This window comes from Brachypodium distachyon, chromosome 2, assembly GCF_000005505.3.
Source record: "Brachypodium distachyon strain Bd21 chromosome 2, Brachypodium_distachyon_v3.0, whole genome shotgun sequence".
Lineage (NCBI taxonomy): Eukaryota > Viridiplantae > Streptophyta > Magnoliopsida > Poales > Poaceae > Brachypodium > Brachypodium distachyon.
Genome location: NC_016132.3, coordinates 32,192,175 through 32,244,840, shown reverse-complemented (window position 1 = coordinate 32,244,840; position 52,666 = coordinate 32,192,175). Strand labels below are relative to the sequence as shown.

The 52,666-nt window shown below is 43.8% G+C and overlaps 5 protein-coding genes across 9 annotated transcripts in view; 4 read left to right on the top strand and 1 right to left on the bottom strand.

Moving 5' to 3' along the window:
* Positions 1 to 2,215: 2,215 nt before the first annotated feature.
* Positions 2,216 to 5,014, top strand: LOC100846710 (nudix hydrolase 15, mitochondrial). The gene is made up of 4 exons (XM_003568697.4): positions 2,216 to 2,678; positions 2,784 to 2,926; positions 4,404 to 4,523; positions 4,636 to 5,014. Exons 1-4 carry the CDS (start codon positions 2,393 to 2,395, stop codon positions 4,846 to 4,848), a joined length of 762 nt encoding a protein of 253 aa, XP_003568745.1. The 5' UTR covers positions 2,216 to 2,392; the 3' UTR covers positions 4,849 to 5,014.
* A 13,205-nt stretch (positions 5,015 to 18,219) lies between these two features.
* Positions 18,220 to 20,798, top strand: LOC100846203 (GDSL esterase/lipase At5g45910). 2 transcript variants are annotated; one of them, XR_002963334.1, is made up of 5 exons: positions 18,220 to 18,566; positions 18,649 to 19,007; positions 19,096 to 19,369; positions 19,436 to 19,550; positions 20,338 to 20,473. XR_002963334.1 is itself a non-coding variant. In XM_003568695.4 (4 exons), exons 1-4 carry the CDS (start codon positions 18,314 to 18,316, stop codon positions 20,553 to 20,555), a joined length of 1,104 nt encoding a protein of 367 aa, XP_003568743.1. In that variant the 5' UTR covers positions 18,244 to 18,313; the 3' UTR covers positions 20,556 to 20,798. The 2 variants fall into 2 exon arrangements, 1 of the variants encoding a protein (XP_003568743.1); XM_003568695.4 differs by lacking the exon at positions 19,436 to 19,550 and having other exon boundaries at positions 18,244 to 18,566; positions 20,338 to 20,798.
* A 678-nt stretch (positions 20,799 to 21,476) lies between these two features.
* LOC100845899 (NADPH:adrenodoxin oxidoreductase, mitochondrial) lies at positions 21,477 to 27,718 on the bottom strand. 4 transcript variants are annotated; one of them, XM_003568694.4, is made up of 13 exons: positions 27,365 to 27,716; positions 26,746 to 26,850; positions 26,341 to 26,454; positions 26,175 to 26,228; positions 25,713 to 25,829; positions 25,170 to 25,279; positions 24,988 to 25,061; positions 24,834 to 24,895; positions 23,730 to 23,925; positions 23,595 to 23,658; positions 23,444 to 23,511; positions 23,190 to 23,332; positions 21,477 to 22,092 (listed from the first exon to the last, which is right to left on the bottom strand). In XM_003568694.4, exons 1-13 carry the CDS (start codon positions 27,512 to 27,514, stop codon positions 21,856 to 21,858), a joined length of 1,494 nt encoding a protein of 497 aa, XP_003568742.1. In that variant the 5' UTR covers positions 27,515 to 27,716; the 3' UTR covers positions 21,477 to 21,855. The 4 variants fall into 4 exon arrangements, with proteins under 4 accessions (XP_003568742.1, XP_024314960.1, XP_024314959.1 ...); XM_024459192.1 differs by lacking the exon at positions 27,365 to 27,716 and adding an exon at positions 26,969 to 27,334; XM_024459191.1 differs by lacking the exon at positions 27,365 to 27,716 and adding an exon at positions 26,930 to 26,948.
* Positions 27,719 to 35,676: 7,958 nt separating this feature from the next.
* On the top strand, positions 35,677 to 38,097 carry LOC100845590 (GDSL esterase/lipase At1g28580). The gene is made up of 3 exons (XM_010233302.3): positions 35,677 to 36,385; positions 36,483 to 36,908; positions 37,496 to 38,097. Exons 1-3 carry the CDS (start codon positions 35,950 to 35,952, stop codon positions 37,732 to 37,734), a joined length of 1,101 nt encoding a protein of 366 aa, XP_010231604.1. The 5' UTR covers positions 35,677 to 35,949; the 3' UTR covers positions 37,735 to 38,097.
* Positions 38,098 to 51,614: 13,517 nt separating this feature from the next.
* Positions 51,615 to 52,666, top strand: part of LOC104582721 (GDSL esterase/lipase At5g45910) — a 3,042-nt gene continuing 1,990 nt past the window's right edge. Inside the window, exons 1-3 of the mRNA XM_010233301.3 lie at positions 51,615 to 51,969; positions 52,054 to 52,445; positions 52,529 to 52,666. The exon at positions 52,529 to 52,666 is cut by the window's right edge and continues 151 nt beyond it. Coding sequence (XP_010231603.1) covers positions 51,693 to 51,969; positions 52,054 to 52,445; positions 52,529 to 52,666 — 807 coding nt within the window. The 5' untranslated portion in view covers positions 51,615 to 51,692. The remainder of the gene's footprint in view (positions 51,970 to 52,053; positions 52,446 to 52,528) is intronic.

Here is a 52,666-nt window from a genome sequence, read left to right as displayed (position 1 = left end):
AGGAAAAACTAATTAACATATCATACATGGTTGAGACTTACACAAGACAAAACTACATGAATTGCTAAGAAGAGAAAATCCAAGAAACTGTGGGATGAGGACAAAGGAAGGAACAGGAGGGTCTTACAAGAGAAAAGTTCCCCGTCGGTAGAGATGGTGACAGAGACAAAGAAGTTGTCACACCAGCAATATTGAGCTCGCGCCCCATGTCATGCGAGAGCGGGTGCAGTTGTCGCCTCCAGGTCACAAGAGAGAGAAGGCTTTGGGTCGCGCTGCCCACCACCTTCGTGCTGCCGCAACTTTTCGAACCGATCCGTTAGGCCGTGATTAAATCCCCGGCTTCCTTCTCACTCCTGCAAGTTTTTGGGGGTCGATGTGACGTCCGACGAGTGGGGTCCACCTGTAAAAAAAACTAGCAAAACCGCAAACCATCCGGTTTCGGGTTGACTGAGACAATTTGACGTTAACTGTGGTTCAACGACACGACTGGCCCAAAAACTAGGTTTTGTGAAATTTACTCTTTTTTTTACAATCCAAGGGGGCTTAGGGGCTGTTTGGTTTTAAGCCAACGTCGACCACGCCAAAATATTGGCTGGGCAGGTTATTTGGACACCGTTTGGTATATCACCAAATATTTGGTTAGCCCGGCCCAACCAATGTCTGCCCGTGCGATTCTCGCCAATTAAGGGGCGGGTGAAGGGTGGCGGAATCGTCCGTCAAATAATTGGCTGCCAACTCCTTTTGTTCATTCTCTGTCGGTTCTCTCGCGCAGTTCGATATGGTAGTTTCCGCGACCAGAAATTGATCAAATCTTGACCTTTCTATTAACCAAATCAAAGCACAAAAAAAGATCTGGTAGTTTTCGCCACCAGAACCAGATGCAGAGCTTCCGCCGGAGTTTGGTTCTCGTTGATGAAGGGAACGCGCGGCGGCCGGCGGGGGGGTGGAGAAGATTGCCGTCGCACGGCGGCACTGAAGAGGGTACGATGTCCGCATCTGGACAACCCAGATTAGCCGAGGATGCATGATGCATCAGAATCGGAGCAGTACTGCTTCGTTGGTAGGGACTATCCAGATGGATTCGTGTTTTTCTTTACTGGTCGATGCTGACGATATGGCTGTATGTTTAGAACCTACCTAGGTCTCTTTTTCTAGCCATATAAAATAGAAACTAAAAGGTTGGTTCTACAGTATATTTTTACCAACTTATACGTATTGTTTGTGCTCTCAAAAAACTTATACGTATTTTTTTCCATGCTACTGTTTGTACAACAAATGTCAAAGTACTGCTGCTCTAATCTATTACAATATATTAAATTGGAATCGGTGGTGATGGGTGGGCACCGTTGGTCGGTGTTGGTTGGTCAACTTCGTTAAAATTACAATCAATATGCCACTGCCCCTTATTTTCTTTCCCTCCCGCCTTATTCACGATTTCAGTAGCAGAAATTCTACGGTTTAGATTTACCGAAAGTTATCGTACGGTCCAAATTTGTCACAACAGAATACGAACAGTCCTAAAATAAATCAATCTCCTTACCATGAAATCCAAAATTCTTCGTATCCATCTCAGTATGGAAATCAATCCGAACCCAAACAAAAAATCTCGGTATCAATCTCAGTATGAAAATCAATCCAATCGAAAAATCAATGTCCAGACTTCGCCTCCATCGGCTCGTACTTGATACACTTTCCGTTGTTCCGTAGCATCCCACGGATTCTTTTGCTAGTTAGCAATTAAATAGCAACAGTACTGTTACTTACTTTTAACCATGCTACTGCATGTTTTACAAAGAACGTTTCATCATGACAATTTTTTTTGTCTCACCATATACTCTCGGTTCAAACTAAACAAAAAACCTGCTAACCTAAGGTAGTTGAAAGTTTGGAAAATGAATAGGTTGCAAACCAAATGGAGGCCAAACCAATTTGCCAAAAAATTGGCAGGTTTCATTGGAACCAATCCAAACGAAATGAACTCATCAAAATTTTGGTTGTGCCCTCACTTTGGTCATGCCAAATATTTGGTAAGACTGATTAGAACTCAAACCAAACATACCCTTAGGTCCTGAGCGGACATCTCAGCCCATTCGTTACAACTGAAGACAAAATTGCAGATTCATCCCCGGTTGGGGCGATCCACAAGAATTGAGCTTAAGCGGACTCGTCTCCCGGATAAACTGGGCTTCAGTCAGCTTACCTACAAAGTGTGTGATAGCCATAGTGATAGCCCATCTAACAGCCTGTCATCATACTTCGCGTGATGCTAATGAAGACGGGTTAGTTACGACTCTCCAGCACAAATATTTTGGCACCATCAACGGCGACCTCTCCAAACCCCACAACCTCGGCATCGCCGCCGGCGCCACGTTATCTCCGCATCGGCGGTGCCATGAGGTCTCTCTCCCGCCTATTCACCCCCACCTACATTGCCATGGCCGCCCCCTCCCCGTCGCCGTCCCGACGTCTTGCCCACATCACTCGTCACCTCCTCGCCTCGTCCTCTTCCGGCGAGCTCTCCTCGGTGGGCGCCCCTGCCGCCGCCGTCGCCGACAGTCCCGCCCGCGCGGCCGCTTCCAAGGGCTTCGCCGCCGTGCTGGTCTGCATCTTCAACGACCCCCGGGGCGACCCCCGCGTCCTCCTCACCAAGCGTGCCTCCTCCCTCAATTCCCACTCAGGTAGGTGCGACCTTTGTGGATTTTTCTTGCCCACCGCCTGACCTTGGCATCCATTTCGCTCGATTCCGCGACTAGAGTGATTTATTCTCTTAATTAAAACGCTAGGGGAGGTGTCGTTGCCCGGGGGGAAGGTGGAGGAAGGGGATGCGGATGTGAAGGCGACGGCTCTGCGGGAGGCACAGGAGGAAATTGGGCTGGATCCCGCGCTTGTCTCTATTGTGACAGTTCTTGAGCCTTTCCTGTCCAAGGTAATTTGAAGGGGAAAAATGCTGTTCTACCCACCCCTTTCTAGCTTTAGCCTTTTACCTATGAATTATTTGGGATTGCAGTTTCACTTTTCATATGCTTTGATCACATGAAAGTTCTCTGTACATCGAATTGAAGCTGCTTTTGGTACCGGGAATCGGTCAATCGTTGTAGTGCAAATTCCACTGAATTACGACATATCACGGGGCAAATCATGGTACATAGAGATTTGTCTGAAATGTTAGTTAATTTTAGGCATGCTAGCCTTTTTTGTAATATATTGCATACTAGTTAGTTGAACTAAATAGCAAATTTATGACATCTCACATGTTGCGAGTCACATTCAGTTATGAACGGACATTCATCTATGAGGTTTGTTAGTTTTAGGCTTTTCAGCTTCTGTTGCAATATGTAGAATGATCATCTGGACTGGGGCTGTGTTTGGCATTGCGGTGGATTCTCATAATCCCATTGCCGCACCCGCTTTTGTCTAACCAATTCTCGCCTGCTTTCATGTGTACTTTTCCACATCAAATTATAAAATAAGTCCAGCACCGCATAGTTCAGCTAACCCCCAACTTAGATACCATTAGTATGTCAAACAATTAGGAATGCTAGACTATCATGAATTTATTGACAGGCACTCATGGAAGAGATAATCAGTACGTACTACGTAGTATATGTTTATCAGTATGTTCTATTGCATGTACTGTGGGTTTACTATCATTCCATTAATTGATCCCAAGGCATGTTGCATGACTAACTTATGAGAACAGCATATGTCCACTTGGGACATATGATGCACTAGTGCATATATATGATCCAAACTCTTGTTGAATTCAATTGAGTTTACAGAAATAAAAATGTATCATACTGGCCAGGAAGATGTGAGTGAAGTTTCTGAAGTCGAGAGAATCGGAGAGGTTAACCCCAGGGGAGTATGGTGATTGTACGGAGATAGGGGCGAATGTTAGAGATTGGGAACCATATAATTCCATTGATTATTGGGAGTGCCTTGTTACAGCAACCACCACAAAGTTCTTGCGCAATCTGGTCCTTCAGGTTTTAGTATTACTGCTTGTTAAAGACAGATACTCAAATTGATTATTCAAATGCGCGTGTCCGCTTAGGTCCTCTCAAATTACGTCGAATTGCCCAAGCTTTGTTGTGACTTTTCAGAAACTTGCCAAAGTGAATGCTTCTCATTCTAATTAAGCTTGGTTTACCTGTTACATGTGCCAACAACCAAGCGATTAGTTTCGCCAGCTTGAGTAAGCTGCTTGGTTTTGAATCCCTGTCCGTTCCTTTGCAATGTGCAATAATCTATACCTGTTGTCTGATGCTCTGGCTCCACCATTGGTACTCCTTTTGGAGAGGAAAATTCCAATCAAAATCATGCACATGTTGAAACATTTACCTGCTTTTGAATTCGCAATGCAAGTGCAAACTAGCCAGGACTCATCTTGAAATTGTTTGCAGAACGGCCTTGACGTTACTCCTGTAATTGGCGTTCTCTTGGATAGAGCATTATTCAAACCTGTCCTGAATAAAGCTGAAGTGGAAGACATCTTTGATGCCCCTCTTGAGATGTTTTTAAAGGTACTTATGATTTATTGATCTACCTGTCCTCCTTTAGGTTTTTCATCAGCTTCGTATGTTATCAACAAAGATATTTGCATAGCATAGTTCTCAGTTCTATCAAAATCTCTAGGATGATAACAGGACAACACGAGAAAGGGATTGGATGGGAATGACGATTCCGGTACAGTTTTTTGATTACCAGGCAGAGGGCAAAAAATATGTCATTTGGGGCTTAACTGCACACATTCTGACTCGTTCTGCATCAGTGGTTCTACAGAGGCAACCATCGTTCGTTGAACTTCCCAATAGACCAAGCAATACTACCATCACTAGCAAGCACTAATGAACTGAAATGTCAAACTTCGAACACTAAATTGTTCGTGTATTTCTGTAGAGATGTAAATTGTGTGGCCTGTATAGCACAAAAGATAATACTCTGGAACATTTGCTGCTCTCATATTTTGAGCTGAGACTCAGGCAATGACCGCTCGATGGAATTTGACTCGTGAGGCTGCTTTTGCATTGCCACAGAATGCACTCCGTGTGCATATGTTTTTTTTTTTTTTTTTTTTTTTGTCCGCTGCCTCCAGTCAAATCCGTCCTCGCCGTCGCCGGGGACACAACCACTTGGGACGATGAGGATGCCATAGCAGCAGCCATGGCCATCAACCTGAAGCAGAACTGCCTCCTAATGGCACAACGGCCGGGAGGAAAGAGGGTCGGCGCCCTTCGGCCAGAAGAAGCATGACATGTCGCCGTTCGCCGGCCATCCACCGCAGATGCAGGCACCAGCACCATGGCGCCAATACAGCCATCGCTGATAAGCTCCGACCCAATCCGCAAGCTCCAGACTTTCCTTTTTCCTCCGCTCAAGTACCACCTCCATGGCGGCTTCCAGAGCATTGAGAAGGTAGCTGGCCCTCCGACAGATCAGGAACAACACGAGCTTATTAAGGGGGAAGGCAGCAGATCCACCATCTTCTCCATACCTCCACATGAAGGGACTGCAGGAGACGACGGCTGCGGCCACCGGACGCCGCTCGCAAGCTCCGGAAGCCTCCTCCCCAACGGCATAACGCCAGACCAGCACAAGGCCGAACACCACAAAAGCAAGAGCAAACCTACAACTAATATGTACAAGAGGATCCCAAGCACCTCACCCAAACCAACTCCGGAAGCGGCCGGGATCGGGCCAGGACGCCCTCCTCCTCGCCTTTCTCCCCTAGTTGCCCCTCAATTCGCCTGTTGCTACTGTAGCGGGATGGATAAGGACCGGTCCTGTGTGCATATGTTTTCAGTCAACATGAAGGGAATTGTAAGTTACGAAGAATATGAAGCATCTTATACGGCCACACTGCATTTTTGAACTATTTCTATACTCCCTCCGCTCCATAAAAAACGTCGTTCATTTTATACTAAGTTAGTACAAATTTTGTCGATCGGAGGAAGTAGGTTAATCTTGTACCCCCTCCGTCCCATATTAAATGCCGAAATATTACATGTATCTAGACGTATTTTAGTATATAGATATGTCCATGTTTAGACGAATTTGAGTCATTTAATATGGGACGGAGGAAATCACTTAAAATCATACTCCCTCCGTCCAACAAAGGATGTCTCAAATTTGTCAAAATTTGGATGTATCTAGACATGACTTAGTATTAGTATATAGATGTATTCAAATTTGGCCAAAATTGAGACATACTTTGTTAGACGGAGGGAGTATATATCATTTTTGGTTAATTTGAACGCAACGCACTCCTGATGTATGATATAAAGTTACATTTTTTGTTTATAAACTTGGACTCACATGGTTTGTCAAAATACAGTGGTCATTTTGCTACAAGCTGGGACGAACCTAACTTACCAAACAGGCATGTTGCGTTCGTATCCAACGTCTCAGCGTACTAACACGGAGCAAAGCTGCTTCAAAGAGAACAAACGAAAAGAAAAACACGGAGCAAAGTAGTGAAAACAAATGGCCTCCGGGCAATGTCCCCCTTTTGGCCTCAACCACCTGTGATCAAGGATCTCGGCCTCAACCACCTGTGATCAAGGATTTAAATAGCGCGCTATAGCATATTTGAATACCCGACAACGCTATGTTAAAGTAAGTTTCATCGCTACGCCGCTATTCACGTAATAACAACGCATGACGCTAAACGGACGCTAAATTGTTTTGCGAAAAAAATGGTACGCACGTCGGCCAGAAGTCCCCAGACAGGCCCAAAACCACTACAAACCTGACCTAACAAGCCCGAGCGGCTTTTGATGTGATGCATAACTCTCCGGTGTCCACCCTGATTGAGCTCCTGAGCAGCGGCTGCTCCTCCAGCAGTCCAACCTGAGACAGGTGGCGGCTGCTACCCCAGCTCGCGACCGATACCGGTGGCTGTTTCGGTGCTTCCAGTTAGAGGTGCAACTCGGTGATCCTCAGGGTATCCTTTGATTCTCCTTAGTTCAAACAAATGAACTAGTTTTTTAAAAAATTGTGTCATTTTAAAACTTTAGTTCATTTGGTTGAACTAAGGAGGGTCAATGGATACCCTGAGGATCACAAACTTGTGGCTCTACTTCCAATGTAGCAAGCGGATGCTGAATCCTTTAATTTGGGCTATATTTGAGTTTTCTTTTTGCAGAACACTGTTTAAAGTACGAATAGCATCACTACTAGAAATCATAAGTTTCCCTAGGGTACATGAGTTTCCCTAGATCCGAGTACATGTGTTTCCGTAGATCCGATTTTACTTACTCTAGGTAAAGTAAATGTGCAAATAGTGTTACTCTAGGTAAAGGAAATTTGCATCCAAAAATAAATATGAAGTAACTTTTCCTTGAGTTATTTGGCCCCTACGTAAAGAATGCCACCCTGGCTGAGGAAAGAAGCTTATGGCTGCCGATTTGCTTCTCTTTTTGGGTCCATCCCGCGCTATTTTCCCGTCGCACGCGCGACGCTTTGCACGGGCCCGGTCAACAGCGAGAGGGTTGAGCGAAAATTTTCTGGTCCATGGAGAAGGACCCGCTTTGGATAATCTTCTCCCCTCGATTTGCTTCTCTTTCCCCTCTCCCAGTCTCCGCCTCCTCTCGCCGCCCTCCTCCTCTTGTTGTACCCACGCCGCCCCACCCTCCCCCGCCAACCCTGCCCTTCCCCACATGTCGTACCAGTGCTGCGCCGCTATTCTCCTCTGTCTCCGCCCTCCGTGCCATACTCGCAGTCTCCGCCCCTCCTCGCCATATCTGCGTCGCCGAGAACTACCGCCTTCGCTGTCAAGATGGGCGTGCCACCTGTGAGGATGCGGTCTCAGTGACCGTTTCTGGAGGGATTCTCCTCTCCCTCCCCCCCTCCCTGCCATACTCGCAGTCTCCGCCCCTCCCTGCCATACCCGCGCCGCCGAAAACTGCCGCCTTCGCTGTCAAGATGGGCGTGCCTCTTGCGGGGATGCAGTCGCGGTGACCGTTTCTGGAGGGATTCTCCGAGGAATCTGGGCAGCATCGGGTCCGTGCCGTCCGTAGTGGCTCCCTGTGATGGCCGCCCCTTGACCATCCCCCTTCAGGTTCGTCCTCTCTCATCTCAATCTTCTCCAGCGCTCTGTCTCTCCCTCTCTAATTTCTAATTTTATTTGCTATGTGTCATGTTCTATGTGTCTTTGTAATGATTTCAGTCGATTGATTTGGTTGTCTGAAGCAATGATTTGGCCAAAGTATATAACTAATTTGTATCTATAACTAATTTGTATCTAACTTTCAATGGGGGCTAAATTTCAATGGCCAATGCGAGGATGCTGTCATGAGGGGGGCTAAATTTCAATGGCCAAAGTATATAACTAATTTGTATCTAAATGCACCATTTACACTTTGATATGGAAGTATATTCAGTACTTGAACACGTGGAGAAACAATAGATGGACTGGCTGCTAGTGCTACTACTAACTGTCTAACCCTTATCATCTTATCGATCCATAGTAAAGCCCAGGGCTGTGGTGTTGGCACTACTAAATTTCAGAGATTTATTGTGATGATTACCTATACTACTTTCACCACGATCAGGACTACAGCCCAGGGTGCCTTGGGCGTAGATCTGCCCCTGCACATGCTGCTGCATTCTTAACCTTGTTTTGCACTGATAAAAAATTTAAAATGATAATGTATTGATGTTCTTGTATGTATTTTGAAGGAGCAATTGTGTGAAGCCTGCTATTCAGAAGTAAATGTTCTGAAAGCTTGGTGTTTCTGAGGCTTGCTGTTCATAGGTATGTATAATATAGATACGACCAAGTGCAGTACTAATTATAACATTATTTTGCTTTGTCTAATTAATTTGTACATCGATTCTTTTAAGAGAAATACAAGTTTTTGCTGGCCAGATTGAAGGAAAAAAGAACAAACTGATCTTCTGTGCTACAAAGCAATCAAGTAAGCATTCCATGTCTTCTGAACAATTCCGTGACTGGATGTACAATGGTTGGGATGAAAACAGAAAGTAGGAATGTTTCTGCCGCGGCAGAAAAACAGGCTGCAGGTGCTTGAGGCAGCTCGAGGAGGAAGAAGAAGAGGAGGAGCGGCTAGCTGCTCTAACATAGTCATTATGTTGTCCAAATTTTGTATCTAAACAAAAGGTATTTTTATGTTTCAACTTCAGTTTTTTATCTTTTTAGGAAAATCTGTCTCAAATAACTCAATTTGCATACGATTCCAATTTTTCTTTGATTGGTGCTCTAGATTAGCTGATTGTGAGTTGGTTGATTGTCTATCACTTGTTTCTAGCTACAAATTGATAGTTGGTTGATTGTCTAGCACTCTGGCAATCTCATCTTTGTCGAGTTCTTTCGGTAGCTACATGCAGGCTTATACTCCCTCTGTCCCTATTGGTTGTGGTCATGGACAGGTTTGCTAATTGGACATATGTGCTTTGCTGGCTGTTCCTTTTTCTCCCCAAAAAGACTAGAATCTAGTTGTCATGTAATTTGATGCCTTCTTCCAGATCTGCACTCTTGAGTTTTGTTTGTCAATACATTGATGGACACACTGTCCTGTGCGTTGTTCTCACAATAGAGAAATACTATTAGCTTTTTTAGGATGTCATATTAACTGTATGTACAGCTTGAGAAATTGCAGCCCCTTTAGCATAATTACTCCAATGCATGTGAACATAAGTTTAGTACGAGCATGCTTGAATACATTGATGCTACCACATAATTACTCTAATGTATCCAAACATCTGAACATAGTACATGTAGAGTCGTTTTTAAGTTAAAGGTATATACTGACTAGATTTCTAATGAGATGTTAATTAGTACCATTGTATATATTGATGCTACCACATGATTGTCGTGTTATTCTCAGGAGCACAATGCTAGCTCAAATTTTTCTGCCGACGAGCCTGCGCATGCTGCAGATCAAGATGCGTTTGGAGGTTTCTTCAATTAGATTGCAATAGGCGCAATTACTTTCTCATCGCTGCTCATGAGTGTAGCCAAATGCCAGCAACTAAACAGGTCTTACTTATGTAGTTTTTTGGAGTAGCAAAATCTAGCTACTTACTGATATGTGACAATAGTTGACATAGCGTGTCATATTTTTTGGCCATAGCTAACTCTGGCCATGTATGATCTGTCACGGTTGTAATCATTTGTTGCTTACTATTGATCAGACATGTTATTTGAATGAAGACTGAGAATGAGTGAATATAATGTGTCTTCTGAAGTTTTTGTTGGTTATTAATTTTGGCTCCATTCGAATATATTTGAATTATGGTCATTTCAAATTCAAATATTGACAATATGAATTTATATATGGTCAATATGAATTAGATATGGTTCACTAGAGTGTAGTTTAGATCCTGGTAGGTAAAGTCCTCTAGGAAAAGATGATGATGTGACAAATCTGATTTAAATATTGGTCCCACTCCTTTCCCTAGAGCTAAATTGACCCTAGTGATCATAACTTTCCATGTTGGCACATAACTACCATGCAATTTCTTTACCTAGAGTTTCAGCCACTAGGGAAAGAAATATTCCCCTAGAGTTGTACAAATGCCACTAGGGAAAGCCCCCTTTCCCCACCATACTATACCTAGGGTTCTTTCCCTAATGCGGTTAGTAAGTAAAACCTTTACCTAAGTTTTTTATGCTTTCCCCTAAAGTATTTGGTACTAAGGAAACTTGTGATTTCTAGTAGTGCACGTAGGAGGCCATAGCGAAATTGTATAGCCACGCTATTTAAAACCTTGCGTTTGATGGATGATGTAACTATACTATGTGATGAATCTATGTTTGAGATGAGAAGTTAGTACTTCCTCTTTTTCAAATTATAAGATGTGTTTCATTTTCCGCTAAAAAGAACTCAGAGGCTCAGAGCTGTAAAAAAGCCAGAAGGACTATCCTAAGATTGAAAATTTGAAATGACCATACAAAAGTGAAGATTGAAAAACCAGACTTGCTAGGGATAACAGAAAGTTCTAATATCAGCCGCCCATGCGAAGGTGTGTAAACAGTAAACGGTAATCATATTTCTGCGAATTAGGCAGATATATCAGTTCAGTATTGAGTTGCCTGCGTCTAACTAATTCATCAAAAAACAACCTAATAAAAAACAAAGGGCAATATATTTACCAAAATATTTTTTTTTTACCGATTTCTTGCTTGGATAAACTTTCTTTAGCAAAATGATATTTGCCCCTAATGTTCCAATCCGGTTCCTCACGCCAGCAGCTGATTCGAACGATTGAGCCAATTGGATACTTAAGATTTGAAGCCACAACCAGATGCGCAGCCCCTTAATTATTCGTTTCTCCATTTGCTGTCCTCCAGCTGGGCTGATGTCTTTCCATCCCATGTGTCTTTCTGTGTCAGGTATCAAGGCGGCTTTAGCTAAAGGCCATGATGGCCGTCGATCCTAGCCGCCACCTTATAAAGTTCGGGTACACGTATGTGTTTGTATAATTGTATTTGTTAGATCTCTCATGTTAAATCTGCATGAGCTGTGTACTTTGTGTGGAGGGCTGTGTGCGGTGCAATTACTAGTCCATTCGATACTTTTGACTCGTTTTGCTACATGCATTTCGATATTATTATTATTATTTGCAGAAGGAAGATGCCCGTCAAGAGGTTGCAAAGGAGCACAAGACTAACTTACTACAAGACGAGTAAGAGAAAATAGGCAATTTGCAAAGATGCCCACCTTTGCGACAAGTTTTGTTAAGACTATTTTGTCTTAACGAAGCCAAATATAACAACTTTTATGAAAAGGAGGAAATACAACGCATTCATAAATTAATTTGCATAGGTTTTGGCAAAAGTATATAGTACATCTCTAAGAAGCATGATTTCCAAAAAAAAAAACTTTGAAGCTTTAAGATACATTTTAAACATGCAGGCTGTGCGGAACGCAACTTTGTTGTGGAAAACTACTTGTTCTATGAAGGAACCTTTCTTATTTTCGAAAGTTAAAGTTCTGATCTTTATACCATCTTTGCATAAAACCAAACCAGAAGAAAAAAATGATTTTTCTTCTCAGAAAAATAATAATAACAACATTTTTCGTGCTCTACATTTTCTTCTCAGGAAAATAATAATAATAATAACATTTTTCGTGCTCTACATAATGCATTTTTGCATTTTCGTGCTCTAACACAATGCATTATTGCATATCATTGTTCTGCCATGTGCCAAGATCACTGCACATAAACATGGAGCTTCGAAACTCGAAGAACGGTGTCTTCAGTGTTCTGTAGCTAGGGCCGAGCCGTACATATACCAACTCCAAACAATATTATCTCGGCAGATTGATGATTGCCCCCGTTCTCCTCACGGAGGAATCGGCCGGCGAGAGGGTGGAAGCCGCCGTGTTGGACTCTGGAACTCCAAGACCTACATGTGCATATATGAACTTTGGAACCCGACCTTGGATTGAAGTGTTGACAGGGTTGATTGGATAAGGCCATGCTTGCATGCAGGACTAGGAGGTATACGGACATACGGTCAGTTGGTGGATGACCGGATCATGGTACGCAGGCAGGAGTAATGTTAATTTGGTTGTCTTTCATGCCTTGTACTACGTTGGCAGACGCATGTTCTTGGCAGGGTCCCATTTCTCTGGCGGTCTCTGGATTTTCAACCTGCGCGTGGGTTGGGACGTGCACCGTGTCAGATTTAACTTTCCCAGGAAACTTCGGTGGTCTAATTTGGCGATTGCGACAGCAGCCGCAGCAGCAAGAGAGAAGCGGATGGGTTGCCAGAAAGTACCGAAATAAAATGTGGAGTAAGCAGTAGCAAGTGATCTGCTGACTTCTATCAATATATGGAGTATCCTTTTAGTTAGCATTATCATCTTTGTTGGTAGGGACTAGGGAAGCAGAGCAGCAGCTCATCTTTTCCTGTTTCGTCCTGAACTACAAACAAAACAGCCAGGCTCATGTTGCCCCACCATGTAAAGGCATGCATGCAAAAGTGGAGAAAATACTTGCAGGGAGGGCCAGGAATTTTGGCCATTCTTAATCAAGATTGTTCACTTACAGCAGCTTATTGTTCGCAGTGCATGTCTTGGGTGACTTACAGAAGACCGGAACAGAGGATCTACGTTTGTAATTATGTACTCGGTACAATAAAGCCTCAACTAACCTAGCTAGTCCTTGTATTGATCGAAGCTCATAATGACATTCATTATACTAGCTACCCTAACCATATATAGGCACCTCGACAACGCAAAAGAACAGAGCTCTCATAATGACATTTTGCATAGATTTTAGAATCTCCAAGCTAGAGAAAAGAGAGAGGAGAGCTAGCAAAGAAACGAATGTGTTCTGTTCTCCCATGCTCTAACTAGCTAGTCTGGCAATCTAGCTACCTATTGATCGAGCTAGGGGGACCAAGACAAAAGCTTAATTAGCTTCTCAACATTTTCATGTAAAAAGTCCAACGAGCTGAAAACTCTAAAAGGAGTAAGATCACTTCTGAAGCGATCCTGCAAGCTAACTAAAAGTGCATACGTTCAAGCTGAACTGTTATAGTGGCTAGATTACTCAACCGCTATAGCATCTGTCAGCAGAATGGTTGAATGTACCTACCGCAATTCCGTTGTCGTACGTGGTGATCATCTTTTTCACCGGCCAAAGTAATTTTGGTCCTTATTTAGTGCCAGGATTTGTAAAAGGAGCACACTTCATAATCTTATAGGTTTTGCAGGGATGCTGGAATTTCAGAGAAAAAACCATCACCGCAGAATTTGAGAAAAACAAAAGCGTTTCAAAATAAGGCCTAAATTCACTTTCTCTTCTTTTTTTTTATACCGGAAATCAGTCTTGTAAACAATAGTTCTTTTGGCTGCCGTAGAATCAATAAAGCATTAAGGAGGATGCTAAGTTAGTTCTCTATATCATAGATCTATGATAACTGATAGTTATCCCCCCTATTATTGTGCATTTTCCGGTGGAGCACAGTAACCATGCTACTTACTATTCCTGAACAATTTTGGTCCAGGAAAGAACATGCAGGCGCATCCAAGGCTATACTGAACCACACCCACCACATACACGAGTACATGCATGCAAGTTCAGGAGAAAACAAAATATACAAAAGATGATGTGAACTTCCAAGTGACAATATATCAAAAGGGGCAAACAGAATCGACGTCGTCGCTCAACGATTCTATCGCTCTTTTTTTTGCTGTTTATCTCCAATTAGTATATGGCCGTGGACACTGGACAGTCCATGTGTGAAAGATATAAAGGATATGCTCTTCGGGCCATAATAATTGGCTGCATTGATCGATTGAAGGTGACTTGTATGCTTATCAATTGTGCTTTTGCAAGTGCCGTACATGGATGGATGATTGAGTCTGCATGGGATGCTATTGTACGTGGTATTGATTCCTGAGTACTATTTGTGCACAAAACGGAACACTTGCTTTCTTATGTTCCATACATGCACAGCATTTTTGAGCTGTCAATTAATCATATATTGAAATATAGAGAGATACTGGTAACAGCTTCTGCTTCAAGAAAATCTCTTGTGTTTAATTTGTCCCCATTCTAGGCGTGAGTGGCCTCTCTAATTTGCTCCTTTAATTAACTTCTGTTGCAGATCTCCCATTAACTTTGGATATTACAATCAGAAAGATCAGAACAGAAAAACTATAGTATCTCTCTGTTTCAAAATGTTGTAATATAATAAAATTCTTACACGGGCCGGATCGTAATCCTACGTGGCGACGACCAAGTCAACAAACTCCAAAAATCGGTCAATTTACCAACAAGGCATAGTCATGCCAACTAGGCGCTGGTCAAAAGAGTCAACAAGTCAATTCTCTCATGCCATGGTCAAAGGAAAGAAGAGCTTTAGTAGGGGTCAAGAAAGTTGTAGAGATGAGAATTTTGGTCCATGGTAGACCATGGGCCAACCCCTACTTTTCCCACTTGGTGCACACAAAAGCTATAAACCAAGGATCATTTTTTACCACTTTGCCCTCACTTTTCTCTCTCCCTCAAGGGTCGTCATGGTCTTTTGTCATGAACCCCTATGCTATAAATACCCCCATGAGGGCATGTATCATTCACTCTCAAATTGAATAAGATCAAAGGAAAGAGAGCTATAGCAACCTAAGGAGCCCGCTCTCGAGTGCTTGGGTCGAGCCTATACTCGACTCGGCCTCGGGGACATGACTTAGGAAGCCTAGTTTCGAGGTTCCGAGCCGTTTAGTACAGCCTCGACTCGAAGTAGAGGGATCGGGTTAGAGTCTCGAGAATATCCCAACCTCGCTACTTGGGAAGACGAGTTCGGCCCAAGTCCGAGGCGGCCTCGAGAGGTCTCTATAGGTGACTTGGAAAAACGAGTTCGGCCCAAACACCTGACTAACGACCCCCTCGAAGCCTCTCCTAACATAGGACTAAGTCGTGCCCGCAGGATCGACCGAACCTATTCAAAACATATCGTCGTGTCAACTTGTCCAAGTGTACAGCAACCTTCGCTATAAGGCCGGCGTACACGCCCTATATACTATTCTCGCACTTGTGCCATCGAGCATTGGCACCCTTACTCTTGTTGTTTTCTAGAACAACAACACAAAATATATGACGTCCTTGATTTTTAATATGCCGTCAAAAATAATACTCCGTCCAACACATAGTACTTGTCTCAAATTTGCCCAAATATGGATGCGTCTAGATAAATGTAATATTTCGACAAGTAATATGGGTCGGAGGGAGTACTCAAGAAAGGTATATAAAAGCAAATAATTTCACAAGGCAAACACAATCAATTTATATATTACTATGGCCCAAATCAAGGTAAAAGTTTTATAACGTAGATGGCACCCGTAATAATGCACCATATATTACTAACAAGGAAGAAAAAGCTTTGTAGTTACTAACTAAACACATTTATTTTTCATTTTTAATATTACTGTAAGATCGGATAATATTCTTTTTTATGGATACGTCACTCACACTAGTTAAATCCTGAATAAATCCAGGTAAATACGAGCATCCATGCAATATTTAGGATTTGAATCTGTGTGCGCTGGTTACACTACAATGAACCAAACCACCTGATGTATGCTCAGTTCACAGATCTTTTAATATTCTAATAACTCCTAAGGATCTATCATATACTAAAAACACAACACAAGGTTCTCAAGATCGACATGATACCATGTTAATTCACATCGTCCAAATTACTTAGATGCCTATATCGTGTATTTAATGCCGGAATTTAAAGAGGGGGATATATCAAGTGGGAGGGCCTATGAATAATTTAGAAAATCTTCCCTAATTTAAATTATGGTATATCCTTCCAAACAGGGGCAAATCCACCTTAAGCTCCGATACTAACGCCCCCATTTAATTATGGCATACTGGTAAATATTAGATTACCACCATTGATGTATCCTCTAATTTAAATTATAGTTTTTAAAAAGTGTTTAAGTGTCCCCTCTTAATTTTTCTCTGACTCCGCCCCTTGCTTCCAATGAACATCCATGGTTATTTTTCACCATGGAAATAAATAGCGTGCGATTTAGCCACTATAGCGGCGCTGCAGCGGCACGGAAGCCTCGACGCAACACTATGACAGTTGCATAACTTCTTCATCATATAATGGATAAGTTTAGATCTGACGCTAATTTTTTGTACGCAATTCCGCGATTGCGGCTGGAGGATGCCGCCGCGAAATGATTTAGCGCGCGATTAAAACTTGTTTGTCACCCGAGTTTATATAATAAGTTGCAATGGTCATGTCTTTCTTTAGCGTTGTTAACTCCATCCTAACAAATATAAAACTGCAACTCTCATGCATTTTCCGAGAAAAAGAAAATTAGGCCCGAACTGCATGCAGTTCTCATATGTATTTCTCGAGAGAAATAAACTTGTCGGGATGCAAAACGGACAAATATTTACTGCAGCGCTAGGAAGAACCAAACAGCCCTCTGGAATGCCGAACCACATGGCATACCATATCTCAGTTCAGTTTGCATGCGACTGTCCAGACAGCTGCCTCCCTGCCTGTACAAACGTACGGAATACTAGAAATCATGCACACATCAAGATTTTCGACCACCGGGGCAGCAAGTCAAATGCATTTCACGTCGGCGATCCGCAGCCGACGACGGTGGAGTGAAACTAGATGGAACAATCCACTTGCAAGAACAGAAGAGATTCAGATTACAATCTTAAACGGGTCATTAGCGACCAAACTTCCGTTAATGAGGTAAAAAATGGAAATCCCACTAAATGAAATTCAAAAAACTAAAATTTGAGGATCAAAAATGAAATTCACTCTAAAATTTTCGACCACCGGGGCAGCAAATTAAATCAAATGCATTTTCACGTTGCTTTCCCTAACACAGCGAACAGCTAGCTTGGATCCGGCCGTTACATCACTTATATATACATGCACATGTGTACATACTGATCGAGTTAGACAGCAGACAACCTACCTTGTTTATACTAGTCGAGAGACCACAGTCCATTACTGTCCTATGTAGGTTGCTATGAAGATTCCTTCTTAGTTACCGTTACGGGCTAGCTCACCGTACGTGCATAAGCGAAGTTGTTGACGACTTCTGTTCAGACAAGATCACAAGATGGAACTCCCGGAACACCTGTCTCCGGGGCATGAATCCTGGCTGCACACAATGGTTACTACGCTATCATTTTCAGTTATATCATCAATCTGGTTAGCTAAATATGAATTATATTGTGTGAAAAGTAATACCTAGCTATATTAAATTCTGCCTATTTGAAACAAAAATTCAATGGTTTACCTTATCTAGCATAGAATTTATATTTTTTCGTGGTAAAATTGATAATCTAAAATACGCATCTGTGTTTTATAAACTGAACAGAAGAACTAATAGTGCCATGCATATGGGACCATATATAGTGCCATCAAGGAACCTTAGCGACTAGCTAAGGGCGCTCCTAAAATATCGAGGACAATTCTTCTTCTTTTTTGCGAGAATCTACAGCCAATTCTAGCTCATCGATCGGTCAATTACTGCATCCAACTTCTATCGATCAACAATTCATTCAACGAAAAGACGTGCTCACGAGCAAAGCAGCAGTAGAAAAAGAAGCTGCCAAAGAAAAAGAAAAAGCCTCTGGAACGCTTTAACATCTCTCAACATCGTAAAGATGCGTACGTGATGGGAAGAAAAAGAAGAAGAATATGGAAGCAAGCACGTATATGGCCAAGCAGCCAAGCAGCTAGCTGCAGTCCACCCGGGGGAAAGCTAGCAACGTCCTAACAAACCCCGCCTATAAATCCCAACGGATCTCCAGCCATAATCACACATACCCACACGCACAAACCGGGCCGATGGCGACAAATACAATGAGAGCCGCCGCGCTGCTTGGCGTCGTGCTGCTGCTGCTGTGCGCGGCTCGGCACGGTGCAGCGCAGCGGTACGAGGCGATCTACAGCTTCGGCGACTCCATCTCCGACACCGGCAACCTCTGCGTCGGCGGCTGCCCTTCCTGGCTCACCACGGGCCAGTCCCCCTACGGCGAGACCTTCTTCAAGCGCCCCACCGGCCGCTGCTCCGACGGCCGCGTCATCATCGACTTCCTCGGTACGTTCCTAACACTTCTCCATGGTCCAAATATATGATCGGACGCCACGAAAATGGTAGCGTGACAAGTGCAAACGTGCAGCCGAGCACTTTGGGCTGCCGCTGCTGCCGGCGTCCAAGGCCACCGGGGGAAACTTCAAGAAGGGCGCCAACATGGCCATCATCGGCGCCACCACCATGGACTTCGACTTCTTCAAGTCCATCGGCCTCAGCGACAGCATCTGGAACAACGGGCCCCTCGACACCCAGATCCAGTGGTTCCGCCAGCTCCTCCCTTCCGCCTGCGGCAGAGACTGCAGGCGCCACCTCTCCAAGTCCCTCTTCGTCGTCGGCGAATTCGGCGGCAACGACTACAACGCGGCGCTCTTCTCCGGCCGCTCCATGGCCGACGTCACGGGCTACGTGCCCCGGGTCGTCAGCCACATCATCCGCGGCCTCGAGGTAATTAATCAACCGTTAATTTTAACGTTAATGTACTCTTTGGCTGATCATTTGGTTAATTTTAATTAACCTATGTTTGGGTGTGCAGACGATGATAAGATTGGGCGCGATGGACATCGTGGTGCCGGGGGTGCTGCCCATCGGCTGCTTCCCGATTTACCTGACACTCTACGGGACGTCCAACGCCGGCGACTACGACGGCGACGGCTGCCTCAAGAGCTACAACAGTCTCTCCTATCACCATAATTCGCTGCTCAAGCGGAGCATAGCCAAACTCCAGAGGACCTACCCACGTACCAGGATCATGTACGCCGACTTCTACACCCAGGTCATCCAGATGATCCGGGCCCCTCAGAACTTTGGTAAGTTATATTTACTACTCGTATTTCTTCTTCCATCTAGTAACAAATAAAACATGAGTTTTCCAGCAACAAAGCAAAAGGCCTTGTGCATGTGGACAGTCGAATATCCATCCTTGTGTTAAAGCTCTGTCCGGAGTCGGGGACATCCCTGTCCAGAGCAGCAAGCATCATCTTTACTGCGGTACACTTCACCTTTTTAGTTAGTTATCTTTGGTGATCAGCAAAGCTGTGCAGCCTGATCTAGAATCCAGTTGCCGTGACAAATTTGAAGTTTCACTGATCACGACCACACATCATGGGGCCGGCCCACATCACAGAGAAATTAAGCTGGCTAGATGCATTGCATAGTAATTTAAGCTTACAAGTCATGCATGTATGTATGGTCTCTTGGATCCTTAGCCCACCGGTGAACTCATCCGATTAGTGGTGTCAAATTATGCTCCAGGGACCAATATTGACCTCTGTCTGTCCATATGATTTGGGAATCAATACCTAGGCCAGCAAGCCAGTTGGCATGCATTGCCATCTAACACATGATCCAATTATTATGAAATAAGGGTACCTGTCGTAGTCAGTGTATATAATAATACGAGTGCTAAAAAGAATTGTACATGTGCAGCTAGCTCTTGTTCCCATGCAATGAAGTGCGTATAACTGACAGGAAGATACTAAACAAAAAAAAGGTTCATAAAAAATAATCGCATGGCCATGTTCATATTCGTCCGGCTCATGGTCATCACTGCCCAATTCACGTGACATTAGATTAACCGGAAGGGTATTAGTATGTTTTTTAGTCAGACCACCCAAAACACTCAAAAACGCAAAACACTTTTTTTTTACTAAATTAAAACACTTATCAAACACTTCCTATCAAATAACCATTTGAAATTTGTAGTGTTTTTAAAAACATCTCAAAAACTCTAGTACCAAACATGTCGGGAAGAGTTTAATTGCTTTGCAATTTGCAGGATTGAAGTACGGGCTGAAGGTGTGCTGCGGAGCCAGCGGGCAGGGCAAGTACAACTACAACAACAAGGCGAGGTGTGGCATGGCCGGGGCCAGCGCCTGCTCCGACCCCCAGAACTACCTCATCTGGGACGGCATCCACCTCACAGAGGCCGCCTACCGTTCGATCGCCAACGGGTGGCTCAAGGGACCCTACTGCAGCCCACGCATCCTGCACTGATGATGTTGATACTAGCAATATTTTACTACTTGCAGAGATGGGATCGGTGTGCACTACGTGTGAATTAATTAATTGATGTAACAGCTAATATATGTATGATGGGGTTTTATCTAGTTGTTGGTTATTCATTCCTGGGGGTTAATTAGTTAGGTTGCTTCTCCAGAACGAATAAAGTTTCGGTGTGTTATCTATCTGGGATTAACTTGAAAGTGAAAGGGAAGGTTTCCATTTCCGCTACTATGCTATCCAAGTTCTGCTTGATTTTATTTTGACAGCTGATTTTAAATTCTAGAATAACACATGATTTAATTGTCATCTCGTGTTTGGATGTTGCACAGGAAAATGCTGAAAAATTTAAAACCATCTGTTGCTACTGAAGAAAAGAAAGGAGAAAAAAAAGGCTTCAGTCAGAGTTTTCTTGGGATGCCGAAGTTCATGTTTGATTTACCCGAAAACATACTCCTTCCGTCCGGATGTCTCAATTTTGATCAAATTTGAATGCATCTATACACTAAGTCATGTTTAGATACATTCAAATTTTGACAAACTTGAGACATCTTTTATTAGATGGAGGTAGTAGTAGAAATTCCTCCAGAGTATGCGATGTTTGCTTGACCACTACCATCACTAATCAGACCACTGCACCAATATCTTGGTGGACAACGACGGCATGATCGGAATGCAGATTTAACACAGGCCTTAAGCAGTTCATATTTGCTCAGAAATCTATAATCAAACAGACCTTTTTTTAGACAAACAGGCCCTGGGTTGGAGACATGTATGGGGGAAGTTCAACCAATGCGTCAAGTAGGAGCACTGGACAAGGTTTTTGCTGCGACACATGGTAAAATTGCTACAGGGTACGCTAATGTAATAAGAAGCTACCGTGCGCCAATTCCGAAGAATCTCCAGGAAAAAAAATAAAATAAATTACAACATTTGCTTTGGTATAAAACAACTAATTTGCCTGTAAAGCAATCTGTATCTGATGCCAATTTTGTAATTTGGTGCTACTAGAAAAAGGCAGTTATATTTTTCATCTCCGTAACTGCAACTTGTTACGTGTATATGCATCCAAGTTCTTAGATAAAAGTTTCCTTTCATCTTTATTTTACATGGCAAACGCTCTTCAATGCTGACTCTACGAGACATGCAATGTAACAAAACTGTCTACAAGACAGCCCTTCAATTATCCCCCGTTTGCAGCTTTCAGGAGCTCATCCCAGGTTATGATCTTCTCTCTGGGCTTGTTCTTCACCAGGCCTGCCATCTTCTCTTCAGAATCGATTCTGCCCTTCAATTATCCCCCGTTTGCAGCTTTCAGGAGCTCATCCCAGGTTGTGATCTTCTCTCTAGGCTTGTTTTTCAGCTGGCCTGCTATCTTTTCTTCAGAATTGATTTTTTCCCAGCCATCGAAAGGCACATAGCGGGCATTCTTCTGTTCTAGAATCTCAAGTAGTCCCTTCCGCCCTTGCCTTCTCGAATCAGATGGCGCCATGAACACACCATTCCTGTCATCTTCAAGGATGCTAGCCACCTGTTAATCAACACAGTTTTTCTGAGAAAACAATCAACACAGAGCAAGAATATAATGTATTTAGCATGCTCAAGTCTTGAGACCAATTTACAGTTGCCGCATTGCACCTCGTGACATTATTTCATAAGTGGCTGTAGAAAATCAAATGTGAAAACTCTAGCATCTTTTTGGCAATACCTTTATAATTTCACTACCATTATAATTGGATAAATTATCTCATAAAATAGTTGATCATGAAAAGGATTTTCCTCTGACTTGGTGTAAACAAATCACATCTTAAAGTTCTGAAACATTTTGACCAAAGTCCAAGATGAATATTGTGAGATCAAGCATGAACCTTCAAACCTTGGGCAAAAAGTATGCCCATTCGTGTTCTGAGCAAACAAAAAGGACAGGTCAAATGAAGCACCTGTAAGGTTGTAAGTGCAGGCAGATAATTTTTACAGCGTACGAATGCACATAAGTTTGTCCTGGATTTTGCAGGTTCGCACTTCAAAACTGCAGTGTACATCTAGGAACTGCTTCATTTTTTTCCCCAACAAATATGAAGTGCATATTTTTATTGGGGATAAAATGCACCCATGATCATGAAAATGGGTGCATAATGTGATTGACAGAGACCCGGTCATTGATTTTTACAAGAACTCCCTTCCCTCTACATAATGTACTTGACAAGTACTCCCTCCGATCCATAGAAGTGTCACCCATTTTGTACTAAGTTAGTACAAATTTTGTACCAAGTGGGCGACACTTTTTATGGATCGGAGGGAGTAACTACTCAAGTTCAGGTTAATAATAGCCAAGGAATTCCACAGTAATGTAGATTGTACATAAATGTGAATAACTTTCTACAAAATTTTCAAGATTATATGCCAGTGAATCAATTTTTGGCTCCCATTGAATGGCTATTTCAGGAGATATATTCAGTTGTTGTCTTAGACAAGAACACATGAAAGCTACTCACAAGTCACTACATGAATATAAAGTTATATCAATTGGGTGCTTCCAAATTTTCTGCAGCGCAACGATATCAAACAATAAAAGAAGGTACATACTGCTACTTTCTTTCCATAGATGAAACACCATTAGGTACATACAGTTTCTTCAGCACAATGGAGATTTGTAGCAACAATCCCAGTTGGTCCTCTCTTCAGCCATCCTACCACGTAAAGTCCTGCCTCCACTGTGGTTGTTTCTGATTCACTGCTCAAAACTCTGCCCCTTAAATTTGGGACAACTCCTGCAACAAACAGAGGTCATTGCACATGTATAAGTGAATTTCCTTTCCCCGCAAAAAAGAAGAAGTGAATTTCCTTTCTGGATCAGAAAGAGAAGTTGTAATATCATGCACCTTTGTAGTTGTCGAAGGGTAGGCCTTCCGTTGGCAAGGATTTGTAACCAATACTCTTCAAAACCAGTCTAAGAACATTGATAATACTTAGGACAACTTTCGAAACCTGGAGTTTACTGCTCATAAGGAAAGCACAAGCTAAAGCACTTACCCACATTTCAGATCTTCAAACTCACCAGTTCCGACTGCCACCTGATTCCCAGTTACTGCATCATCTATACAGCCAGCAAAAGTAATCGTCAAAACCTGTGCCAAAAATTAATCAGGAAGATTCTTGACATCTGACCTTTTAGAAGAGTCTTTTCAAGTTCCACGGCACCAACTGTGGAACCACCTTCTGAAGGGAGAAATCTGGTAGGTTTCCTAAAAAACACAAAGTGAAGCTCCTTTTGGTCATTGCTGTTCTTTTCCTTATGCATAGTAGCAGCCTTAGATAACAGTTCATGCACCCTTCTTTTGATTCTACTATTCCTCATCTCCTCCTGCAATGATATAACATTTTCCTTCTATCATAAGCAAGATGACGAAAGCAGAGAAGATGGAAAGAACATTCAAAGTCAATTTAGCAGAATAGCATAGTGATGGACATCTACAATCTACGAGTAACAAGTCTTGCAGATCTGTTATTTAAATATTAGTAAAATTATTGGTTTTTAACTACTGCAACCAAGAGCTCTAAAAATGGAATAGGATTAAACAACTTGTTAGCCAGTGTCATTCTCAGCAGCTAAGCAGAAGAGGGCCAAAACATTTTGCATGCTATTGACAACTGAATCCCATCAGTTTTGAGTGATCCACTTTCTCCAGAATCAGTAAATACACCAACCAATTAAAAGTTCACTCAGTTCAGTACCGCATTCTAGGCTAAATAGCTGATCGTATATACAGAAAACACTTCACATATTCCTTCACTTTATCTAGTTCCCTGGTTTTCTAGTGTTCACAGAAAATGAAAGGGATTTGCGAAGTTTTCTAGATGTAAATGGTCGTCCTTCCCAATGCTTCAGCCCTTTTCCGTTCTGTATGTTGTCTAACAGCTCAAGTATGCCATTCAACCTCCCTATTGCTTGCACTCTCCCATATGCAGTGGTTTCTCTACTACCACTTTGCACTAGAAAACCAGGTGCCGAGTTGTAGTAACATACTTTTTCAACATTGGAAGGGAACTTTAGATAACATGTTTATGTGCAAGGATAAGAAGAAAACTTGAGCAAGATAGGCACAACTCAGCAAAAAACTAATCCTAGCTACTACCAGTAAAAAGCAATAAATTCTGATTTCTAAATTTGCCGGTGTTTAGAAACTGGGCTAGTCATGTAAAAAGAAACTTATAGATGGTAACCCAGCCATTAACAATTGTGCAACACGTGCTGCACCTCACTGCACGAACCTTATCTGCAGGTGAGGTCGCAAGATCACCCTCCTTGATGCAAACATGGACATTTTGCAAACCTACATGGTGTCAGTTTTAGAATTTAATATTAGCAATGAAATAGGCCAGTATGAATGTACTAAGACTTGCAAATTTTGCAACAAGAGAATACCTAAAATTTCACGTAATTCCTTTGCTGTGCAAGCTGCCTGTACTGGACCTCGACGCCCAACCAAGTACACCTTCCTTTACATAAACCACAAATGGCATCAAAATTATTTTTCTGATCATCTGAACATGCAGACGAGCTATCAAACAAAAGAGTCTTCTATCAAAATCGGAACAGATGGATACCTTATAGTGCTGCTCTTAAGAGCATCCAGCGCATGACCAGCAATATCTGTGGAAGCCAACTTGGTTGTACAGCGGAGAAGGATACGGGCAACATCAAGAGCCACATTTCCCTTGATAACAAGTAGCATGACAGCAAACAAATATTACACAAAGAAGAAAAAAAAGAGATAATTGGATACATGATGGAACACTCATGTCCATTTTCCTATATGGGGATATCTCTCTTCCAAAAGCTTACGGGAACAAATAAAGTTTGGGGCACAATATTAACCCCAGAATAAGGATAATAAACACAGTAAGTAACAGAATTCAGAAACTCAGAAGGGGCTGGCAATGCTTTTACCATTTTACATAGCCACACAGTATTTAATACTTAACTCAAGATTAATTAAATAACAGATCAATAACAATCTCTCGATTTATCATGCAATGATGCAACGGTTGTATGTAAAAACACTGAAAACTATGGATTAGTTCTGGTGACTCCATAATGTTGGTACAATGTTCAAAACTCAAACACTGATTCATCAGAAGTGTAGATACCTGTCCAAGGACCACAGCAGAATCTGTGTTTTGCAAGTCAGGTACCAAGTTGTGCATGTCTGGGTGCCCATTATACCACCATACGAATTCTCGAGCTGAATGTATTCCCCTGAGGTTCTAGATAAAAATATGGTATTAGAAATAAAACAACCCAACACCAAGAAAGAAAACATAAATCATGTGATAACACTACAAAAGCTTGTACAGTAGATGCTCCGTCAACAGTATATAACAACCTGTTTCAGCTTATATGAATAATTTGTATTTCCTTTTAGTGATACAGTTTCAAATGCAATACTGTTTCTTTGTTTTCGTGTAATATCATGCGATCATGATAGACCATTGATGAGGCTACATAAACAAAATCCTATGTGTCACCAATAAGAGAAACACAAATAGCTAAGATGCCCATCAAAATTGTTGGCATAAAGATTGGCTAAGGAAGTTAAAAATATGTTATACCTCCCCAGGAATACCAAATGATCTATCACTTTCTGCACCATAAGCAAGAACAACCTGTTAAGCAGTAGAACTGCATCAGCATTCTATAAATAGAGAATTTCATAAGCTACAGTAACAGAAAATAGCAACTCGAGAGAAAGAAATAGACCAATGGTCATTTGCTTACAACATCATATGTCCCTCGAAGCTCTGCTAGTGAGACATCACTTCCAAGTGTTACATTCCCAAAGAATGAGCATCGGGCGTTCGCAGCTACACGAGAAAATTGGTTTACCACAATCTGTTGAAAGTATATAGAAAACTCAATCTTCTAAGGAATTTCTTTAGTTATAAGTATGCTGATAAAGAAGGTAGGCATAAACAGAATTGTAAGGTGGCAAAAATGACTTGTACAATTGGTGTATTCAATGAATTACTTTGTGTAGATGATGTAAGAACTGAGGAATTAGGAAGTAGCACATCACTTCTATTAACAATGGTTTATCTCTTCTAGTTATGGTAGCAATTGCTGATACATTAAAAATTGATTGAATTTCAAATTCCCAATAATAGAACATCATGAAATGCTCACCTTTGTTTCCGGATGATCTGGAGCCACTCCAGAACGAACCAAGCCAAACGGTGTCGGCAGCCTATCAATAATATCGACTTGCACTCCTTCATGAGCCTTTAGCATCTGTTTACTCATGCATAGGATGATGCAGAAATAATTAAATCCAAAACAAAAAAAAAGTTTGCAAGAACTTTCGACTAACCATGTTACTTTTCCTTTTGTTTTGGTTTAGATTGCTCACCTCACCATGCCTCACGCACGGTGTTCATTTTCCTTTGTTGTGTGCAGCATATGCTAGGTAAAGGTCCGAATGCATTGTTGTTCAATTATGGTTTCCTATATGAGATTTTATTACATAGCAATTGGTTACAGCTTCCGGTCACTGCCAACTTGACAAGCACTAGCTAAATAATTCCCCAGCTGTGGCTGCACTTTAGCGTTTAGATTTTCACAGGCATCATAGAACTGGATTCCAGCACATTTCGCAACTATATAGCACAGATAGCACAGAAGTACTGATGCACTCAATATGAAGAAAAGAACACAGGACATGAAGTGAAGAACCCCGCCGCCAAAGAGAGGCGAGACCACCACATCTTTTCCCGTCAAAAGAAAATAAAAAACAGAGCACCCGCACCTTTTCGGCCGTGTAGAATCCGGCGGGGCCGCTGCCGACGACGCAGACGTGGAGCGGCTCGCGCGTAGAAGCGGCGGAGGCGGAGAAGCCCCTCGGCCGCGGGAAGAGCATCAGCCTCTTCGCGTGGGGGAGAAGAAGGCCGCGGCCCATCTCCTAAGCCCTCGCGTGGTTGGCGAGGAACAGCCGCTGCTCGCGAGTAGTGGCCGTTGAAATAGAGACAATAAGCTGCGGGAGGTGCCGCTGGCCGCTCTCGGAGCCCACCGCTCTCGTGCCTACACCGGCGCGCCGCCGTCGGTCGGCCGCCGCGTAGGGTTATGACGCGATCAGTCTCGCAGTAATGCACGGAGCGGGCGAGGGCAGGAGCTGTCCTTTCTCGAAAGTTTCAGAGGTGCAGCCGACATACGTCCATCGAGGCCGGCCCAATAGGCTGAATTCCTTGCCATCCACTTACCAGTATAGGCCCGGCCAATTCCTAAAAAAACCAGTATAGGCCGGGCCCAATAGGCAGTTCTCCGGCACGATCCTATATGCAGAGCATGCATGTGCTTAGTGTGCTTCCCTAAAAAAAAATGTGCTGAGTTGTGCAGATTGAGCATTTGCTTGCATGCACACGCAGCATCCGACTCTTTTTTTTTTTAGATGACGCACCATCCGACTCTAATCAAGGGCTGGAATCATGTCGCGTAGATGGGCCATAAAGGCAACGAGTGCGCGTAAATTTTCCGTAAAATAAAGCCAAACCCAAAAAGCAACTCCTACAAAAAATGGGCTGATTAAAACCACAGCTGCAGATGGACCTAACTATTGTTTGATTATAACACAACTACGGAGTACTCTCCCCTCCTAAATACCAAGCATTTGGGAACGGAAGGAGTACGTTCCAGCGTCAAGAACCGGTCAAGCATTTGGGAATGGAAGGGAGTACGTTCCAGCGCCAAGAACCGGTCAAATCTAAAATGATTCAGTTGAATGCATACATACGTACACACGCGATGGTAAGCCTAGCTTGGCTGTTACACACATTGATGCAAGTCGAATCATTTTGTTGCGCTGAAACACGATAATTATTCCTAACGAGCCATTTTTTTGGTTTGCCTCAGTCGTATCGAATAGTTTCTGGAATAGTGGAGTACATGTATACAAAAATTTGAGCGAACACATTCCATTTGTAAATAAAAATACGGTTTTGCTATTTCTTAGAGAAATAACTATTTTTAATCGATGATAACAATCTTTTGATTCAATCATTGAGATTTGCGTAAGATTAATGTAGGTCTGATGAATAAGAAAATCTTCATTGGATGACTACGATTGTTAACTAAGAAATAACTATTTTTTAAGCGAACGAGAAAAAGACACTCCCTTAAAAATAGCCAAAGAAGTTCTGTGTACTTGGCTCTTGTAGGTCTATCTCGGTCTTTCATTAATTGTTGCCCCTTGAGAGACATTATAGTTTTTTTTTTCTTCTTTCTTCTCAAAGCATGCATTAGGAATCTTTTATATCTAAATAGGAGCACCCATGTACTATATGTTTTTTCACCTTATCAAGCCCACCATGCATGCCATTTCATTAAGTATCATGCATGTCCTTTTTTCATGTATTCACTAGTTACCTTTTTTCATCGATCTATTAGTTCAAACCATGTCGTCTCATCAACTCAATCATATTTTATTTTTTTGGTAAAGTTTCTCTCCTTCTGTATTTCATTTTGTCACATAGTCTTAGGTCTTATTGTTTTTAACTTAAAACAATGACATTTAGATATGTTTTTCATTAGCTTTCGTTAAATTCAAGCATCTATTTTGTCCGAAAAAAATTAAGCATTTATTTATGCATTCGATTTAACACGTTCGGTTCCGCAACAACGCGTGAGGCATCGTCTAGTTTATTAAGAAGGAAGTAAAGGGAAAGAGTTTGAGAATTGAGAATTACATGCATCACTAGCTGAGAGCGAAGTTGAAGGCAAAATCACTGCTAACAAAAGAAAAATACAGACCACCATCCGGGAGAAAGAAACAACCACTGAAGTAACATGGCAAGAATGCGAGCTCCGTCATAAGTCATAACTCCATTGCCTACGATGAGAGGAGATGTAACGTGCGGTCACTGACGTCATGCATGTTGGGGGATCCATCTCCGCGCTGAGATACCGGTGTTGAAGACGCGTTGATTTCCCATTTTTCCAAATTTTTCGAGTGCTTTTGAGTGGGAAGAGTCGAAGAGAGTTTCTAACAGAAATCCACCAGTTCTCCAAATTGTCCCCCAAGCGTCGGAATCAGATTAGCCAAGTCGCCCGAACTAAGGCTCGTTTGTTTGGGTTTCTGCTTCAGCTTTTACACATGAATCTGAGAAGCACCTCCGGACGTGCTTCTCAAACCAAAAGCTGAAACAGAAAACCAAACAAACAGGCCCTAAGAACGGAGCTCCAGATTATACGGATCATTAATTAATCTATGCTTGTCTGATTATGTTAACCAGCATGGCAGCATCGTTGTTTATCTTTCAAAATCGCAATTTCAGAGCGCTGCTATACATTTCAGTAGAGTAATAGAAAGCGATGGACAACGCAAATTGCAACTGGGAGGCGGATGCACAGCTCTTAGCCTTGGGGCTTTTTGGTGCCGAAAGTTTTACGGCCGCGTGCTATACGTACGACGATTTTCGTCCGACGCCTGTACGACGATATGTGGCTGCCAGGAGTGCAGTTTAATTAGATTTGGCCCAGGCCTACCCAAAATACAAGCCCATGACCAAACTGAACCGTCAAGCCCAAGACCAATCTGATTCGCTATCGTCTTCTCCGTTGTGCCTGTGACCTGCCGCTGGATCGCTGCTGCCGCAGTTCGTACTTGTGATTCTTTGCAAGTTGCAACATCGTGGAGCTCCTCGTCCTCGCCTTTGGTCGCTGCTGCAACCATATCGTTGTCGTCTTTGGTTGCCGCCGCAGCTGCAGGCCTGCAGCAACCACGCCGTCCTTGTCTTGGTCGGTTGTCGGCGGCCCCGCGTACATCAGACTGCATCTCAAGGATACTTCTGATGGGCAAGAAATTTGATTTGCGAATAATACTAGATGCAAAGCTTGTCGAATTGTTCCATGAAAATTCAGTAGTTTTGTTTACCCTTTCAATCTGACTTACGTGTAGTGCTACAGATTACATCTGAATTAGATTGATCTGGAGATCAGCAAGAAAGGGATTGGAAAGATAAACCTGTCATGTTTTGGAGCGAAGAGGAGGCGTGGAAAAATTATGTATTCTTAGCAGAAGGGGAGAAATTCTGATGTGGTGGGACGGGGGAAAGTATTTTAGGTTTGGAATTGGATAGGCCTTGGACAGCAGACAGAATAAGAAAGGGAGGGAGGCAGACGTTGTACAATTATCGTACATAAAACGTCGTGTGTGATGCAATTTCGAAAGTTTTACGCGGAAAGGTAGGACAACCAGAATGCACGCCGAAATTGCAAGTGGGAGTAGTTTGTTTGCACAGTGTTCGAGAAATAATGTTTTACTAGCATCTAGATTCTCTGCATGCTTGGTTCACCCAACAGATCAAGTGGAGTTCATGATGGTTAGTGTCACTTGACAAAAAGTTTATGCATCGTGATGATTAACCACCAATTTGTGTTCAATAAACAGAACTTCCAAAACTTGCATTCTATATTGGGCCGTTGTAACTCACTATCTGAAATGCAGACGAATTCGATTTACGTGTGGGATTTCTTGCTCTCTAACTCTCAAGTGAATTTGGCTCCTACTGTCAACGGCAGCAACAAAAGAAAAGTAAAGAACGCAAGGTTTTTGCTCCGTCTGCAGCACAGGATGTGCACGTTGGGTGGCTGGAAATTGGCTTCAGTGTCCAAAACTGACACTAGAATCCTGACATGATTTTGTCTTTGGAACGTTCTTCTGCACATGGCTTCTCATGAATAGACCGGTTGCTTTTTTTTTAGGAACAAGTACAACCGGTTGCTGCGAAAGAAGCTGTTTCGACTACGTATTTCCAATCCTCGACGTACTCATGTATGAATGTACGGCTACTACAATGCACGTAGCTCAATTGCTTAACCGGAGCGTAGAATGATGGGTGGTTATACCTACTTTCTTTGAAAGCGCATTTTTGGCCTCCTTTACGAATGGCAAACGGCCAATGGGGTGCACTTGATTGCATTGCACGTCCAAATCCATCGATGAGTAAACCCACCATTTTGAGACTATCACAATACTGCCTCACTAGTACTCCCTTGGTGATGACGGCTAGCTACGAATTAAGTATAGGGACCGGATATAAAGGTAATAAACTACCCCCTCTTCCGTATTAGTTGTTCCAAATTTGTTAAAATACGGATGTATCTATGTGTAAAAAAAGTTTAGATATATGTAATATTTCGACAAGTAATTCCGGCCAGGGGGAATAGTTTGTAAATTGAGGGAGTGAGCAACTTGGAGCTAGCGACATTGAAATGATACAAGGAAATTATATCGATTGAATCAGTCACGGTGACCCGGCCTGGCAGCACCATCACACGAAGGTATACACACGGGCTTCAAATTTTCATGGCCGTATGATAACTTTTGCAAAATTTAGATCGTAAAATTTCTGCTATTTTAATTAGATATTAGATTGACATCTCTTCAACTTAGCTTTATGTTTACTAGAAATATTACACGTGTGATGCCCGATGCCAAGTGTATACCATCAAAATTTCAGAAATGCATACTTTAAAACGTAAAATATAGAAATTATAACATCTTAAATAGCAGATGTAAATTTGTGGACTTGACTCTCTGTATGTTATGGAAAATATGTATGATACCAGGAAGCTTCGTGGTCTATAAGCATTGCACGCATGTCACGTTTCTTGGAGCACCCTCACACAAACAACATATATCATACCTGGGCTATTCGACATCCTATTGCAATCCTTTAAGATAGTCAAGGGACATCTTGTGATGAAAGAAATAAGAAGACTGATCTGTAAGATGGACTATACACAATTGTAGATATGTCGACGATCCATCCAGGTGGTCGGTCTTCACATCAATCTTGCGAACGAGTGTTATGCGGAGTGTTATACGGTATGCATGAGTATAGGAAGATGAGAGGATACCGGGTTTGTCGTAGTAGACATATATGTAATTAGGACTAAGGATTATTATTAATATGTAATTAAGCATGTAATTACATTGATTATACATTATGAAAATAGCCAAGAATTAAAACTTTATATGAAAACACTTCAAACCCGAATTTGGACCTTGTAAATCAGCATGTTTAAATTAATGTCCAATGGACATGAAATTTTATGTCAAACTGACTAATATATAATATGAGCCCATGTCAATGTTCATGATTTATATAACTTGTTTTGGTCAATTCGTATATATAATTTTATAGAAATAACCACCATAGAAAACTATTCAAATTTAAACATATGATCAAGAACCTATGATAAAATTATCTTAATTAACTCAAATTTTATTTTTGTGGAATTTTACGAACTTCTAAAATAGTAATTGGAGTTCAAATTTTAAATTTTTTTAATTTAAACAACGTTTAAGTTTTAACCCTCCAATATGAAACTTTAATGAAATCAGTTTAACAAAACCTTACTAAATTTTGTCTTTTGTGAAACTTGAATGAACTCGAAATAATAGTTTTACATGGGGATGGAAAAAGGCCCTCTCGACGATATAATCATTTCTTGTGGACGAGGGCATCCAGATCCAGGCAAACCCCATCTGTAAATTGAAGGATTCAATGTTGAGGAATTTTTTTTTGCGGGGAATGTTTAGGAAAATTGAAATGGCTGTGTGCACAATTGCGACATATACTTTTCCGTCAGAAAAAATCGCGACATATGCTGAAGTACCAGTTCCTTTCTCTTTGAACTACCCACATCTGGTAGTAGATCAAATTTCCGAGACAGTTAAAATACAGAGACAGTTGCTGATTGGATTTTCTTTGGAGTGGATCATTGCGTAGCTTTGAGTGACAGCACCAGCGCTAGGCAAGAACGGCTGAAACCAACTGGCAGCAGCCCACTCCGGGCGTGTTTGGAGTGGGCAGGAGCGACGAGTTATGCGTCACATACCGAGACAGCCAAACTTGCTTAGCCAACGACGTGACGGAGCTACGTGCACCCGTCGCACATCAACGCATGTGGGCGTGGGATCGATGACAGCTGCATATGTCCAGCATGAAAAGTTATATGTACATATTGCAGATTTGGTAAAAGAAAAATGTACCAAGTAATTAAGGAAATTACTAGTAGTAGGTGTATGTATACGTCAACCGCTCCAAAGCACCGTAGCACCTAACAAGTTTATTGCCGTCTAAAACTGTTTGTTGTCACTCAAAACAGTCGGTCTCTTAATGGTCCAGCCTTGTTTAACACTACCTTTCACGAGACATCACAAGATTAGTGAGATAGGATTAGTATGTACTAGGAAGAAATGAAGCCTTGTTATGTATGGGAAGTACTATTTTAGCAAGTGCAACAGTGCAAGTGAGATCATAATTACTACCATTGAGCCGCATGGTATGGTCTTCTGGAACTAGAGATGAACATCCAGTGTGTCGCAGAAATTATGCATCTACCCTCTTCATATGTCAACTCAAGCTAGTATTATATTCCGAAATCATAGATTCATAGCCCTCTGCAGGTCAAAAAGCTAGTACTAGTAATGCAGTGCTAGTGTATTTCTTCAGAAGAACGACCTGTCAGCGACGCTGATCTATATTCTTTCTGATGGAGTCAGCGATCCGATTAATCCAGCGCTAAGTGCGGCCAGATCACGATCGGTGTGTTGGAGATCGACGGGGAGCGCGGTGATTAATGCGCCACGGGACGCGGGAGAGAGATGATAATAAACGAGAGAGCCCTGGAAATCAAGGAGCTCGGAACCAGATGGGGGATCCAAAGGAAAGTCCATCCGTTTCTGATTAAGAAACTGATACTTGTACGAGGCATCGTCTCGAGACCGGAGCAAAATACTGTCGGTGCGGAATTGTCGACACTGTTTTAATTATCGCTCGGGGATCGATCAGCGTAGATCACTCCAAGTAAATCCCTTGGTTCAAGTTTGGATCGGCTCGATTGATCCCTTTGACCGGCTGATTTAATTTGTCATTCTGCGGTTTAAGTTTTCTGTCGCCGGTGAAAGACTGATGTAAGCTTTGGATAGAGTGTGCCGTTCTGCCCACTGCCCACATAGGCACATACACTCTCTCGTGCCAATGCTTCCTGTACTTTCAGAAAAGCAAGGTTCGTATTGTTCGAGTTTTGGAAAAAAAAAGTTGAAGTTTTTTCAAATGTACATGTATACGCTTCCTACGTACCTGTATACTACTCCGAGTATGTTTGTTTGCTTGCTATACGAAAAAAAAAACAAGTTTTTATGAATCTTTATGCTAGCAGGAAATAGTGCATCTATTATCCATTTTTTGTAGTAACCGAGCACTTTTGCCCACATCTCTCTCGCTCACTCGATTACACGTTGCAGCCAGTGAGCCGTTGAGGAATGAAAAAGGCGGGTAACCTCCCTTGTCCGTTTCCACCAACCGGAATCTTGCAGGCACAGCACGCTCCCACTTTGTCCCCCGCTTAGCACAGTCCTCCCACTCCTAAACCCCTTTTTCGTCAGTTGTAAACTTTATCATCAGCAATCTCTACCAGCGGAGCCGCGGTACAAAACGCAAAAGAAAACTCTACCGTGGGGCTTTCCTTGTACAGGGTTGTTGGGCGTCGATGGCAGAGGTGGATACGACTACTCGATTACACGGCGCGATCGGGGGGAGATACGTTGTGCTGGCCATGAACCGTCGTGGATAGGGATGGTCAGTTAGGGGTACTATACTACAATAGGGGTCGGCAAATCTCGAAATAATTTCCTGGCGAATATCTGGGGGCACATGTTAAGTGTTAGTGGCGTAGTGCTACCCCTCTTCTCTACGGCGTGCCGTATGATATGATGCTTTCTTCCCTTTGACTCTACTGCCCAGCTCGGATGAACCTTGAGAGGGAAACATATAATAATGCTAGCTAGGACGGTAGGAAAAATTAATCCCCGCTTTCTAGTATCCGCTATGCGTACAAGAAAATTATTCTGGACATGAAAAATGAAAATGCATGTGTCTGTGTGCTTTTTCTAACAGTAGCGAAATGGTTTGTGTTCCCTTAACGGCTAGTAGGTTATATCGTTAATAAGATAAACATATCCCTTCCGTGTCAGTCGTAGCTGTCCCCAGGTGACACCGCTTGAAAACCCACCGAGCAAGCAAGGCATGTGTTCCATGTCTTGCTACCTTCCTATCAAAGTCATGTATACCTGAACACAAATCCCCAATTCATCTATCCTTCCCTAATCCATAGGCTCATCATAGGACGCCCGCTAAGGAGGAGGGGTATTTTTTTTTAACAAGGCAGCCGCATTATTACCACCACCGTTGTAAGTTGTAACCCATGTGCCCCTGCTATATAACAATCCCTTAAGCACTCTTGCTCCTAAGCTGTCCCATTTCCTCTTCTCCTTCTCCTCCTTCTTCCGGACGCTGTTTGGCGAGGTGCCAACTTTGGTGACCGGCCATGGAGAGGTTGCCGCCGTGGTGCATTCTCCTGATGTGTTTGGCCGTGGCGACGGCGGACCCGTTGCCGCAGTACTACAACGCGATATTCAGCTTCGGCGACTCCTTCTCCGACACGGGCAACTTCGTGATCATCAACTCGGGCAAGCTGCCCAACATGCCCAAGTTCCCGCCGCCGTACGCGCGCTGCAGCAACGGGCGCCTGGTCATCGACTTCCTGGCCGAGGCGCTGGGGCTGCCGCTGCTCCCGCCGTCCGCCAACAAGGGCACCAACTTCAGCCAGGGCGCCAACTTCGCGGTGATGGGCGCCACGGCGCTGGACCTCAAGTTCTTCCGCGACAACAACGTGTGGAGCATCCCGCCCTTCAACACCTCCATGAACTGCCAGCTCGAGTGGTTCCAGGAGGTCAAGCAGACCATCTGCTCCTCCCCACAAGGTTAGCAATTCAATCCCATCCAATCAAGCGGCCACCACCCGATTTAACTCTTTCCAATGCCCTTTCTGAGTTCTCACAACTCTCTTTTTGATGGCAGAGTGCAAGGAGTATTTTGGGAAGGCGCTGTTCGTGTTCGGGGAGTTCGGGGGCAACGACTACAGCTTCGCGTGGAAGGCGGACTGGACGAACGAGCAGGTGAAAGGGATGGTGCCCAAGGTGGTGGCGTCCATGATCGGCGGCATCGAGGCGGTGCTGGACGAAGGAGCCAGGCACGTGGTGGTTCCGGGGAACCTCCCGGCCGGGTGCATCCCCATCACGCTCACCGTGTACGCCACGGAGGACGCCAGCGAGTACGACCCGCGGACCGGGTGCCTCAAGCGGTTCAACAGCGTGGCGCTCTACCACAACGCGCTGCTCCGGATCGAGCTCGACCGGCTCCAGCGCCGACGCCCTGAGTCACGCATCATCTACGCCGACTACTACACGCCCTACATTCACTTCGCGCGCACCCCTCACCTCTACGGTCAGTTTCACTCTGTTTTGCTCTGCTCTCCAATGGTGGTCGGTTAGTTTCAGGTTGAGCTAGCTGCTAGCCGGCCTCTTCACGTACGTTACGCACTCGAGTAGTAGGTTGTTTCACCTACCCCAAATGTGTTTCTCCTGCGATGACTGTAGATGAGTGCACGGTCGTTTATTTTTGTTGTTTCGTGTCCGCGATCGGCGCGCGGGGATCTCGGGCCAAGGCTGGTCCCTGATGATGCGTGCGGCAGAGGTGGTGGTGCTGTTCATGGCCGTAGGACAGGACAGGGGAGAGTAGTGATGGTGTTATAGATACGCCTGTGTCAGAGGCCAGAGCAACATCGTTGTGACTTCACCCACCAACACACGCACTCAAACACACGGGTGCCAGATACTACTAGTTGTGTGCCGTACGCAGTAGTAGTATCTGGCACTGCGTTCCCTTCCCCGTTCCATGCTCACACGACCAACTTGCCATCACCCATTATTAGAGGACATAACAAAAAATGCCATCTGCTTCGATCGGCCGAATCACGCACCATCCATCCGATCTACGGATTTCTGATGATTATCTTGTCGAAATGGCTGCAGGTTACAAGAGGGGAGCTCTGAGGGTGTGCTGCGGCGGAGGCGGGCCGTACAACTACAACATGAGCGCGTCCTGCGGGCTGCCCGGCGCCACGGTGTGCGAGGACCCGGACGCGCACGTGAGCTGGGACGGCGTCCACCTCACGGAGGCGCCCTACCGCTTCATCGCCAACACCTGGCTCAAGGGCCCCTACGCGCACCCGCCCCTCGCCAGCATCATCCGCGACGACATGGTCTACTGATTAACACACATCTGTGACATCTTGTCCATCTCTCTACCCCTTAGCTTCACATAATCCTTTTGTGTGTGTGTGCCTGCGTGTGATTTGGTTTATATTTTGGCAGTAGTACGAGTTTTAGGTCGTGTCACGAGGAGGTGACCTTTGAATCTTTTCTCGCTGGTACGTATATACGGAAAGGGTGTTTTTGGGCGGAGTGTGTTGATTTTCGATGGAGTCTGAGATAGGGCACGGACATTGTATTTGTTGGTTGTATATTGGCAAGTAAATCGATTAGTAGTTCTTTTTTGGCCCCATGTACTGTATTCGGTTGTGTAAACAAAATTGCATTGTACTACTCTGTATATACAATTGGGGTTCGGTCAAGCAGGTAATCCAACGTCAACATTAGTCAGTTTGAGGTTTAGAACATCAAATTGTATAAATGGGTTACACGAGGTCCAAAAGCGGTTTCTTGTATTGCCGTGGCACAAGAAAATGTGTACCATGTACTCCGTACTACTTATACCTTAGCCTAGTTTTATAGGAGTAATTGCTTAGTGTTTATTTCTAAACCTATTTGGTTAAAATTGGTATGTTGTTCCGACTATATTATTATTACTTGCATTGTAATTTTGACAAATTTTAAAATCATAAACTAGATGTAGTGCTTACGAAATGACAATTAAATAATCTGCGTGTAATGTAGCCCCATCGTTATTTAGGGGCTGTTTTGTTCTTGTCAAAATTTAACCGTGCCAAATTTTTTTTGGCAACCTATACTATTTTTTTGTTTGTTTGGTTGTCAAAGAAATCTTGTTAACCTTTTCACATCCTTCTTCACGGATCTTGCCAAATTTTTGGCCAGCCATGGGTTGGCAAATTCTTAGCCAATTTTGTGGCTAGTCAATAGTTGGCAAAAATTGACAAGACACATACAGTTAAGAAACAAATCCTTAATCTTAGATCCGCCACTCTATCAGGCATCGCGCTGTCCTAGTTACAAAACAATGGAAGAAGCAAAAATCTAGATCGATCAAAATTTGATCTGAGTTTCTCTATTTCATACTGGTACTTGTCATTTTAGAGGAAGAACTGAATTCTTGTGGTGATTTTTGTTCATAGAGTAAAAGTTCCTGGTCAAAGATAGTAACTGCAGGTCGAAGCCTAGATTAGCTGAACGGCTGAATATTCAGGACCAAAGCTCATACCATCGTTGGATAGGAGAGCAAATAATTTTGGTCGTCGAAACTTGGAAGTTGAATTGCAATTGGTTCAAATTTTGGAGGAAAAGAAAAACGTGGTACCAATGCTAGAGCATCTTCTCATACAGGAGTACTTGTAACTATGTGCAGGTCAAATAAATTAAATTAGTTGGGTGTGGTTATATCTAAGTTGTCTGATTTTTAGCAAAAGGTTTAAATCTAAGTTGCCGAATCAGAACCATTGGATTAGTAAATAGATCTCATTTATCTTTTTTATCATCTGTTTCGAATTTTAAATCATAAATCATATTCAATGGCTGAGGAATCAACTTATATCTAACCAAAAGTCAAGCAATTTAGATATAGCAAAACGAAAATTAAACATGATTTCTGATTTTCATTTACATAGCATACGTATATAGAAGAAAACTGGTTTTGAGCAAGCCATAAGCAACCCACATATATGCTGGAGGACCTGGGGCTGTACAAAAACGTAACCCGGCTGGCAAAAGCTCTACTTTTGGGAAAAGAAACTGGCGAATCTTCTCTTCCATGACGAGCCATCATTATCACTTTTGCCATCGAAACGGGCGCTTAATGCATGCAAGCCAACAATACGCACCCGCCCACCGTATCATCATCACCATCCTCGCTCCTTCTAATTCCTTTCTCAGCAACAGAATTTGTCCATCGTGATCGTGGTTTTTGGGGGTGGGAGACGACGACGATTCAGCGGTCGCTACGGGGCATCATCATGTCAGACGGTAGTACTAGCAATGAAGAGGCGTTGGACGGAGACGCCGAAGCGTGCTTAGCCTGTTGCGGCCCAGGAGCTAATGCGGCCGCATGTGCCGACCCGCGTCTGCATCCGGCGACAAATCACGTGTATGGCTGGCTAGCTCGTCGTGCCCGCTTAATTCGTGGTCTAGTTTAATGTGCGCGTCGGAGGGAATCAGACGGAGATCGACTGCGTGCTTCGCCACTCACGGCTCCCCACGCAGTGCCCTGGCCTGGCCTGCTCTGGAATTCTGCTCTGGAGTCAGGCGTCAGGCTGTCCTTCGGCCACAGCCCTGCCTTGGAGATTTAGGGACGGTCCACGGAAATGTTTGAAGCAGGAATCATGAAACGTGAAAGTTGAAATTACTCGCACCTCTTTTCTGCATCGGAATTTTACCGATAGTCACTGCCAAATTTGAAAGCAAAGGAAATCAAATTCATATGGACATGCCATATCAAATGGTACTGTTTCTCGTAAAATATGAGTAGAGCCAGTACTACAAGGCATCGGAAAACATGGACCACAGTTTGTCTACACTCTACATACGCTTTGTGTACCTAAATCTAGCATAAATGTACAACGATAGCCTCAATTTCCCAAATGATGTTGGCTATTGAAGAGCATGCATGCCGATACCTAGCAGGTTCAACATTACTGCGACCAGCTGAAGGGAACGAACCGGTGATTTGAAATAAGCGAAACCATAAAAGTTTATTCACAAGAGCATAATATTGTTGAATAATTAGTTAATTTTGATGAATATTTAATTCAGAAAAAAAATGTGTAAAACATGTAGCATATTATATCATGCAAACTAGACAAATTAAATAGCAACGCACAATAATAAAACTCATCTAATTTCACGTCATGAATAATAAAATTACTAATCAAAATCAACAAAAAAGAGCAGATTACATACGGTGCTGTACTCTTTTCTTGTGTTTGTTTGTTAAGGTCGGTGACGAGTCCGGCGGCGTCGATGTTCACGTCGGCAGCAGCAGCAGCCTTGACTACCTCTTGGGCAGCGGCCAGCGCCTGCGCTTGCGCCTGTGCAGTAGCAGTTGCCTGTGCTTGGAGTTGGGCAGCCTGCTGCTGCTGAGCTAGAGTGGCAGCCTGAGCCGCGGGATCTCCGAGGTCGTCGGCCATTGGTGATGAAGATGCCGACGAAATAGGGACGTGAAGAAGCGAGCAGTCGCGTGAGAACGTTCCCCAAAAACCTTATCGACCGTATCCCGGGCAGGATCTCGAAGGTCAGGGTTCCGGAGGCCTGCTCTCCCGGCGATCTGTGCACGCAGTCGACGGGATGGAGTAACAGTTGGCAGCGAACAACGAGATTGAATCGTGTGTTGACGGCTAGGGTTGTGGCGTGGTCCGTCCGGAGGCCGCAGTCGTCTTATTATATAGGCACGCAGGCGGAGTTCGGTTCGGTTTAGGAAACCAAAACCGACTCCGCAATTATCGGGATTTGTTACACGTCCGCAACGGATTCCGACTGCCAAAAAGATAAGCACGACCCCGCCCGGCACGGCTCAAACTCGATCCGCGCGGCGCGGCGCGCGCGCGAGGCGAGGCGAGCGGAGCAGGAGGAGGAGGAGCGCGCGTGGGGATTTCCCTTGCTCACTTGCTCAAGAGGTGAGAACCAATATACCTTATATATTGGTCCAACTCTCTCTAAACTAGCAAGGTGGGACTATTCCCACTTTCTCATCCCACTCCATGAATTGGCTTTTCAGATTTTTCAGGAATTAATTTTAGATTGGGCCATGGGTCTAAGCCAAAATTCCAACAATTCCCACAATGTCTCATAAGCACATAAAATTGCCATTGATCCAAAACTCTGTTTTTGATATAGCAGCGTTTCAGTGGAGACCGGTTAAGGTTGAACATCTACCTAAACAAATAGCTTCACTCACGCAGAACTGAACAAGGGACAAACCTTGAATTGTCAGTTTTCTGTGTTAGTGCTTCACTAAATTGTTGTCTGGTACTGGGCTGCCGAATGCTACCCCGCGGTGTGGAGCATATAAGTCATTTTTCAGGCCTTTTCATGAGTTTACTAGAGACCACCCAAATCTCATAGACTGCGACCAACAGTCAGGCTCATATAGGTGTATTATTTAGAGACTACTCCGTAGGACAGTATTTCCCTTGCAAATTAATGCAACGCGTTAGAACACATTAAGTTAAACAACCTACCATACAGTACACGAGAGTAATGCATCGTCAACGGAGTGGGATAAAGAATGTACACTCTCCTAAGTTATCCAATGACTCGTTTCCCAGGTCCTAATTCACGGGATCTCCGATCAGATAGGTTGGTTTACCGCCATGGTAACTCACATGGGTCGCAACCCCATCTCCCTTGATGCAGATTCTATCACATTCCTTGATAAACCCTTTGTAAAGGGATCTGCCAGATTTTTAGCTGTTGGGATATAACCCAATGCTATTATTCCGGAATTTCTCATTGCTCTGACAGATTTCAGACGTCTACTGACGTGTCTTGATGACTTCATGTTATCTTTAGAACTGTTCATTTTGACTATCACAGTTTGATTGTCACAGTTCATAAGAATCGCCGGTATTGGTTTTTCAACAATCGGCAAGTCCTTCAAGAGCTCATGAAGCCAGTCGGCTTCAACTGTGGATGTATCTAATGCTGAAAGTTCTGCTCCCATTGTTGATCTGGTTAAGATCGTTTGCTTGCAATACTTCCATGAAACAACGCCCCCTCCGAGTGTGAACACATATCCACTCGTGGCCTTTAGCTCATCAACATCAGATATCCAGTTTGAATCACTATAACCCTCAAGTACCTTGGCGTACCCAATATAGTGTGTACCATAGCTCATTGTGCCCTTTAGATAGCGCATGACCCTCTCGAGTGCATTCCAATGATCATCCCCCGGATTCTTATTAAACCGACTCAGTTTGCTCACAGCAAAAGAGATGTCAGTTCTAGTTGCGCTAGCCAAATACATGAGCGAACCAATAATCTGAGAATATCTTAATTGGTCTCTTCCAATTCTGTGATTCTTTCAAAGCAGAACGCTTGGATCATAAGGAGTTGGAGAAGGTTTACAATCAACATAGCCAAAACGACTCAAGATCTTTTCCACATAGTGAGATTGCAACAAAGTGATCTCACCATTGTCGCCTCTCCCGAGCTTGATGTTCAGAATAACATCAGTTACACCAAGGTCTTTCATGTCAAAGCACTTCGACAAGAAAGTCTTAACCTCTTTAATCACTTTGAGATTAGTCCCAAATATTAGTATGTCATCGACATACAAACAAAATATAACTCTCTCACCCCCACCATGGTGGTAGTATACACATTTGTCAGCTTCGTTTATAACAAAGCCGACAGATGTTAAAGTTTTGTCAAACTTCTCATGCCATGCTTAGGAGCTTGTTTCAGGCACTTTGCCTTCATGACCCTTTATTACAAATCCATCTGGCTGGTTCATGTAAATTTTCTCGTCCAACTCTCCGTTAAGGAAACCTGTCTTAACGTCCATTTGATGGACGATCAGACCATATGAGGCAGCCAGTGATAGTAATATTCTGATTGTGGTCAATCGAGCTACAGGTTAGTAAGTATCAAAGAAATCTTCACCTTCTTTCTGGGTAAAACCCTTGGCCACAAGCCGCGCCTTGTACTTCTCAATATTACCATTAGCCCTAACCTTTTGTTGAATATCCACTTCCATCCTACAGGTTTGCACCCGTACAGACGGTCAATGACCTCTCAAGTACCATTAGCCATGATAGAATCCATCTCACTACGAATGGTTTCTTTCCAATAGTCTGCATCCGGAGATGCAAAGGCCTCATTAATGGTTTTAGGGGTGTCATCCCCAAGGTACACAATGAAATCATCACCAAAGGATTTAGCAATCCTTTGTCGCTTACCCCTAATAGGGGCTTCATTGTCATACTCCTCAGGAATCTCATCAAGTGTTTGTTCAAGATTTTCCACTGGGATGGCGGGTTCAGGAGCTACACCATGATCCTGATGTTCCTCTGAATTGACGGGTTCAACAGGTACATCATGATCCTCTCTAGATGTGCTATGCATATCTCTCATGAGAAATATGTCCTCAAATAATGTAGCATTCCTGGACTCCATTATTGTACCGACGCTCATGTCAGGTATTCCAGAATTTACAACCAAGAATTTATAGCCAACACTCCGAAGTGCGTAGCCAAGAAAGACACAATCAACGGTTTTTGGTCCAAGTTTACGTTTCTTGGTAATTGGTACATTGACTTTCGCCAAACAATCCCAAGTCCATAAGTAAGAAAGTGTGAGTCTCTTCTTTTCGTATAGCTCGTATGGGGTGACTTCTTTATCTTTTGTGGGAACACGATTTAGGACATGACACGAAGTCAATAGCGCCTCCCCCCACCATGTCTTGGATAAACCAGCAGTGTCTAACATGGCGTTGACCAAGTCAGTCAGCGTGCGGTTTTTCCTCTCAGCAACCCCATTTAACTGGGGCGAATAGGGAGGCGTCCTCTCATGTACTATGTCATGTTCCTCACAAAATGAATTAAACTCACTGAAGAAATATTCTCCCCCACGGTCAGACCGTAAACGTTTAATTTTCTTCTCAAATAGATTCTCGACTTCAGCTTTATAGATCTTACAATAATGCAGTGATTCTTCCTTTGATTTTAATAAATACACATAACATAATCTAGTCGCATCATCAATGAAAGTCATAAAGTAACGTTTTCCACCTTTGGTTAATACACCGTTCATCTCACAAAGATTAGAATGTATGAGCTCTAACAGTGCTAGGTTCCTCTCCTCAGCAGCCTTGTGAGGCTTGCGAGGCTGCTTCGCTTGCACACAAACTTGGCACTTCGAACCTTTAGCCACAGTGATTTTAGGGATTAAACTCAGATTTGCTAATCGCGTCATGCAACCAAAATTAATGTGACAAAGTCGTGAATGCCAAACATTAGACTCATTATTAATAGAATTGACGCTGTTCACGACCTTATTACAAAAATCCGAAAGGGATAAGCGGAACAAGCCTCCGCACTCATAACCTTTATCAATAAATTGTCCATACTTAGACACAATAACTTTATTGGACTCAAACACTAACTTAAATCTGTCCTTGCAAAGGAGGGATCCACTAACAAGATTCTTCTGAATGGAGGGCACATGCTGCACGTTCCTCAGCTGCACGATCTTTCCCGAAGTAAACTTCAGATCCACCGTGCCAACACCATGAACAGAAGCATGGGCGCCGTTCCCCATCGTCACTGAGGAGCTGATGGCCTGATATGAAGAAAACAAAGAAATATCAGCACACACATGAATAATTGCACCTGTATCGACCCACCAATCGGTGGACTAACATACAGAAAATACAGTAAATAAATTACCATATCCGCCTGCATCTTCATTGTTGCCAATGGTCAAATTAGCAAACTTTTGCCGGATCTGTCCTCCTTTGCGCTCCTTGCAGTTACTCGCCCAGTGGCCGAGTCCTCCACACACAAAGCAAGGATCCTTGTCCTTGTTGCCTCCTTTCTTCTTCTTCTTGAAAGTGGTAGTGTTCTTTGGACCAGCATTGTTGAATGCCTTTCCCTTTCTCTTGTTGTTTTGTTATGGTTGTTCCTCTGAACCATGTTGGCAGTGGACGTACCCTCTTGTGTGTTGTCTTTGGGGCCAGCATCTTTTGCTCTCGCCTTCTCCTCAACATCAAAAGTCCCAATCAGGTTCTCCCCAGAGATTTCTTGTCTCTTGTGTTTTAGTGAAGTAGCAAAGTTTCTCCACGAGGGAGGAAGCTTGGCGATGATGCCCTCGACGACAAACTTGTCGGGTAGTGGACACTTGAATTACTCAAGTTCCTTAGTCATAGTCAGTAACTCATGAGATTGTTCCACTGCAGATCGGTTTGCAACCATCTTATAGTCAAAGAACTGCTCTATGACGTACAACTCACTGCCAGCGTCAGATGCGCCAAACTTAGCATCGAGCGCATCCCACAACTCTTTGGCATCCTGATAGTGCAGATAAGCATCAACGAGCTTATCTCCCAGCACACTACAGATCGCACCGACGACTACAACACAAGCCTCAACATACAACTGCCGAGGAACAATTGTTTGAGTCTTCCCGTGTTGTACCGCCCACCATGCGCCCATAGCCACGAGCCACATATCACACTTATACTGCCACCTCTTAAATTGCAGTCCAGTAAAAACATGTGGTTTTAGTGCGACATCAAATTGAGACATCGAAAATTGCCTACACGAATAAGGTTTTTGGAATGTTGAATAATTAGGTAATTTCGATGAATATTTAATCCAGAAAAACAATGTGTAAAACATGTAGCATATTATATCATGCAAACTAGACAAATTAAATAGCAACGCACAGCAATAAAACTCATCTAATTTCACGTCATGAATAATATAACTACTAATCAAAATCAACAAGAAAGAGCAGATTACGTACGGTGCTGTACTCTTTTCTTGTGTTTGTTTGTTGAGGTCGGTGACGAGTCCGGCGGCGTTGATGTTCACGCCGACAGTAGCAGCAACCTTGACTACCTCCTGGGCAGCGGCCAGCGCCTGCGCTTGCGCCTGTGCAGTAGCAGTTGCCTGGGCTTGGAGTTGGGCAGCCTGAGCGGCGGGATCTCCAAGGTCATCGGCCATTGGTGATGAAGATGCCGACGAAACAGGGACGTGAAGAAGTGAGTAGTCGCGTGAGAATGCTCCCCAAAAACCTTATCAACCGTCTCCCAGGCAGGATCTCGAAGGTCGGGGTTCCGGAGGCCTGCTCTCCCGGCGATCTGTGCACGCAGTCGAAGGGATGGAGTAGCAGTTGGCGGCGAACAGCGAGATTGGATCGTGGGCGTGACGGCTAGGGTTGTGGCGTGGTCCGTCCGGAGGCCGCAGTCGTCTTATTATATAGGCACGCAGGCGGACTTCGGTTCGGTTTAGGAAACGAAAATCGACTCTGCAATTATCGGGATTTGTTACACGTCCACAACGGATTCCGATTGCCAAAAAGATAAGCACGACCCCGCCCCCGCATGGCTCGAACTCGAACTCGAAATGGAAATCGATCCACGAAATGCGGCGCGCGCGACGAGGCGAGCGGAGGAGGAGCGCGCGTGGGGATTTACCTTGCTCGCTTGCTCAAGAGGTGAGAACCAATATATCTTATATATTGGTCCAACTCCCCCTAAACTAGCAAGGTGGGACTATTCCCATTTCCTCATCCCACTCCATGAATGGGCTTTTGAGATTTTCGATGAATTAATTTCAGATTGGGCCTTGGGCCTAACCCAAAATTCCAACAAATATAACATACATAGGTTATACTCCCTCCATTTCAAAATATAAAATGTATAATTTTTGTTGACATGCAAACTTTATGAAGTTTGACCAAGCATATAGCCAAAAATATCACCATCTACAATGTTCAACTAAGAAATTATGAAAATATTTTTTTGATAAGATTATGAAAATATATACTTCACATGGATCTAATGATGTTGATATACTTTGTTATAAGTTTGTTAAACTTTAAGAGAGTTGACAGTCAACAAAAGTTGGAACCGAGGGAGTATAGGGTTTATGCAAATACAGAATCGCTGGACCAATGGTTTATCTGACGTTTACCTATACTGTAAAACAAGAGAAACTTAACTTCATCTGAATCAGCTTACAAAATTATGCATTATGATATGAAATTAGCTAGGAAGGAAAATTTATATAGTAGTTATAATCCATAAATAAAACCTTGTGGTAAATCGTCAACCATTGACCATGACAATTTTTCACTGAAGATTGCCCAAGTAAATATTCCTGATTTAAACTAGATTGGAAATACTTCAAAAAAGTACACTTCTTTTGAAACACATGAGAAAATTGCATTTGAGAGTTGGGTATTTTAGAAAACACAATTTTTTTTCCGGAACTTTAGCAAATTTGTAAACATGTCATTATATTCTGTTTTAAGCTTTGTTCCATTTAAATATTGCTTAAATTCAAACATTTCAGTGTTTCCCAAAATTAGCTGAAATTGTTGGAGTAGATGTGTAAAAATATTTCAAGTTTTCCATAACTTTTATAAATATTTTTTGACCTCCAATTCAACAAAATATATTAAAGTGAAAAAGCGACGTGTCGCGCTATGATTGGTTGCCTCGGTCAACTGCTGGCTTTGATCGAGCCGCGTCGTGTCTGGGGCCAATCCTGTTGTAGACGCCATGTTGTGCACGTGTGATGCGGGGGCGCCCGATCTTCACGACGTAGGATCTCCATGAGCACGATAACTAGCACCACCTGAGAGATACAATGCTGAACACCGACTCCAACCAACGACACTCTTGGGTACCTATCTATGAACAACCAAGATAATAGTGCAACTTGACGATCTTGAGGCCAACCACCGCCTATGCAATGACCTGCAACAAGTATTCGCCCAACCACACCCTAAGTTTCCAATCCACACAACCATGCACGAAGTTGGAAGCACGGAGAGCCTGCCGTCGAACGACCGGTTATGCAATCTCACGAGGTAAGTTTTACAGGAGCAAAGAGGTGGAGAACTCTGAAACAAGATTCGGATTGCTCATAGCTAACATATTCTAAAATCAAATTGCCAAAGAGTTGTGGCTGAAGTAGGGGAAGGGTTATTTATACTAGGAACAACCCTCCTAACTTAGCTGTGAAACAGTCCAAAATGTGGGCTCAAATGGGTGGTAACCAGGTTGGGCTAGCAACATGGAGTCTCATGCAACACTCAATGTCCTCAATAACTTGCATTGGAACTCTCATATCTTTTGACACAAGTTTTTTTTTTTTTACCGTGGAGAACAACAGGAGAGGCTCCTACTGCATTTGCATTAATAAAAGTAGATACAGCTTTACATATGTACAAAAGAAAAGGAGAAAAGGGGCACTGGTCCCCTGTACAAAAAGGGAGAGATTACAAAGCAGCTAAAATGATAGCAAGATTAATTTTTGATCCTCTTTCGAAAGTCTATAGTTGAGTAGTTGGAGATCCGCTTTTGACTCAAGGTTTCAAATGACGTGCCGTTTGATTTTCCTGATAGTAGACTTCATATGATGTCCATCTTTATCCTCCAAATGTGCTCGACATGTACATAATCATGTGCAATGGTGCAACAAGGCTGGGGATGAATTCGGGAGCGCTGGTGCACCGTTTGATGGTCGGGGCAGCATGCTTGACTTCACGTGTTGTAAGCCTGAGCACATGTAGCACACTTGATTTGGGCAGTCTAAAGTTCTCATTGATATTATCATTAGGAGTAGCAAAGAGTGAATTCACCTCTTGTTGTATTTGCTTAGCACGATTCCTTATCATGGGACCCAAATGCATCTACTTTGTAGCCGTTTTAGCCTTTAGCGTTGATTCTTCACGAGTAGAAGATGATGAACGAGGTGAACCAAGGATGTCCTCATCAACGTGCCTATTGTGTCTAGGGGCGGACATAAAACCAAGGAACCGAAACCGATCACCAAAGAACTGGAAACGAGAGCCGATTGAACCGTATCTGATGTACCGAATAGAACTTCGGTTAACAGAAACGACTAAAGAACTGAAAATGTAATTTCATGTATTGTATGTGTGAAACTACCAATCGATTTTTCCTTTCTGTCGTAAGCCTTCCATGGTAGGAATTCCAATGTAATATTCTTACTTTCTCCTTTGGGGTTTTCGAATGAAATTAAGCATTGACATAGAAAATGCATTGGAAAGATGCCAACCACCATTTGTTTCCTCTTTAATTCACCTCCAATGAGCTAAGTGCATGAATAAATGTTATTCGGTTTGATTTTCGTGTAATGAGAAAAAAGTAATTTTCTTATTCGAAAGTGCTTTGAAAAAAGAAAAATACACAATTTTGTGAACAAATTTTAAACTGAAATGTACGTTTATTTGTGGACGGAGGGAGTACACGGTAGTGTCTGCTAGCGCGGTAGCGATTTCGACTAGGTTTTCTACCGCGGTAGAGATTAGTGTCACTCTTTTCAGTTAGTTCAGTGTAAAACCGAGGACCGAACCTAAGTTTTTGGTGAACCAAACTTTCGATCGTCATCTTTCTACAGCTAAGTTCGATCCTTAGTTTTGAAAAACCAAAGTTCTTAAAAAATCGAATCACCGATCCGAACTTTTTTCGGTTAGAATGAAACACCCAACCCTAACCTCGTTGGCCACGCCTTGCGCAAGCATTGTGGCCCAACTCTGTTTTCCCTCTCACCCGTTGGGTTTGGACCTCGCCGGAGAACCACTGCGCTGCCGTGGAACTTGCCACGTGCGTTCGCGTTCGCGCGCATCCGTGGCGAGCCAGCCGCCACCGTCGACGTCGTCACGTTCTTCGTGTCCCCGCGCATCCGTTGGACGTCTTCGCTCGCCGAGCCCCCCCGGTAGCCCTGGATCCCGTTGCTTCTTCCCCGGGTCCTGCAGTACCAGCCGCCGCCTCCAGGCGTTCTCGCGGCCGCCCGACTTCAGCCTTCTCCGCTCGCCGCCTCCCGAGCCGACCCGAGCTGGCTACCCCGACCGCGCCTTGCCTCTTTCCATGATTCCATCCTCCCGTGGCCAAAGGTCCAAAGCTACCCCAATGCCCAGTCAAGACAAAAACCTAATGCCTGCGGCCTCGCTAGTGCACAGCCCAGCCAGCGCGTGAGTCAGTTCATTTCCCAATTTTTTACGGCCCATATCACCCGACTCCACCGGCCCACAATCGCAGCTCCCTTCCCCTACAGCCCAAGTATCCCGCGGCTCAATCGCATGGCCAGCTCGGCCTGCCTAGCCACTCTGGACCGTTGGCCTCGGGGGAAAACCCTAATGACTGCAGCCAGGCCAGCGCACGGCCCAGCCAGCGCGTGAGTCAGTTTACCATTTTTTTCCCTTCAATTTTTGACGGCCCATATCGCCCACCTCCACCGGCGCACCATCGCAGCTCCCTTCGGACTCTACAGCGAGCATGGATCCGACGGTGATTTTTCTGCCCTGCAACCGCAACTAACAATTATGGGGGAGGAGGAGGGTCATGTTGGGGCCATCAGCAATCACGGGAGGAAAAACAGGGTACGTGACGGCCATCCACGGAGGGGCGCATCGTGGCTTGGGTGAGTCCGGGGCTCACCTAATTATTTTCCAGCTCAAGCGCATGCCCAGCTCGGCCTGGCCGGCCGCTCTGGACCGTTGGCCCCTGTGTCAGCCTCACAATAAATATCCCCAATCAATCTGAAAATTCGAGAATTTTGAATGAGCGGTTATTAATCTTGTAAAATACATAATTTATTATAGAAAATTGCAAGAAACAAGTACGTGATCCGTCCAACAAATAATGTCTCAATTTTGACTAAATTTGAATGCATCTGTACATTAAGTCATGTCTAAATACATCCAAATTTTGACAAACTTGAGACATTTTTTGTTGGAGGGAAGGAGTACCATTATTTCAAAAAATTCATCTAGTTTATTTAACTATATTTTACGAAAATCTTCCAAAGAATTATGCGTATAAATATTTATTAGCATTCAGGCCATTTAAATGCTTAGAAAATTAACGGTGCAACCAAAAATTATAAATTTGCAGGAATAAATCCTAGTATTTATTTAGGATTGTCCATATATTACAATAGTTGTGTACTGTTGTGTTCAGAAATTTGGTTTTACAATAATTGATGTTCAAGGGCACTGCATATTGTTCTCACTCAAATCATACAATAAGCTTAAACTCCGGAATCTGAAAGAACAAGACAAACAGTTTCTCATGGTGGCAATACAGCTGAAGCTAACTTGTAAAAAAAATGCAGCCGAAAAGGGGAGGGGGCTTTGACTTCCAAAAATTGGTGTACGTAGTACTGAAGCAAAACCCATGAAAAAACTGTACACTTTTTGTTGATTTACTCCTCCTGGACCATACGAGCTACACCGGCCAGGACTGCGAGCAGCCTTCTGTACCACACCATCTCCTGATCAGCAGCTGATGAAGCCGCCGCCGCCGTCGCTGGCCGTAGTCGTCCTCATCTCGTGCCTCCTCCATGGCACGGGCGCTTCTGGAGACGCCAGGCCCGTCGACAACGGCACCCGGCGCTTCCATTCCATCTTCAGTTTTGGCAGCTCCTACTCCGACACTGGCAACTTCGTCCTCCAGTCCGCCGGTGTCCCATCCATCCCCTTCAACAACTCCCCTTATGGCCAGAGTTTCTTCCGTCACCCCACCGGGCGCCCCTCCGACGGCCGCCTGATCATCGACTTCATCGGTACAGGCATCCATCGTGCTCTACAAAAACACAGCCAACTTCTGCATATGTCCAGTCCAATTTAACTGAACAAATATTGTGCAGCGGAGGCGCTAGAGCTCCCATTCGTGCCGCCGTTTCTGTCCAAGGAGGCGCAGAACTTGAACTTCAGCCGCGGGGCCAACTTCGCCATCGTAGGCGGCACGGCGCTTGACGCCGGGTTCTTCCTCCGGTACAACCCCGGGAGCGTGCCGCCGTCCCGGAGCTCCCTGCGCGCGCAGATCGCGTGGTTCCGCGGGCTCCTCAAGCAGTCGCTCATCTGCGGCAGCGGCATCACCGCGGCGGGATGCAGGGCGCACCTGGCGCGGTCCCTGTTCGTCGTCGGCGAGTTCGGCGTCACCGACTACAGCTACATCCTCTGCGGCGGCAGGAAGAGCCTCCAGGACGCCAAGTCCTTGGTGCCCAGAGTCGTGCAAGCCATCGTCAGAGGCGTCGAGGTAATTACAAGTCATTCACAAGTTAGTAATTAGCATTCGCAACACTTGTCAGTTGACACGATGTTTTCGTGCTTATGATGAAGATGCTGGTGGAGGAGGGAGCGAGGTACGTGGTGGTGACGGGGACGCCGCCGGCGGGGTGCTTGCCGATGGTGCTGGCGAAGTACGGTGTGGATCAGGGCAACGAGACGACGGAGCAGTACGACCGCCGGACGGGGTGC

What these genes read in the sequence shown, in the direction of transcription:
- LOC100845899 (XM_003568694.4), bottom strand. Translation starts at nt 27,514, where the DNA reads ATGGGCCGCGGCCTTCTTCTCCCCCACGCGAAGAGGCTGATGCTCTTC. An exon ending in CGACCTCACCTGCAGATAAG is followed by an intron (nt 23,926 to 24,833) that starts GTTCGTGCAGTG and finishes ATATCATTGCAG; the next exon opens with GAGGAGATGAGGAATAGTAG. An exon ending in TTTGAAGATCTGAAATGTGG is followed by an intron (nt 23,512 to 23,594) that starts GTAAGTGCTTTA and finishes CAATGTTCTTAG; the next exon opens with ACTGGTTTTGAAGAGTATTG.
- LOC100845590 (XM_010233302.3), top strand. Translation starts at nt 35,950, where the DNA reads ATGGAGAGGTTGCCGCCGTGGTGCATTCTCCTGATGTGTTTGGCCGTG. An exon ending in CATCTGCTCCTCCCCACAAG is followed by an intron (nt 36,386 to 36,482) that starts GTTAGCAATTCA and finishes TTTTGATGGCAG; the next exon opens with AGTGCAAGGAGTATTTTGGG. An exon ending in GCGCACCCCTCACCTCTACG is followed by an intron (nt 36,909 to 37,495) that starts GTCAGTTTCACT and finishes AAATGGCTGCAG; the next exon opens with GTTACAAGAGGGGAGCTCTG.
- LOC100846710 (XM_003568697.4), top strand. Translation starts at nt 2,393, where the DNA reads ATGAGGTCTCTCTCCCGCCTATTCACCCCCACCTACATTGCCATGGCC. An exon ending in CTCCCTCAATTCCCACTCAG is followed by an intron (nt 2,679 to 2,783) that starts GTAGGTGCGACC and finishes TTAAAACGCTAG; the next exon opens with GGGAGGTGTCGTTGCCCGGG. An exon ending in TTGAGCCTTTCCTGTCCAAG is followed by an intron (nt 2,927 to 4,403) that starts GTAATTTGAAGG and finishes AATTGTTTGCAG; the next exon opens with AACGGCCTTGACGTTACTCC.
- LOC100846203 (XM_003568695.4), top strand. Translation starts at nt 18,314, where the DNA reads ATGGCGACAAATACAATGAGAGCCGCCGCGCTGCTTGGCGTCGTGCTG. An exon ending in ACATCATCCGCGGCCTCGAG is followed by an intron (nt 19,008 to 19,095) that starts GTAATTAATCAA and finishes TTGGGTGTGCAG; the next exon opens with ACGATGATAAGATTGGGCGC. An exon ending in CCGGGCCCCTCAGAACTTTG is followed by an intron (nt 19,370 to 20,337) that starts GTAAGTTATATT and finishes TGCAATTTGCAG; the next exon opens with GATTGAAGTACGGGCTGAAG.